Source organism: Uloborus diversus, chromosome 8, assembly GCF_026930045.1.
Source record: "Uloborus diversus isolate 005 chromosome 8, Udiv.v.3.1, whole genome shotgun sequence".
NCBI classification, from domain to species: domain Eukaryota; kingdom Metazoa; phylum Arthropoda; class Arachnida; order Araneae; family Uloboridae; genus Uloborus; species Uloborus diversus.
Window position 1 is genome coordinate 16,302,923 of NC_072738.1, and position 72,089 is coordinate 16,375,011.

The following is a 72,089-nucleotide window of genomic DNA, read 5'->3' on the forward strand; positions in this document are numbered from 1 at the left end:
TGGCATAGCATAAGACCCTTATAGTGTAACTTAATTTTTCACGTCTTAATTTCAAATCTCTGAAGCTATTTTCATAATTTTAATTTTTTTATGCCAAAAACTTGGGTTGAATTATTTACGGTGAAGAACATAAACATAAAAATTAAGATTTCGTGTTTGTTTTGTAAAAAATAACCAATGAAACTTAAGATAACACGTGACTAGCACCTTCAATATGGTGGTTCAAAAATATATGTAAAAAAAGTTTCTCCTGGATAACGGGACACCCCTCAATATTTTTAGACTTGTGGATAGTAATGTAATGGAAGAATTTTAGCTTCCTATTTCAACTGAAAGAGGGTGCTCAACCGGATCCTCCGTGATGTTTCTCTTTGAGTGGGCCTGGAACAATTGTCACCGCCGCCATTCGACCCCTGAGCTAAGCGATGGGGGAAAATTTGTTTCTTCATCGCACGTGTTTCGACATTTCGAGTGGTGATGTTTTATATTAAATCATTTTTTCTCCTGGGTTACGAATATAGAATTAAGTCCTGGGATATTGATATTCATGTGAGTACCTAGCGGGATTAATCATGCTTCTTCAGTTCATCAGAGAAAACTAGACAGAGCAGAGTCTAAATCTGGTTAAGTGTACTCCAAAGTTGACGGCAATACTATTACGTCCAAGCAATGTTGAGCGTCAAAATGTAGATTTCTGTTTTAGTTTTCTGAATAAGACATACTAGTAGATATGATTGAAATTTATGTAAAAGGTGTTGACTTTTGTAACGTGACTGAAGAAGGTTTAATACCTCTCTATATTTACCTTTCTCAGAGGCGGTGATTGGGACTGAAAAGGGCAAAAAAAGAAAAAAAAACTAAAACCCATAGGGCTTTTAGTGGCAGCAAAAAAAATAGAGAGAGAGAGAGAGAAAAGTACAAAATTTTGCTAGGGCTGGTTTTGAGAGCAGATGAGTGGTAATTAATTCAAATCTAACAACTTAACGCACGGTTTTTTAAAGATTCTGATGAGTTTTGTACACAATAACTTTCTTCGAAAAAATACTTAGACATGAATTAGACTTACATTATTTATTAGTATTTTGAGATGTCACAAACACTTGGTAATGATTTCATTGAACAAGTGTGGTTTGTTTAAATAAAACAATTGATTTACTAATATCTAAAAAATGAATGCATAGATTAAATGTTACTGCTTATGCTAAATAATGTTTCGTAAACAGATGTACTAAATAAAACAAATAATTTATGTTCTGAAAAGTTTGGCATTTCTGCTTTTTTTATAATTTCTAGTTTTGGTTTCTAAATTGGAAAATAAAATAAATAAATTAACATAAAAAGTGGAGGAGTGGTTGCTTCACCCCCCCTCCCTTCCCCGAATCGCCGCCACTGACCTTTCTGGATATACTGTTCATAAATTAAAACCTTATTTACAGTACAGTGTTCAATCACTACACTGTAATGTCTAATGTCATTTCACACAAAGGTTAAACTTATTGGCAGGGCCAAAAGAGTTATTATATGAAATAACAAATTTCACGAGAAAAGAATATTCGCTTGATAAACATAGAAGTAACCTGACTTATAAAGATTCAAATATTGTGAAAATATTTGTGACAAGTTTCAAATATTTTTCAAACTATTTTATCGAGCGAGGAACATTTTTTCCACTCAGAAAATATAAGAACAAGAACAATGTTGAGAAAATTCATGTCGGATTATAGAAATGTGAAACATGCAACAGAACAAAGGAAGAAAACGGAAAAATTCATATCTGTTTTCATTAACATAATTTTAATCTATTATTCACAACTGAAAAATAGTAATGCTAAATTAAAGGAAGGCAAAAAGAGAAAGAAGTTTGATTTGGTTCGTGCATCTCAAACAAGCTATGGTTACTAACAGATACGTTTTAATTAGTCTCAGTTAAGAAGAAACAATAAAAAGATCTATCCCCTGAAATAGAAAGAAAAAGAATAGGAAAAAAGAACCAAAAGGTGAAAAAGCATTATTTACAACGCAAAGTCCAGTCATACTTCCTCGTCGTGCTTCTTGGTAAACACAGGTTTTGAAAAAAATCAGATGGCTGATTTTTATCGAAAAAAAGCAGTTTAACTCTTAAGAAATAATTAAATTTTCATCGATTGTGTATAAATTATAAATGAGAGTTAAGGAAACGCAAACGTAAATACAAAAAAATTGCAAACATTTGAGCAAGCGATACGAGACACAACGTAAACATAAAGTACGGTGAGAAACAACCATCGCTTAGTGGTTTTAACTTCTACCCTGTTCCAGGCCCAGTCAAAGAGAGATCGCGGAGGCCCCGGCTCAACCCCCTCCCCCGAACTTCATTTGTATGGGGGGGGGGTTAAAAAATACATTGAACTGAGAAAACAATGCTACATATTATAATATACACTAGCAAAATGAATATACATTGCAATAAAATAATTATTTACAAAAAAAAAAAAAACAGCTGGGGAAATAAAATGTTTCTAAATTTGTGGCATTTTCTGTGCTACGGATAATGTTAAATTAAGGGGTCATTGATTGACTTTTTTTTTTTCACAAATTTGAGTAAGAATCTAAAACTTTTACAGCATAATACTATTAGTAAGTGTAAAAAAAAAAAAGGGGGGGGGGGGTTGTCTTGGACTCTAGCTGAAAAAAAGTTTTTTTGAACCACCCTAACCTACAAGTTAGATCAGATAAGAAATAGAACTAAGCGTCAGGTTTTGGACAAAGTGTGACCCATAAGCAGTCTTGATCACTCAAAAGAAAAAAGGTAAATAGCTAAAATTCTGTTTTGAAGTTTTTCCACTCCGAGAGACAAACATTTGTAGTTAGCAACTGTGATGTGATGTATGTCTCTCTTTTTTTATCGTTTGCTAACAGTTTTACAACCATAGAGTATGTCTGACCTGAATTTTTCTCGGAAAAAAACGGGAAGTTCTGAAAGGGGGAAGTGACGATTTATTGCAGGAAGCGCGGGTGGGCCGTATGATCGGGAATGCCGGTTTTCTAACGACCTTGGGGGCGGGGGACAACAGAAAAATAACCAAAAATAACTAAACTTGGAATTACCACTGAACAAGTCTGCAACGAGCTAAAAAGATACGAATGCAGACGTCAGCTGAAAAAATATTTAGTCCATTCGAAATATGCGGGGGAAGAACATTTTTCAAGCACTAACTTAATGCTAGGGATGATTAAAAGTAAAAACCGCATTAGAATAATGAAAGTAAAAAATAAAAAAATAACTAAAAGAAGAAGACAATCACATTTTTAGCAGCGACAAACTCTAAAACCCGCTTTTCAGAATTTTTGTCTCGAGAGAAATTCTAACCTATTTACCTTTAAAAAAAAATGTTGGCCTAAAAAAGAGGTTCTCATACGGTGGGTCGCGATGTGTCCATGGATGTCACGAGATGTGGAAGAATAGTTTAAAGAAAATTAATTTATGGCTGCGTTTTTACTTTTAAAAAAAAGTACACCTACAAGTTGGTTTTTGTGTTCTAATAGATAGTGGAATGCATGAGCTTGTTTGGAATTAACCATTTTTTTTATACATAAAATACAACGCCAGCTCAGTTATTTCATCCGAAGACTGCAGTTTCGTGCTTTTTAACTCATCAGCCCGGAATAGGAAGAAACTGAGCTGGAGGCGGAAAACCTCTTCAAGTTGCCAAGAGAGCCAAATAAACTGAGCTGGCGGTGTATTTTATATACTTATGCCTTAGCCATGGCTCAGGGCGGTAACTTACTGCAAAACAATTTTTTAATGTCTGGAATGAGCTTTGTAACACACAAAATAATGTCATTTTCCAGTGTCAAACGATTTCTTGATTTCTTTGTTTGTTTCTTTTTCATACTGAGTGCAATGATAGAACTTGAAGGAGCGCAAAATTAATAACTGTCATAAAACTACTGCAAGATTATAAAATCAGTAAGGTACTGTCTCTTAGTATAAAATAATTCAAGAGACAAAAATTCATATGTATTTTACTAGTGACTTGTTTCTAAGGGTAAAACTTAACCAGTTGTGTAGTTTTTAGTTATTGTTTTAGGGTTTAGACAGAGTTAAAACTTTGAGGGGTCGCCAAAATACTTAGTCTAAAAAGGAGGTAGCAATGTCTATAAGTTTAGAACCCCTGATCTAAAAAATACTGCTTTGTTCTGAAAAAGAGAGAAAGTTGCGAAGATTCCTTAGATATTTGAGCGTCTTGTTTCCAGACATAGGAGAAAAAAATAAATGCCATTTCCCAGTCTTTACAGTGATGCAAGTTGGATTGGTACTGATGGTATCAAAATGAAGTGACTCGAAAAATTTTGTTATGGTTACTGATTATTATCATGATGAAAAACCTTATTTCCATACTAAACTTTTTTAAAACTCTTTTACACTGGGCAATAAAAAACCTGCAATCGCATTTATTTTTGGTATAAAAAAGTTTCCTCAGATACACCATTTTATTTTTTGTCATGTTTCTTTTATAAGTTTTTTATGAGACGAATGTAAACAGTCAAATTGAGTTTTAAAATTTTAATCCAGTTCCAAAGCAGTTTTCAAAGTTTTTAAAAATCATTTTTTGCTCGTGGTGAAACGTTTTGAAACTTAAGAATAAGCTTAGACTAAACTGCACCCACTAAAAAAATATTCCTATGTACACTAAAATTAATGAATTTTTCAGTTGGTTGGTGAAAATGAAAATAAATTAATAATATCTGCATTGAAACTCCGCATTTCTTTCTTTTTTTCTTTTTTTTTTTTTGAAAAATGAAGTAAAATATTAATTTATCTCTCATTTAAAAAATAACGTCTAAGAAATTGAAACTTTGTCTGTGACGGACCTGCACCGAGGAGACCTCATAGCACCAAGAACCTGGAAATTTTGTTCAAAACTACTTCGAGCCTCGCCGGTTTGCACCTGGCTTTTATTTTAAATTTCAATACTTTTTCCTTTTTTTTTTTTTTGTAATTGGCTTTTTAAGCAAAAATTTCACTTAAATTGCCTATTAAAAAGATGAAAGATTTCCCAGACCCCTTAACATTCTATGTCGTTCGAAAGAGATTTTTTTTCTGCATCAAATAAAGCTCGTTCCAATTTTCTTAATTAATTAGAACAGCAGATATAAGGTTTTTTATTTTAGCGAAAAATTCCATTCAAACGCGGAGATACGGAGCAAACTATCTAAAACCCCCGAATTTGAAAACGACGTTTCAAACGTACAAAACTGCCGTTTTTCAATCCTCAGGAACCCCATTAGCAGCTATAGCTGTGCAAGTGGGTACAAGCTAAATGAATCAATTAAGCAACGTTTTGAAGCACAAAAATTGCAAATTACTGCAGACACGTGTTTTGGTGTTAGAAGGAACACCTTTTTCAATGCAAAGAAATGTGAGCTTCTGGATGAAAAGCCATCCTAGCAAAGCAACACGGTGGAACAGGAGATAGTATATAAATACCAAAAACTGAAATTTAACAAAACAAAAAAGACAAAATGTCACCAGGAGCCGTTTAAACGGCTCCAGAAACAAACAAAAGGTAGATAAAACAGTTGTTTTTTTTCTGCAATTCTCCATTTGTTACAAATTTTTATTGCTAATTTATTCGGAGTGGTTTCATTTTTTGGACAATTTGCATTGTTTATGGGATTTCTTAGAAATTAATTACTTAACGGCGTTTTTCCTGATGAATTATATTATAAATTTCGGCTTCAGGTGTCATTTTGTCTTTTTTGTTTTGTTAAATTCCATTTTTTGGTATTTATAGTCTCCTGTTCCACCGTGTTGCTTTAATCGGATGGCTTTTGATCCAGAAGCTCACACTTCTTTGCATTGAGACAGGTGTTCCTTGTAACACCAAAACACGTGTTTGCAAAAATTTGCAATTTTTGTGCTTCAAAACGTTGCTTAATTGATTCACTTAATTTTCAGCACAAAGGTATTTATTTGCTATTTGTTATTGGATACAAGTTAGTTTGAAACCAGTGAAAGGGGTGCTCTTTAAAGAGCTTTTTTTTCCCTCATCATCTCGGTTATGCATATTTCTATCAAGTTCTTTCCATCTTCGGGTGGAAAGTGAATTGTGTTCTAATTATGACCACTTTACTTAAATTCTGTTTTCTACGGGAGGGAGAGGGAAATTTTCACTTTGTTTCAAACGGTACTCTCAACTCGTTTTTTGATCTGATTCTTTTTGATGGATGATTTAAATCTTTGCGAATAAAATAGGATTGTGAAGCAATCTTTTGGGGTTGGTGAACGTCAGCGAGCAGGGGCGGAGCCCCTATTATTAAAAATATTAATTATAAATCTCTTTAAAAACACACATCAATAACAACAGCAACGAATACTTCACTAATCACGTAACAACTGAATCTAGTAATTGAGTAACGCTCTTGCTAAAATAAAATACTATGTATGAAAAGTAACTCAATTGGGCTTGGAACATATTTGCATACTTGAAATATGTTTATATGCCTACTTCCATTGAGTTTGCCCCGAAAATATGAAAGCACAAAAATAACGCCATTATTACAACTACGCTATAGTGCTGTAATAAAGTAAAGAGCAGGTTATATTTATAACTCTCACGCACGCAGGAATTTCTAAAGGAGGGGGGGGGGTAGGATCGACGGTCCACCATTCTCATATCATACTCCAACCCGCATCCAATGATATCCTATTTTATCGGTTATCGCGAACAAAAGACATTTAAAAAATATATTGAATAATTACTTAGCATTCGTTAATAAAATACATATATGAAACAAATACTTAATTAAAATTCCAGATAGCACAAGAATGAATGTATTTACTTTTTTCACAGTTAAAAATAAAAACAGGGAAGAAAAATCATCATTAAAGAATAATTTATGTTCGATTTTGTACGGGTAGAAAGAGAGAGAAACATCTTTTTTCTTAAATTTATTAAATCTGAAGTTATTGTTACCTTTGCTTAAAATTATTTTACTTACTTCATATACTAGTATTATAGTCAATCAAAAAAATTCAAGGGCGATGGGAGGGGTCCGGACCCCCTGGACCCTCCCCTTGTGTGCGCCACTGCGTCTGCAGAGAAACACCCACCAATAACCAGTCTCTCAATATGTCGCTACAACGAAAGTGATTTAATGCATAGCAATTAAAAATCGTTTGTGAAACACGATAGAATGACATTTTCTACGAGGAACTCCCTCTTGCACAAATATACAAGTCCTTGAAATGCGACGTATTTCCGTTCGAAAGAAAATTTTGAAGCACCACACCTTCGAAGAACTTCCTTTTTAATGCGGCATCTCTTTAAAGGGGAAATGAATAAATATTTGAAAATCGTTTTCCCAAAATTTGGATAGAACCATACCTGATCAAGATAATAACCTTTTAAGCACGTAACAGATATTGCGTAACAATGGCTTACATTTCTTGTGCCGCACAACGGAATATTAAAATATTTTTGATCGTTAGATACTGGCAATTTATGGCTTTTGCATGTGAAAAATCACAAAAAAAATTATAAAATTATTTTCTGAAAATTTAAATTTTTAACATATTTTTTCAAACTTTCAGCCTCATGCGCGAACTAAAGATGTCAATTAAAAGTTTTTTTTATTATTTTTTCCCCAATGGAGTCGTTTCCAAAATTTTTTTCTGAAAGAGCATGCTTAAAAACATAGGATCTGGCCATTTTTTAAATAATTTGTTTAACTTTAATATTTTTAAAAAATTACTTAAGTCGGTGCACTTTTATTGCTTACCGCTTCTGCCGATGACATCACAAATGAAATGTCATTCAGTGTTGCCATCAGAAGAGCACAATATTTAATTCCCATCTTTCCTCATGTGTAACGATAAGTTTGATAGCAAGCGTAGAGGCAATTTTTAATTCGCTTCTTTATTGTCATAACGTGGAAACGCAGTGAAAGGTGCACCCAAGGACACCATCTGTGACGTCATAAAGGCCACGTCTTGTTTGAAAAGTCGGACATTTTAAAAAATTCATTAAAAAATAAATGTTTTGGAAAATAAAAGTAGTTTCTGTGTCCGTTATTTTTTTTTTTTTTTTTTTTTTTGCTTATTCTATCAATTTCTGTGACTAAAAGTAGTACTTTTGACTGAAGGAAACAACCCCTTTGTGGATACTAAACAACAACTTTCGAGAGGTAATGCGATTCCGAAATAAAGAAATTGAATTTTTTGAACAACCCTTATGTATTATGTTGATACGGATATAACTATCTCCCCGAAACTTAATTTGCGATCTCTACAGAAAGCATTAAACTACTTAATTTTGTATGGAAATTATCATTAAACCGCTGTCATTCGTAGCAATTAGAACGCTTTTCCACCGAATCAACGGTCACCTTTCACAGATAGCTTTAGTAGGACTCGTTCCTTCCATCATGGTGGTCCATCAACATAATATTGTAAAAAATGGTTTTAAAAAAAGGATTTTTTTTTCTTCATTTTGAAAACAAAAATTTTTGTCGATAGTGACTAAAGGTAGTGATTGAAGGTTTTTGAATTGTTGTATTCTTTTCACAGTTAAACAATAAATTGCCTCTTTTTTAGTGCCATTTAAGGTAGGCGAACACTCTAAATATTTTTCCCTTCAATGTTCATCACACCTTTTTAGAATTTGATACAATTATTAAATATGACATAAATAACACATTTCGACTACTTATTTTTTGAAAATAAACTTTCTATAATTTTTTTTAAATAAAAAACCGTATTCCATATTTTTAGCAAGAAACTGCCATTTCCTTAACGCTTCCATGCATTCACTTTTCCATACTTGGTAAAGCTTTTTATGCCTATCTCTTTGTTAGATACCAGAGAGTGATATGACCCTTCAATTTTTAAATAATTAACTAGAAGCAGGTTTTACAAGTAGATGTTTGAAAAATTCCCCTCGAAACCGGGTTCCCCCCCCCCCCCAAGCTTAATTAATCATTATTTCAAAACCACATGTTGCATGTGCATTAACTGTTCGAGGTTAAAATCACAGAAATATGTTCAATGACTATTTTTGCAAAGTTTTAAATCTTCCGAGTGAATACTTTTTTCGCTAGAGTTGGTGTTAATAAAAATATGAAAAAATGGTTATGAGAAAATCAAGAAAGAAAAAGGAAATTTTAGTTACGAGCACCGCATTTGAGTTTAGTAAATTTCTTCCAGTTTTCTCAGTAATTCATCGATTTAAAAAATAATTGTGAATATAGAAAGAACACTGGGGCTCTCTAAATTTCTCAAAATTGATTTTTTTTTTCGAAAATTATGGTGTTTGCCTCCCTTAAAATTTCCTCTTTATGTTTTTTCTGATACTGCGAATGTTACTCTCTGCTCCCCCCCCCCCTTTTTCTGTGAGATCCTCGTTTCAAAGTGGTTCTCACAAAACCCCAATATATCGGCATCTTCAAACGTGTCCGTAGTTACAGCATGCCAATTACCTTCTTTCTTACTGTTTTCCACCAAGTCGAAAAGAATGCGACATATGGGACCAACCCCAGACAGATTCGAGGCCACCCCTTCTCTTGACGATTTATTGCGCTTGCTCAGCATCCAGGGAGCATGTGAAATATGCTCGTTAAAATGACGTCACGGTACATTTGTTTGTAACGCTTTATAGAAGGGACGTGATCGTTTGCATTCCTACCCCTCACTCCCTAATCCCGACATCCCAAGGGAGTGTGCCCTTGCAATAATTCTTCAGAGAGTTCAAAGTGCAATCGTCGAAAGACACTATACCGGCGTGTAACGCAATAGCTTGTTGATGCGGAAGATCTTCAAGAGTAAAAAAACATTCCCCAACACCGAACAACCACTGAGTTAAGCGTTTTCAGCTTCCGCGTCTTTAGAAGCTGCTTACTGTTTTACAGAATGATCGTAAATATCAGTACAGTTTAAAACAAAATTGGTATTCAAATCTTTTTGTTCGTTTCACTAATATTTTTAATTACTTTTTTTATTTTCACTATTTATTTATTTCTCTTTATTTTTTTTATTTTTTTATTTATTTCTTTTTTTTTTTTTTTTTTCTTTCTTGATGTATGGGAATGTGGGGTAAAGTGAAATAGTTTTTCAAAATGAACAAGCTTGAAATTTGTTTTAAAAATTACTGTACATAAGGAAAGAACATTGTATTTTATAATAAAACTTTCATTGAAATACAATTTTTCATTTTTGGCAGTAAATTTGCGCCTCTAAAAAAGGGGAGTATTTTGACCCCCTTTTTTTTCTTTTTTTCATGTGGCAAAATGGAAACTAAAATATTTTTCTAATGAAATATTTTCTATTCGATTATAAAAACTTTTTTTGATCAAATGAATTAGTAAATAAAAGTTAGAATGAATAAATGAAAAGATAAGGGAAAAGGAAGCGAATAATTAAATAGATTAATTAAATAATGCATGAAGAAAATAAAAGAGGAAATAAAAGAGTGAATGAGTAAGAAAATAGGTGAATGAATGAATAAATAATCGAATTACTAAATGAGGGAATGCAAATGAATTAATTAACAAATGAGCACGTAAGTGATTTAGTATATGATTAAGCGATTAAACGAAATAAACTATTCCAGTTTTCCCGCTTGTACTTGCATACTCACTGTAAAAAAATTCCGAAACGTTGCTGGTTATTTCCGTGGAACGTTTCGTGATTTCAGAGGTTTTCACCTATTTCCCCAAAAAATCAAGTATCTTCGCAAAAAAGTTTCCTGAATTCCTAAAGGATGCACGAATGCAGACCTTGCGCTGGTGTGAAAAATATTTTTCGCTACCAGTTTAAATACTGACGGAGCGTGTTTATTAAGTGTATCGGCTTTAGATTGTTTATGGCCCGTCCGGATTAACTAAGCTTCCAATGGGAGCAAATAAGTCACTGGATAGCTATAGCTTTGCGAGGCAAGGAATATGCTCGGGTCTTGCTTGCAATTTTCGCGGTAGCATGGCCGCGGTTGCTCTAATACTTCTGGAGCTTTCTTGGTAAATCAAGAAGGTTCACGACTGGCTTTAATAGGGGAGATTTCTTAATATTTCAGAAAGGTTACTGACTTTTATCGGAAAACGTTCCTGGTTTTTGTAAGATATGTTACTGACTGAAATTGGGCACATCAGCTGCCTATTATTTTCCAGGAACGTTTCTGAATCGTTTTTACAGTGCTGTAAAACATATTTAAGCTACAAATAAGCTTAATATTAACTAAACAAATACTGCATCGAATAATTAGAAGGTCCGCAATTACTATTTAAAATATTAATAAGAAGAACTTTATCATTTTATAGCAACAAAAATAAATTTTGACTTTCAACAAAGTATTACAATATGGGTATCAATTTATCTTTGACGGTATTTTTTTTTTCCCTGACTGGAATAGACCACATGTGCTACTACATAGTTAAAATATTACCAGATAGGTGGCGGTAAAAGCAGTGTAATGATTTCACCATTTCACTTTGCCCCGCTATTTCACTTTGCACCACATTCCCCTACATTAACTCTCTCAAAGAGTCACAGTTGTTTTATGAGCTACTGCTACACAATTATCACTTGCTAGTAATCATTTGTCTACACATTTTGTAATGTTCTTCGCAAAATGATCACCGTTATTTTTCAGAGAAATTATTATTTGTGTACGAAAAGAAAAGATTTAATAATACCTATTAAAGATGATGTAAATATGATGTTAAAATTTAAACCATAAATCATGTTTTTCCATTTTTATGTTTTGTGCTCAATTATCCAAACGCAGTTTTGGTTTGCTAGAGCGTCAACCAGTATTTTCATTCTTTTAGTGTCAAAATAATTTTTCGACATCTAACAATATAAAATCTGAAAAGTGAAAATCAGTCTCTAAAACGTTAAATTAAGAAAACGTACGGTAATCCATAAAAAAGTAAACACCTTTATACGGCGACTACTTACAGCGAAACATGGCAGGAGAAGGAGAATAAGTAAACGAAAATAAACGCAACGTTAATTAGCACAAAATTTGCAGGATGTTGTAGATACGTTTATCGGCAAATACTTTCAGCCCTTTTTCCAATGTAAAAAGAAATGGGCTTCATTGTTTATCTTTTCTTGATATAGTGATAAACAATGTGGGAGGTGCATCTTCTGAAATATAAATATACATTAATGCCATATTGTAAGCATACTTAATTTCATTCTAAATCTTAATTACATCTGTGAACGTAACTTAAATAAATATACATTGTACGAAAAGTTTCTTTACTGAAGATCTACGATGCGTATCGCTGTGGGCAGACTCGCTCTGCAACACGCTGAAAAGATTTTTTTTTTTCTCCCCAGAACCGGCCCTCGTTGTTCTGCCGCCCTAGGTAATATTGACAAGTGCACCCCCCCCCCCCCCTTTCCCCACTGAATTAAAAAAATAATATAGATTAAATAAAGATAATAGTAAAGTGTTTAAAATTAAAGTGAATTTCTATAGTGAAATTCCAAAGTGGGTTATGTACTGGTTCCAAGCACTGGTACACACTTTTAATTGTCTTTTTAAACATTAAAGTAGTATATCTTATGGCACTGAAACAGATATTAATATTTTTAAAAGAATTTTCAACGCAATTTGCCGCCTCTAAAATTAAATTGAATTTCTAGTTAAATTCCGAACATGTTTTGGCAAATCCAAGTTGTGGTACACACTCTATTTTTTTTTCTTTTTTCTTTTTTTGGGCATTGAAGCAGTGAGTTTTATGGCGCTGAAACGGATATTCATACTTGAAAAAAAATGTTTCAATTTCGAAATTTGCCGCCCTAGACTGCCGCCTAGGTCGCCTACCCCACGAGCCTGGCCTGACACCCGCATAAGTTTACCAATTTACTACACATGTTCATGATTTTGAACTTTTCACCTCTGTAGCCTCTCATAAGAATTTTAACGGTCAATATAATGTTTCTTTCACCTCCAAACAAAAATAAGGGCTACGAAATTGTCGAAGACAAAAAAAGAAAAAAAAATACACTCAAAATCAAAACAAAAAACTGCGGGTGATGGGAGGGAAACATTGATCTTACTTGCTTTTAGGGCATTTTTGTACATGAGAATCTGCAAGACTGGCGTACGGAGCATTTTCAGAGGTTTATTTTGTGTCGTGCGGTGTAATTAATGATCACTTTGATTTTTTCACCCTTCTTTTTTTTTTTTTTTCGAGATAATGCATTTTTTAAGCGGTTATACGAGTAAAGCAGTAATTTATAAACAATACATTAGATGAAATAACTAAATCCACAAATTTTAGTTAAGCAACGCACAAGATGATCAAAAAACTCAACACTTTAAATCCCCAAATACGTATCTTTTCTATCCTGTTCCTCAACCTTTTGCTTTTTCCTTCATATTTCTAACCATTCTTGGTGTTTCCAGAGCATTTGCATTCAATACACATTAACTGTCACCTAAGATAATTAAAACTACTTAATCATTATCTTTTTCAGATCACATTCATATCAGGAAAGTAACATAATTAACGATAACCCCAGTAATCAATAATTATCCTATCTATAAGGGACAACGTTTGACATACCTTACCTTTATGAACTTTAATGTTTACAATAGATGTGAGAATAGCTAACACTCATTTTAGATAAACTTAAAAAAAAGATACCCATATAGTTTGACTTTTAAGAGAGGGAAGAGATCTTTAAATCTACTTGTTAGGGAACCCACCTTCACACTGTAAAAACGATTCAGAAACGTTCCTGGAAAATAATAGGCAGCTGATGTGCCCAATTTCAGCCAGTAACATACCTTACAAAAAACCAGGAACGTTTTCCGATAAAAGTCAGTAATCTTTCCGAAATATTAAGAAATCTCCCCTATTAAAGCCAGTTGTGAACCTTCTAAAAAAATTAAATAGGTTTAATTTATTTGATTAGAACCTTCTTGATTTACCAAGAAAGCTCCAGAAATATTTGAGCAACCATAGCCAAGCTACGCGAAAATTGCAAGCAAGAACCAAGCATTTTCCTTGCCTTCAATTCCTGCCTCGCAAAGCTGTAGCTATCCAGTGATGTATTTGCTTCCATTGGAAGCTTAGTCAATCCGGACGAGCCGTAAACAATTTAAAGCCAATACACTTAATAAACAAGCTCCGTCAATATTTAAACTGGTAGCAAAAAATATTTTTCACACCAGTGCAAGGTCTGCATTCGTGCATCTTTTAGGAATTCAGGAAACTTTTTTGCGAAGATACTTGATTTCTTGGGGAAATAGGTGAAAACCTCTGAAATCACGAAACGTTACACGGAGATAACCTGTAACGTTTCGGAATTTTTTTACAGTGCAAATTCAAAATAACAAGTTTCGTAAGCAGTTTAAAAAGTGCTTAATTTCATAAGCTAAACAGATTTTTACAGTTCAGTAAATGCATCCGTACTTAAGTAAAGTGTTTTGTGAGTCCATGCAGTATTTAATGTTTCGTTGAATTATTGCTTTTTAATTAAAAACAGGTACTCATTATTAATTTACCCCAGAAATGTCGTAAACAGGAATTATTACCCCTAGTCACTCTATTATAAGGCAAATACATGTGTGCTTATGCAATTTCAAATTTTTCCTTCTATGATTCTTCGATACACAGAGCATAATTGCATAAAAATGGCAGATTTTGAAAATAAATGCATATTAATCACTCGTATTTAGATTTTTTTCAATTTTAAAAGATATTGATTAAAACCCAATATTGCTCTTCATAGAGGACAAAAAATCGGACAATCATGAAAAGCCATTTCGTATACACTGCTTCTTTCGGTAGCCTAAAAGAAAGAAAAAAGAAACTTCCAGAGTATCAGCGACAGTCTCTGAATTAAAGAACTAGGACAAAGATATGTTTAGTGGGTCAGAGTGACGGAAATTTTTGATATGAAAAATTATATTTTTTTCTGTGCTAGCAATTCGAGTTTACAAGTTTAAACGTGCCTAAAACAGTAAAAATTCTTTCGTTAAGAATTCGACTTTTGATCATGGAAACCATTTGACTACAGATAGAAATATAATATAGAAGTTCGGTAAGACCTCATTTGGAGTATGTTGTTCAGTTTTGATCTCCTTGTGTTTATAAAAAATATTTATTGGAATGGGGTTCAAAGGATTCTACGATTAGCTTTCTAATTAAATCTTTTGTTGCTTGTAAATAATACTATACATCATTTCTCAAACATGCTTTTTTGTGACAACGCCATAAATTTTTCAACAAATCATCAAACTTGATAGGTAAGAAGGGCCTGATTACTGAATAGACCACCTAGGCCTTGGGGTCCCCAAATGGCTAAAATTGTAACGTTTGACAACCGGGGGTGCCGAAAATAAAGGTTCAGCCTCCCATTATGTCAATCAGGGCCTTTATAAAAGATTTTTTTCTTTTTTTTTTCGATTTTCGGTGAAAAATAGTAGGTTGTTCAAATGAAAAGGCACCAAACGATACTGTGAGTATAAATGAAGATTTTATTCAAAGCATGCACCATAGGCCTTAGCACCACGATCCCACTGATTAACTGACCAAAGGATTTCTTATCCCCAGAATTTCTGTGGCCATGACGAGACCCAGTCCTTATGAACAATTTTTTGAGAAAAAAATTTCTTTATAAGCGCTATGACGATATGAAACGATTGGCGCCGGATTGCCAGACTTGGCGCTCACTTTATTTAATGAAAATACGAGGAGAGAAAAAATCAGTCTGTTTTTTTAAAGATTTTCACGTCCCTATATTCCGTGGGAAAGCTAAAAATTCATACAGCGCAGCATTTTGAGCTGATTAAGTCTCCTCACAGCCACAGAAATTCTGAGAATTCTAAACACAGAAATCCTTCCGTCAGTTAATCAGGGGGATCGAGGTGCTCAGGCCTATGATGCATGCTTTGAAAAAAGTCTTCATAATCAGCAGAGAAGACGAGAACTAAAAACAGTTGGTCAAACAATCCCTGTGGAAGTTTTGTGACCTTGATGAATGTTGAATGATATGTCTCTGAAACTCTATTTTGTTCACTTCTTCCAGGATATTTTGTTTAAAAACTAAAGCTATGAGAAGTGAGCCTGAAGAAAAGTTTCACCAAGGTATCTTTACAATGGAATGCAGATATCAGGGTCATTGGACTCAGTTAATGCTCACCAAATGCTGCTGAACTATTACAAGAGATAGTCCTTCTTTGACGTTCAAAAAGCAATCAAAGTTTAAGCCAAAAGTAACCACTGCTTTCCGAAAAATAAGCATTGTTTATTTAAATAGAACCTATTTCATAACATTTAATGCACAGAACTTTTTTTCCTTTTTAACATTTCCTTTAAATCAATGTGTGGTTGCTGGGCATCTTTCTCCAGTGGGCTTTTGTGTATCTTGAAAACAAGAGCTAATAAAAACAAAATCCACTACTATATTCGTTTTTCTCGACCCAAAGTTATTAGGAATTGACTCTTTAAAACCAGGATGCAGACAAAAAGTTATTTTTTGTTGACTAATGACTTCAGACAATGATTACGCCTGCGCAATTGTTTGGAAACAGATGGAACTTTCAGAATGTCTTCTATATGTTACCTGGTCTTCATTTACCAACGGTTTAGCTTCAAAACTACCAAAAGTGTTATATTCAAGTTTGTTTTCATTAACCCCATGTTTCATTTTCCCCCAATTGACCCTACTATTAATGAAACAAAATTAGCACTTTGTGAATTACTAGATAAGCCATATGAATTCAACAGTCTTTCATTTAAATGATGTTTCCGAATGAAGTATTTATGTTCCGGAAAAACACTCTCTTTATTTAACAGGTAAATCAATGGCATAGGATCAGCTTTTGAAAATAGCATGGGGAGCATATTGACTAGGGCGGTTCAAAAAAACTTTTTTCACCTAGACACCCCCTAATTTTTTTAGACTTACTAATAGTATTATGCTGCAAAAGTTTTAGCTTCTTACTCAAATTTTAAGACGGTGCTCAATGACCCCTCATCTTAACATTAACCGCAGCATAGAAAATATCACAAATTTAGAAACATTAAATTTCCACAGCTTTTTTTTTTTTTTTTTTTTTTTGTATATAAATATTTTATTGCAGTGTATATTCATATTACTCGTATATATTATAATATGTAGCATTGTTTTTCAGTTTAATGTATTTTTAACCCCACTCCCCATATTGGTGAAGTTTGAGGGAGCGGGTTGAGCATCCTCTTTCAGTTGAAATAGGAAGCTAAAATTCTTCCAGTATATTGCTACACAAGTCTAAAAAATACTGAGGGGTATCCTGTTATCTAGGAGATGCTTTTTTTTTTATGTATTTTTGAACCATCCTAATATTGACCATTTTAAAAAATAAATTCATTAACGGATTCAATATCCGAGACTCACGAATTTTATAGGGTTGGTTGGGGCAATTAGAAAAAAAATCAATACTTTAGCTTTAGATTTTGTCAAATGTCTCATGACTACGAATAATCACGCAACACGACAAGAAGCATTCTTATTCGAGGTTGCTGCTGGATGAACTGTCCTCGTTCTTTGGTCATCAGTATTCCCGCCGCATCGTATCGGGTAAAAGCTTCCCATTCAACAGATACGGATAATGGAACCTCTCAATTCTTAGACTTTAATTTATATTAATATGTGTAACATGCCTGTGTTTAGGTAATATGTCAAATCGTTGTTTTCAGAAATACTGATAAAAATACATTCCTACTTTCAAAAAACATTATTTTTCATTGATTTTTGTCAAGCTATAGAATTGGCTTTCGTGTCATTGAATGATTAGTGAATAAAATGTTAGTGTCAATTATCTTTGAGACGACCATTCCCCTCCCCCCACCCACCCCGTTTATAATTAATATCTGTGTTCAATACTAACAAATTAATTTGGTACAATGAAAAGAAAAGTATTTTTACTTGCTCTTTGCATCAGTTTGAAATACCTTCGTTTTTTTATGCAGAATGTTTGAATCACGTTAAATTTTTATACCGGTGAAAACGTATATATGTACTTTAATCAGATACTCAGGTTCTTGTTTAAAAACTGCTGTTGGAATAATATTTTGCTAAAGTGAAAAAATCCGTTTGTATACGGCTGGGTCTCTTTGTACGGTTGGGTTATTTCTTTTTACGATTCAGAAAAGGTTTTTAACTTTTGATTTGCAAAATCATTCTACAAAAATAAATTCTTATTTTTCTTAGTTTGTATTTCTTTTGTTTTAAATCTTATTTTTCTACCGTCAGCATCAATAGCTGTAGCTAAAACAATAATTTTCGTTGTATCATTATCATAGTTGCCATCATTATTGGTGCAATCAAGGGTTCTCCACTCTTTTTTCATATTAAAGTTTTCTTTTTTTTTCTTTTTCTTTCTTTCTTCTCCTTTATATATATAAATATATATATATATATATATATATATATATATATATATATATAAATATTTAAGGTATCCGCACGAACTTAACGTAAATTTTCGGTACAATTGCAATATATAACTACAAAATGGTTTTTTTTTTTTTTTTTCCAAATTTAGACCCTATAAAGATGAACAATAGAACATTATTTTGGGAGAGAAAAAAAAAGATTCATTTACAAAAAAAAAAAAAAAAGAAGAAATTCGATTCACGCTGTCTTTTGCAGGATTTTTTTTTAACTTCAATATCTTGAGAAAATATTGAAAATTTGCTTGAGATATTTTAAGAGTACTTTCTTAAAATAGTTTCTGGAGAATGTACTGTAATAATTTATATTGAACGAATATTTTCAGTTATGAACTTTTCTTTGAAGAAATTACGTAAAAGATCAGTTAAAATCTCATGATAGTTGTTCGATCACCTTAAAAAAATTATGCATTCAATTAACATTTAGATTGTAGAAATTTGCTTTAAACTTACTCTAAAAGTTCTGGGCTTTTGGATTTTTCACATCTCTAGCCATTCAGAAAAGTGTTAATGGCTAATGCAATACTCGCTTTCCCCCCAAATAAAAATAATTGCTATGAAGCAGTCAGCGTCAAACGCTTATTGCAGCATTGATCAGTGTCAAAGGCTGAAAAAAATTTAAGCACGATGTTTCAAAAAATGGGTCCTAATCTGGGCCCAATTTCCCAAGAGACAGAGTATGCAACTGCCTAGGGCGGTAAAATTTTCAGGGGCGGCAAATTTTGCTTTAACCACACATTTTTGAAATTATTTTTTTATTCTTGAAAGTAAAATTGCATTCTTTCATTTTTCACGGAAACAATTTTTTCTTGTCATTTAATAGTGATTACTTTCATACATCTTACGAAAATCAAATGTTTTTTAATCATGGTAATTGATCAGCGTAAAATAGTAAGTGAAGACGAAAAGAGGGTGTCAATTTTAGAAAGTGTCGTTGCGTTTATCCAGAAGTCGCAACAAGATTGGAGTTTGACTAAGATTTTAGTGCTGTACTTAAGTTTATTCAGTGCTGGTTTTTTGAGTGATTGACGTTTATTTTCTTTTTTACATTATTAATATTTAAAAATTGTTTATTGTTAACGTTAAGTATCGGAGGAAAATGAAAATGAGTGACGAGTGAAAAAGGCTGAATGATTTTAAGTAAAGGAAACATGCCAAATTAAAAACCGAAGAAAAAAAAAGAGTCATCAAAAATTTTTTAAACGTATGTTTTTTTGTTTTTTTTTCAAATGGGCAGTTTTCAAAAGTGGAAACGTTAGGCTCTTTGCAAAGTAATCCAGTTACAATTTACTAATGAAATACCATTGAATATAAAGGAGTAGTAAGAACGCAAGAGAGTGAACATAATAACAGAAGAAATTATTCAAATCGTTGATTCGTAGATGAAGAAAAAAAACAGAATAAAGATGCTGCTATAAATAAGGATAATAACTGATAAAATGGTTAATACACAAGACAATAAAGTTTAGTGCTCATCAAAGATTCAGCGATATAGATATTAAATAATTAAGCTAGGTTTGATTTTAAAACACAGTTTTGATCAAAAGAGAACTAATACGTAACTTTAAATAAATAAATAAATAAATAAATAAAGTAACAGAATTCATTCGGAATGTAATCATGTTATTTTTTTTCTAAATTCAAAATGTCTTTTTGAGCAAACGATAACAAATAATGAAACATCAAAGAAGTTGGTTATTTTTTTCTGAAACTAAAGATGCTGTCTCATGTGAAACGTACTATGCTTAGCATTCGAGTAAAATCTCGGTTAATCTTCCCATATCTCTCCCCATTTTCTATCGTTATATTTTCCCTTATAGGTCTAACTCAAGTCTATATCATTTTTCAGTAATTCTACGTAGCCATTACAAGGAAATGTTTTAAAACTTCAAAGAACGAAAGAGGACATGTTTTATGAAACTATAGGGCCATGAAAAAAATCCCATGCTCTATTAGTTGGTAATTACAAATAAATATACATATTTTAAATATTATTTATATTGATCTTATGTGAATCGCTTGATAACCTGCCCAAGATCAGTACTTAAGCCATGAACGATGTGCAAAATTAAATAATATAAACAGAGGAGCATCGAAGTAAAATATTTCGGGGGAGGGGGATTCTAATTTTACCGAATGATAAAACATGAGCTTAGACTCATATCATACATATATACATAACATCTAATGAGAAGGAACGTTAGGTAACATTAAAAAATTGTTCATTGCCATGAACGATGTGCAAAATTAAATAATATAAACAGAGGAGCATCGAACTAAAGTATTTCGGGGGAGGGGGATTCTAATTTTACCGAATGATAAAACATGAGCTTAGACGCATATCATACATACATAACATCTAATGAGAAGGAACGTTAGGTAACATTAAAATATTGTTCATTGCCATGAACGATGTGCAAAATTAAATAATATAAACAGAGGAGCATCGAACTAAAGTATTTCGGGGCAGGGGGATTCTAATTTTACCGAATGATAAAACATGAGCTTAGACGCATATCATACATATATACATAACATCTAATGAGAAGGAACGTTAGGTAACATTAAAAAATTGTTCATTGCCATGAACGATGTGCAAAATTAAATAATATAAACAGAGGAGCATCGAACTAAAGTATTTCGGGGGAGGGGGATTCTAATTTTACCGAATGATAAAACATGAGCTTAGACGCATATCATACATACATAACATCTAATAAGAAGGAACGTTAGGTAACATTAAAATATTGTTCATTGCCATGAACGATGTGCAAAATTAAATAATATAAACAGAGGAGCATCGAACTAAAGTATTTCGGGGGAGGGGGATTCTAATTTTACCGAATGATAAAACATGAGCTTAGACGCATATCATACATATATACATAACATCTAATGAGAAGGAACGTTAGGTAACATTAAAAAATTGTTCATTGCCATGAACGATGTGCAAAATTAAATAATATAAACAGAGGAGCATCGAACTAAAGTATTTCGGGGGAGGGGGATTCTAATTTTACCGAATGATAAAACATGAGCTTAGACGCATATCATACATACATAACATCTAATAAGAAGGAACGTTAGGTAACATTAAAATATTGTTCATTGCCATGAACGATGTGCAAAATTAAATAATATAAACATAGGAGCATCGAACTAAAGTATTTCGGGGGAGGGGGATTCTAATTTTACCGAATGATAAAACATGAGCTTAGACGCATATCATACATATATACATAACATCTAATGAGAAGGAACGTTAGGTAACATTAAAAAATTGTTCATTGCCATGAACGATGTGCAAAATTAAATAATATAAACAGAGGAGCATCGAACTAAAGTATTTCGGGGGAGGGGGATTCTAATTTTACCGAATGATAAAACATGAGCTTAGACGCATATCATACATATATACATAACATCTAATGAGAAGGAACGTTAGGTAACATTAAAAAATTGTTCATTGCCATGAACGATGTGCAAAATTAAATAATATAAACAGAGGAGCATCGAACTAAAGTATTTCGGGGGAGGGGGATTCTAATTTTACCGAATGATAAAACATGAGCTTAGACGCATATCATACATATATACATAACATCTAATGAGAAGGAACGTTAGGTAACATTAAAAAATTGTTCATTGCCATGAACGATGTGCAAAATTAAATAATATAAACAGAGGAGCATCGAACTAAAGTATTTCGGGGGAGGGGGATTCTAATTTTACCGAATGATAAAACATGAGCTTAGACGCATATCATACATATATACATAACATCTAATGAGAAGGAACGTTAGGTAACATTAAAAAATTGTTCATTGCCATGAACGATGTGCAAAATTAAATAATATAAACAGAGGAGCATCGAACTAAAGTATTTCGGGGGAGGGGGATTCTAATTTTACCGAATGATAAAACATGAGCTTAGACGCATATCATACATATATACATAACATCTAATGAGAAGGAACGTTAGGTAACATTAAAAAATTGTTCATTGCCATGAACGATGTGCAAAATTAAATAATATAAACAGAGGAGCATCGAACTAAAGTATTTCGGGGGAGGGGGATTCTAATTTTACCGAATGATAAAACATGAGCTTAGACGCATATCATACATATATACATAACATCTAATGAGAAGGAACGTTAGGTAACATTAAAAAATTGTTCATTGCCATGAACGATGTGCAAAATTAAATAATATAAACAGAGGAGCATCGAACTAAAGTATTTCGGGGGAGGGGGATTCTAATTTTACCGAATGATAAAACATGAGCTTAGACGCATATCATACATATATACATAACATCTAATGAGAAGGAACGTTAGGTAACATTAAAAAATTGTTCATTGCCATGAACGATGTGCAAAATTAAATAATATAAACAGAGGAGCATCGAACTAAAGTATTTCGGGGGAGGGGGATTCTAATTTTACCGAATGATAAAACATGAGCTTAGACGCATATCATACATATATACATAACATCTAATGAGAAGGAACGTTAGGTAACATTAAAAAATTGTTCATTGCCATGAACGATGTGCAAAATTAAATAATATAAACAGAGGAGCATCGAACTAAAGTATTTCGGGGGAGGGGGATTCTAATTTTACCGAATGATAAAACATGAGCTTAGACGCATATCATACATATATACATAACATCTAATGAGAAGGAACGTTAGGTAACATTAAAAAATTGTTCATTGCCATGAACGATGTGCAAAATTAAATAATATAAACAGAGGAGCATCGAACTAAAGTATTTCGGGGGAGGGGGATTCTAATTTTACCGAATGATAAAACATGAGCTTAGACTCATATCATACATATATACATAACATCTAATGAGAAGGAACGTTAGGTAACATTAAAAAATTGTTCATTGCCATGAACGATGTGCAAAATTAAATAATATAAACAGAGGAGGGTCATTCCATAGAAATGTCAACCTCAACCTCAGAATTTTTTTTACCACAAAGCCTTAATTGTGACCTATCATTTCATTCAGCATACTTTCTAGTACATAAATCCAGTAACGGTTTGAAAAAAATTCATTCGGTGTTTTTCTTCTGGCTCTAAACGTGCGAGGTTGTAGAAAAGGCTTAGCATGTGCAAAAAACATGCATCTACGTTTTCTTGTGTAATGTAAAAATTTTTGCAAATTTTTAAAAGAACTATGTTTATTCTAAATGATTAGATGTTAGTCCAATAAAATTGACTGTTCTTTTTGCATGCATTATATAATAAGTATTTTAATTAGTTTGGTTATTTCACTGAAAATATTTACGTTACGTTAGTCACGAAAATGTACTATTTTCAGCTTAAAAACTAAACCAGATGATTGAACCAAACAGCACTTTTTATTTTCTTACATCTGTGTCATATCTACTTAAAAAGGGCAAAATATTTATTTTAGTTTCAGTAGTTATAAAATAATTAGTGTGACTAACGTAACATTTGAGCTGTGACTAACGTAACAGTTTGCATGTGACTAACGTAACATTTAAAAAATGACTGCTAATATTTAAAACTTATTTAATCTAATGTACATTTTCATAAACAATTTTGAATATGTAGGCATTCTATATTGATTAAAAATATAAAGGATGAAAAATGCCAGTAATATTACATTGTAAACCTTCTGTTTAATTAGAAAAATACTGTTTTAAAGGTCTTTATAAAGATACTTCCAATTTAAAGAATTATTAAAAAATAAAAAAGGTGAGTAAAGCAAAATGAGTACTCTACTGAATGTGCATTCAACACAAGAAACCAAGCTTAAGAATTAAGATAATAGAATTACAGTCTTGACAAAGAAGAACGTCTTTTTTTTTAGAAAATACATCTCCACCTATTATTAAAATGAAGTAACGGCTGCTCGTTGGAAAACATATGAAGATGTTGCATGATACAGTGACAATAAGCGCTGCTGCCATATATTTCAGAAAATGCAAGAATGATCTTTTAGAAATTCAATCATTTGCGGTGATATCTGGAATTAAAATGCATTATGCAAAAACGTTCGAATATTTTTTTTTCAATATTACATTTTAATTCAAAAGGATGTACAACATTATTCGCTCGATGAATCAGTAATCCTTAAAAAGCAATATGTCATTGAAAAGTATTACGGAGTATCTTATGACGATAATTAGTATATCAGCAGAATACTAGAATTCAGTGAAACTACCAACTTGAAAAAAGTTAATTTTTTAAAAGTGAGATATTTAGGGTTTAATTAGCCCAAGAATGATGTTATTTAGTTTGTAAAAGCAGTTTTTTTATTTGTTTATTTTTTTCGCACATTCAAATTGAGTAAATTAAACTGAATCCTTCCATTCGATTTCTTACACTAATATAGAAAAAAAGTAAAGAAAGAACCATAATCCAACACAAAGAAGATTCCTAAAAAGTGTAAGAGTAATATAAGAGCAAGAAATTAATTATAAAAAGTTTTTTATATGCATTCATTGCTTGTTATTCGATGGTTACGTTAGTCACGTTACGTTAGTCACACACAGTTTTTCGGAAAAGTACCATTTAGGGCAAAAAAAGATTCATCTGTAACAAATCTGTAGTACAATTTTAAAAATAGACTGTTTACCTCTTACAAATATATCGGCCAATTTTAAATGTCTGCGTAAGTTTCAGAAAAATTTGCCTCATAACATGAGCATTGTTTCTCAGGGTTGCAAAAATGTTACGTTAGTCACGATGCCTTTTTTGGTGAAAAAACAAATTCCAGCTTTTATTTTGCTTCAAATTCTTGGTAGAAATGAAAAATAGTCACCTTGTACATTTCAAATCTGCATATTAAATCCAAACACATTTATTTTTACTCCCGGTGTAAGTAAAAAGAGTTTGAAAATCAGCTGCGAATGTTACGTTAGTCACTATGGAATGACCCACGAGCATCGAACTAAAGTATTTCGGGGGAGGGGGATTCTAATTTTACCGAATGATAAAACATGAGCTTAGACGCATATCATACATACATAACATCTAATAAGAAGGAACGTTAGGTAACATTAAAAAACATTTTTTAGAATTAAAAAAAAGATAATAGAATATGTTGCAATGTAATCTCTACATTTTCTGAATCGTCAGCAAAATTTGCCGAATGAAGAGTTTTTGGGATATTGTTGTGACCTCCCATCGGGGCGCCCCTGAAAGTGAAACGTCTTTTTTGCGTGTTTTGGGATTTTTGCTTTTTTTAGGGGGGGGCGGCAGGTTTTAAATCTGCCTAGGGCGGCATCGAATTAAATTAGGTCCTGGTCCTGATGAGTTTTTTTTTTTTTTTTTTTTTGCCGCGCAGTGCAATTTAAAAGTTAGATTTTTTCCAGATTGTTGAGGCATCTGAATTTTAGGTGAATTCTACTTTTCGTCGACGTGAAATTTCCTTCGCTTTTGTTTTCCAGTTTTAACCTTTCCTTTTGATATATTTAAAAGGGAATGAATTTTTAAATGTCGGTGAAAATTAGGGTAAGCCGAACTTATTAGCCAAAAATAATGACAATAAGCTATTGTTTGATACATTTTTTTTTTTTTTTTTGAAGATCGCAGTTGTCCTCAGATGGTTAAAATGCTGTAGAAGATTTTTTAAAAAAATGCGGAGACAAAAAAAAGGGGGGGTTTTTTTCAGTCTATGATTAAAATCAAATATTTGCTGCAGACATTACAAAATCCGTAGGAAATGCCAACAGCTAAAAGAGATGAAACTTTTCACGTGCAAAATTGATTGCAGCATCCTATAATCATCTTTTGAAGAAGCCAAGTCAAGATATACACCAAACAATAACCGCTTACCGAATCCACCGATGGAAGAAAAAAAAAATTTTTAATGCTTTTTGCTCGTTAAAAAAGCCCTCCGAAATAGCGAAAATAAAAACTTCTCTGTCCAGCTGTTTGCACTTTTAAGAATATTCCTTCTCTTCAAATTACAAGTTTATTTTTCGTCTAGGTTTCTTGGAAAAGGGGGAAAGGAATCTCGCATTGTTTATAAAACCAGCGAATCGTATCAAAGAAGGTACGCATTAAAGTGAAGTTTATACGAGCAGAGGTTCCAAGAATTGAAAAAAAAAAATTCCCTTTTTCCTTTAATTTCGATATAATGATAACTTTATATTCAAAGGAGAAGTTGAAGAAATTTTCGTCAAAGATGACTTTACGTCATTTCTCAAATATTTGGGATTTTCTCTCTTTCAGTTAGGGTCAGGCAAATAATATTGTGGGGGAAAATATGGAGGCTTGGCTCGCTTTTTGCAAACATATCTTTCTATTTTTCTCTGACCGTTAAAATTTCCCCTAACTGACATTATTTGTTACCTTATGATGTCCAGCACTTTTTACATTGTTATTTTTTATTAAAACTATATATTAATCTTTTTATTAGTGATTTTTCAAGATTGTCCAAACTGGATCAAACCGCCCAACCCCACTCAAGGCAGATTTGACACATCATAGGAGAGGTTTGATCCGCAGCAGTTGAAAGTTCTAAAACTTATGCGGGAATATTTACACATCAAATGGGTTGCTAATATTAAGTACAGACAATAATCATATCTAAAGAAGTGCCATAAATTTATTTAATGATTTAAAAAAAAGGTAACACACACACACAAGACTCTCTCTCTCTCTCTCTCTCTCTTTCTTTTCAGTTGTGAGATAATAATATTGTAGGGAAAACTATAAAAGTTTGACTCACTTTTTACAAACATATCTTTCTATTTTTTCTGACCGTTAAAATTTCCACACTGACATTATTTGTTACCTTATGATGTCCAGCCCTTTTTACATCGTTATTTTTTATTGAAACAATACATTAATCTTTTTATTAGTGATTTTTCAAGATTGTCCAAACTGGATCAAACCGCCCAACCCCACTCAAGGCAGATTTGACACATCATAAGAGAGGTTTGGTCCGCAGCAGTTGAAGTTCTAAAACTTATGCGGGAATATTTACACATAAAATGGGTTTCTAATATTAAGTACAGACAATAATCATATCTAAAGAAGTGCCATAAATTTATTTAATGATTTTAAAAAAAGGTAACACACACACACAAAACTCTCTCTCTCTCTCTTTCTTTTCAGTTGTGAGATAATAATATTGTGGGGAAAACTATAAAAGTTTGACCAACTTTTTACAAACATATCTTTCTATTTTTTCTGACCGTTAAAATTTCCACACTGACATTATTTGTTACCTTATGATGTCCAGCCCTTTTTACATCGTTATTTTTTATTGAAACAATACATTAATCTTTTTATTAGTGATTTCTCAAGATTGTCCAAACTGGATCAAACCGCCCAACCCCACTCAAGGCAGATTTGACACATCATAAGAGAGGTTTGGTCCGCAGCAGTTGAAGTTCTAAAACTTATGCGGGAATATTTACACATAAAATGGGTTTCTAATATTAAGTACAGACAATAATCATATCTAAAGAAGTGCCATAAATTTATTTAATGATTTTAAAAAAAGGTAACACACACACACAAAACTCTCTCTCTCTCTCTCTTTCTTTTCAGTTGTGAGATAATAATATTGTGGGGAAAACTATAAAAGTTTGACCAACTTTTTACAAACATATCTTTCTATTTTTTCTGACCGTTAAAATTTCCACACTGACATTATTTGTTACCTTATGATGTCCAGCCCTTTTTACATCGTTATTTTTTATTGAAACAATACATTAATCTTTTTATTAGTGATTTTTCAAGATTGTTCAAACTGGGTCAAACCGCCCTACCCCACTCAAGGCAGATTTGACACATCATAAGAAAGGTTTTGTCCGCAGCAATTGTAAGTTCTAAAACTTATTTGGGAATATTTACAAATCAAATGGGTTGCTAATATAAAGTACAGACAATAATCATATCTAAAGAAGTGCCATAAATTTATTTAATTATTTAAAAAAAAGGTAACAAAACTCTCTTTCTTTTCAGTTGTGAGATAATAATATTGTAGGGAAAACTATGGAGGTTTGACTCGCTTTTTATAAACGTATCTTTCTATTTTTTCTGACCGTTAAAAATTTCCATTTGACATTATTTGTTACCTTATAATCTCCAGCAACATTTTACATTAAATGTTTTAATTAAAACTATATAATAATATTTTTATTAATGCTTTTTCAAGTTTGTTCAAACTGGGTCAAACCGCACCATTTGAAGCAGGTTTAACACATCATAAGAGAGACTTCGTCCACAGTAATATTAAAAGTTGTAAAGTTTATGCTGGAATAATTACATATCAAATGGGATGCTGGTACACAGTACAGACAATAATCACATCAACAGAAATGACATAAACCGATTTAATGATTAAAAAATGAGAAAAACTTCTGAACCAAAATTGTTAAATGAATTTTATTTGAAGCAGCTTAAATTATGATTGTTAGAAATAGTAATCAGTATAAAAAAAGAGGGGTTTAACTCTTTTTTTAAAGCATCTGTTGCTGTGCTGCCACTGATCATTTGATGAGAATCAAACGAGATCAAATCGTACTCTCAGATCAAATGATACTTTCGCTATTTCACTTTGCCCTACATTCCCCTACTAGTATCCCTATTAAGCAGGGGCGTGCACAGGGCGGGGAGAGGGAACATCTGTTGACTCGGGTTCGAGCTTGAAGGGAACCCGAGATTTTTAAAATGTTGGGTGAAATATGTGTAGGGATGTAGGGTAAACAATATGGAGGGGGGCTTGTAGAAGTCATTTGTGACGGGTAAATTTATGTACACATCCCTGCTGGTAAGTGCCTGCCAGATGCAGATTCATAAAAAAAATTTCAATGAAAGCTTACGTAGGATCTGAACTTTAAACGCGGTTTACTTAAAACTTGAAAACGCCCACTTATAGTAAGGGGGCCCATGATGCCAAATGGGGATTTACTCGAACGTCATCAGAACTTATTAGATTTTTTACTTTAGACTATAAGAGGAATAAAATGTTACATAATGTTCCCCTTCCAGTGGTGGGGAAATAGTTTCAAAAATGTAAAAAAAGTTACATGATAATTCTTGAGCGTGTCAGATACTGATAGTATAGATGCCCCAACGTGTCTCTGATACCAAAGGGATGTCCATCTAGCGATTTGCGTGATGGAGGATGGCTATCCAGAGGGCTTGATTATTTTTTTTTTTTTTTTTTTTTTGATCGTACCGAATATTTAGAGGCGAAGTTAAGAGAACCTTAAAAATGATTCCATTCAAAGAACTGATGTTTCGAAAACAACGCAAGCTCATAACAAATTTTTGAAAATGCAAAAAAAAAAAAAAGTCACATTGAAACACTCGAGCATGTCAGGATTTTTCAGCTTCATGTTCCAGTCAAGTTAGTCTAAAATCTGACGATTATTTGTGGGGCATTTTTTATCTAACGGGTATTATTAATCTGACCACTAGAAAAAAAAAAAATTTGCCAACCATACCTACTACAAAAAAAGTACTCTTTTTCCCGCTTTCGGTTCATCCAAAAACTCTCCATGATCAACTCTCCATTTTGTGATAAGCTGTAATCGCTTACAGTGCAATACTCATATAGACGATTTTTATTACTTCAACTTGCGGAAGTCGGCAGATTATTATTATTATTATTATTATTATTATTATCATCATTATTTCGTAATTCCTGCATTGATTCCTTCAAAATTGAAAAAAATCAATCACGCTAGAGAATGTCTAGAGACGACGATTTTTTTTTTTTTTTTTCAACGTTACAATCCTTTTTCACCCTTACATTACGCTCAAATCGTCAGATTTTCTTCATGTGCACTTTTTAGCTAGTAATTAATCCACCTTATCTTAACCTGACACACTTCAATATTTTTGACGATCGATTTTTTTTTTTTTTTTACTAATCGTATGGGCTGTCTTAGATGCACGGCCTTACATGAAATCCTTACATTTGGTGGAGGTACTCGACAGTAGGCAAGGTATCTCCTCCCCCCCCCTGATGTTCATCTAATGCGCTCGAGTAAATCTCAAAAAACTAATAGATCTCCCCTACTATTACATCCCTTTGTTCCTCACTGGCTATACACTACATTATAGAGCAGAAACTTGAATTTTCGAGGTCGAATATTTCAGTCGATAAAAAGTCGCCCAATTTTGAGGGAGGGCAGTAAATTGCTGCTTTGCATTTGCTGTTGCTGGAAAAAACACATGAGAAAATTGCACCAATTTCAAATATAATTGACTGTCTGAAGGAACTCTTTTTAATATTCGCTGATGATCGTTACATTCCATTCTTAGGGCTTTATAAAATAAAATCTTGAACTCACTCTCAATGCTCAATGTCAAACACTGGCGGCAGGGGGAGGAGATTTTTCCAAGAAGTGACCTATGCTTGCGGTACGATGAATTAGAAAGTAAAAGATAAAGAAAAGAAAGCCATCTGCAGTTACTTGAAATGCCGATATTTACAGACGCTGCGCGACTTGATTTCAGTTGCCATGATTATTTAAAAAAAATACTTCTGGGCGTATTTTGTCTCAAAGAAATGATAGGTCTCGGATCCGAGCATTCGGTATTCCATTTCAAAGGAAAATTACAAAAGGGGAAAGCAGTAGTTTGAAACGGGTTAGACTAGACAGAGGCGCAAAACTTTTCGAAATAGAAAATTATTTTGGCAACAGTTTACACTTCCCAGAACATCCCCAACAGCAATTACCGAACTGTTGGATCTTTTCCTTCGTCGCAAAAAGCAATCATTATTATTTTATAGTTTTTTTTTTTTTTTGTTTTTTTTTTTTCACTCGACTTGACTTAGCAGGTAGCATACAAAATAAAAATAATTTTAAAATTTGGAGTGACCAAAATGAGGAATTTGTGTCGATACGCTTTTCGAAAGCAGTTCAAAAATTGTTTACTCTACCACGGATGCAGATCTTTTCTCAGAACTTGCCTAACATATTTTGCAAATTTATCTAGAATATAATATTATTCTAGTCTCAAAAACTCTTTCACATAGAAAACTCAAACAATCAAAATTATATCAGTAACAAAATTCTAGTGAATTAACTTTTCCAAAGCCTTTCGCCCAACATGACAAAGCGATTAGAAGTCTCTTTCACTAGTGAATGAAAGGAGAATTTGATCTTTTGGTTTTTAATGTTATAATCTTCAGAGAACTCATATTCGGAACTTGAAATCGCCATACTGAAATATGCATGGATAAGCGAAATCCGGTTGGAATATTTTGTCTACTGTTCAATGAAACGTGATTCATTGAACTGTATTAAAAATCATATCAAAACTAGTGCGTTGTTGCCAGTGCTGTAGTTAAAAAAAAATGTTGGAGAAAATCACCTTGGGATTTTTCTAATTCCTATTCTAGTTCAAATGCATACCTTTTTTTTTTCTCGAAGCCAAGCATTATTTTTCAAAATATAGAAATCCCGCGTGTTTAACAAAATTGTTATCCACCCCAAACTTTGTTAAATTCTTTGCAGTTATTTTTGAGTTACAGCGCTCAGAAAAGCGTTGAAAAACACATATGGACGCGCGCACACACAGGGTCATGCTCCAAAACTATTCAAGCTATTCGAACTTTTTTAAATCCTAGAGTTGTTTATAAAAAAAAAATATAGATAAAATCGCAATAGTGCAGTAAAGTTGCGTTTCCGTGCACATGTATCACCTGAAAATTTCAAATATATGAGACTATTCCTTCCTGTGCCCCAAATCCCCTCAAGAAATTTTTCTAGCATTTGTAGCATGATGTAGTTGACATGTAAAGAGCAGTCTCGGGAACAAATATCGTTTTTTGTCTTAGCACTCTTGAAATATATCACAGTAGACTCTCTCTATCTGAACCCTCCCTAATGTTAACACCCCGATATTCTGAACACATTTTGATGGTCCCGGCGAAACTCCATAGACTTAAAGTAGGCTGACCTTTCTGTACTCTGAACACCTTATAATATGAACACCCCAGTATTATGAACGCTTATTTTAATCCCCTTCAATAATTACCTCCCAATATACTGAACATGATCAGAATCAGTTCTCGGGAAGTCATATGAACCAAATTGGAAAACCTGAAATAGCATCTCAATTTTATCACAATGATTGAAGAACATTAAGAAGATAAAGTGAAAGATCATTTTGGTGCATATTGCTGCAATTCATAAAATCATTCAGCTGAGCAATATGAGCCTGAAGTTTCTGCTACTGAATTAAAAAATTTCAAGAATCCAATCATTGTATCAAGTAGTATTCAAGGCAGTTCAAGTACGATTACCTACAAGCAATATGTGGCTGGAAACCTTTTCGATTAAACGATTCGTACCTTGCACGAGAATACAAAATTCAAAAGCAAATTAAAATTACTCTTTTTTTTACAGGTGTTGTATCAATTACAGTACTGCAATATTCTACAGTTGAATGTTACGTTTAAACTTTTTAAATTAAAAAAGAAAGAAAGAAATGTAAGAGTTTAGGTTTGCTGAGTTTAATTGGTCATTACACTTCTTGCTGTCAATCCAAAATTCAGCTCCTCCATCTTAAAAACCGCTTGGCAAAGTGCTGAACATAGTCCATCAACGCAATAAAATACATATACATGCACTTCCAGTCTCCCTCTATAATGAACACCTCCATAATCTACACACTTTTGCTCGGTTCCGTAAGTGTTCAGAATCAAGAGAGGGAAATTGGCCTTCACGTGTGTTCGTACAGCTGTCATAACTGCTTTAGAAGAGGAGGTATTTTAAGACTGCTTGAAGAATACTGTGAGAAAACCAGTGGAGTGGTTTGTTTGTCAACTGCATGCAAAACTAGCTGCTACTGCCACGTGTTTGAGAACTTAGGCAATTAAATGGCCCACGTGGATTTTCTGGAAGAATTTACAAAAATATGTCAAAATGTGAAGGATTAAAAGTGCTGAAACCAAAGGCACGTTTTTTATTTCAATAATTCTAACCTTAAATTAATAATTTAAAAAAGCGGAATGACCATCGTAGTTTATAGGTGGATAGTGTCGGAATAAGTTAATATAATTCACAATAAAACAAATAAGCTGGTCTTCGACTATCCACAAGTTACAAAGCTTTTTGTTTTTTAATTTTAGAGCCTGGTGGCGCCATACCACTTCACTGCTGCTTCGCTGGGACTGATAATAACTCGGGGGTGTTCGAGTAAACACGACATACGTATTCATCGCTGCTAACAGACCATGGGGGGGGGGGTCATACGAAGGCCTACCCGCTTTGGGCCCCCCTCCCCTATTTATTTGGCGATGAGCTGTCTGACTTGTTGAAATTCCTAAGTATGAAAAAAAATGGATTAAACATTGATTTTTTTTCCCTTCCTCAAAGAAACCGCTGAGCGATATCCTCAATGAAATTTTTTCTCCAGTTAATGGCACTCAGCGGACTAGGATACACATGGAGGCAGGATTCCTATGCGGAGACAGGACGTAGTAGACGAGAGGTGATTTATTTGTAGTTTTAGCAATCTCCCAGAAAATGTGTACTAAAATGGGGAAAAAATCTGAAATTTTTAGTTCGTTATTTAACTCATTTTTAATAACCCTTGACTCTCGGAAGAGGGGGGGGCACTTTAAAAAATCCGTAAAAAAACGCAAAACCTGGGACTAAAAATTTATTTGATCGTGCACCCTAACATTTAGAAGATGTAACGGGGTGGAGGGGTAAGGGCGTTTTGCAGGCCACCCGCACATATTGAATTCTGAGTAGTTTTGCTACTATACTGTAAAAAAAATTCCGAAATGTTACTGAGTATTTCCGTGTAACGTTCCGGGATTTCAGTGGTTTTTATCCACTTCCTGGAACAATCAAGTATCATAGTCAAAAAGATTCCTGAATTGCTACAACTTGCACGAATGCATACTTCTCACTGCAGTAAAAAATATTTTTAGCTCCCAGTTTAAATATTAACTAAGCGTATTTATAAAGTGTATCGACTTCAGATTGATTGCAGTCGGTCCAGACTCATACGGCATCCAAAGGGGGGCAAGTCAGTCTACGGACTACATGGCTTTGCAAGTAATCGCAGTGCGAGTCAAGTTCTTGATACTTGCTTGCAATTCTGTCTTAGCGTTAGCCATGTTTGCAATACTGCTTTTGGAGCTCTCCTAAAAACGCAGGAAAGTGGCAAACTATTATATTATACCTCCTTGAGTTTACTCTGACGGTCCGGAAACACGACTGGCTTTAAACAGGAATATTTCTGAATATTTCAGGACGTTTCCAGGATAATTTCAGGAGGGTTGCTGCATTTTAGCGGAAACCGTTCCTGGCTTTTATAAGATATGTTTCTGGAAGAAATTGGGCACATCAGCTGCCCATCATTTTAAAGGAACGTTTCTGAATCATTTTTACAGTGTAATATATTAATTAGGGTATTTTTGAAAGAAATAAAATTAGAATTGAGGCAGTGAAAAGCAAAGGGATGTAAGTGACAAAATTAAAAATTTGGAGATAACCAGTACAAATGAAACCTCTCCTCTATCTTGGTGCAAAAGGTAGCATTAGTAGCTTTGGCAGGTGCTGCTATATAGCATGATTTGGAGAAAAAAAATTCAATTAAAGCCAACCTACGACCTTATCTTTAAACGTGTTAACTTTAAACATTTAAATTTAAAACTTGAAAATGTCCACTTACATCCCTTTGCTTCTCATTGCTTCAATTCTGCTTATAATAGTTGGTCTAAATATGGCAAAACTTTTCGCCTCGTGGCACAGTTGAAGATATTTCATATGATCAAAATTTTTGCTAAGCATTCCAGTACAATAAGCAGTCTTACTTGGCATATCATTGCACAATTTTTCCGCGCTATCACAAAACATAAAAACGAAAAAACTGTTTTCGACTTCTTTCGTTCCACCCTAATATACAATAAACATCCTATAAATCGACTCCTGCTCCTGAAGATTAAAATTTGAATGAACAGAAATCCCCCTCACTAACTCAACTAATGCTAAGTTGACCTCGATTAAGTCTTCAAATAGCCACCCTCTCGAAGCTACCTCATTTTTGGTCACTAAAAAAAACTTCTGACATTTATTATTGTTATTGAATCTAATGCGCAGTTGCCCTAATGAACAGACGATCTGTTACCCTCTGGGACCAATATTCTAATGTGAGGTGGCTCTTTTTTTTATTTGGAAACTAGCCGCCTGCGGCGACCAGCTGGTCCGCCTTTTTACGCAATTCGCCTTTTTGCGCCAGGGTTGCCGCCTTCGGCGGCTGATTAGACAATTTAGCGACGGTATTAATCAATGTTTTTCTCTATATATCAATATTATCATTCGCCTTTTTACGCCAATGTTGGCTTCTTCGGCGGCTGCTTAAATAAATTTTGTGTTCAATAAAGTATTTTCTAGATCCATCTCCCGTTATGTCCTTTGTAATATTTTTAAAGGGGGGGGGGAGGCACAAAGGGACTCTTCATGCAAATTTTGTCGGAAAATAACAAAAAGCACTTCCACTTTTATGTGAAAGCATTGTTTTTTCAAAGTCATGGTGTGTGTTTGTGTGTGGGGGGGGGGCATTTATCCCCCGTTGAAATTCCTCTATTTCTTACTGTCCATCTACTGTATCCACCTCTATATTTGTCCATATATAGTCCCTCTTTCTCTCTATCTATCTATCTATACGATCCATGCGTATCTACCTCTGATAATTATTGATAGAATGTCGTTATTTTGTATATATTCATTGACCCCTTGTTTATATTTTTTGAAGTTCATCTCATTCCTAACATCTTCCGTTAGTTCATTAAACAGCCGCGGTGCCAAGTAAAAAAATTGCTTTTTAATAATCGTTTTATTTGGTTTTATAACTTTATATTGTTTACCTGAAATTGGGTAGTATCCATAAATATAGCAAAACGTCCAGAAAAAAAAAAAGAAGTTGGGAAAATAAAGATATGAAATCTTTGAACGTTGGGGAAAAACAAAGTGAAGAGAAAGCAAACGATTTCAGTTAGGTCACGTGATTAGGAAGTGCGGAACTCAGCCGGCAATGCTTACAGGTCGCGTCGTGTTCTCCATTTAAAAAATTGTGATAAAAAAAACTTTTCCGTATTTTTAAAAACTTTTTTCTTCTGAAGGGGGCTGAATGTTTTTACTATTACCAACTAAAATTTTGGAATTAAGGGCTCAATACTTTTTGCAGGATGGGTTTCGAAAAAAACTAAACCCAGAAAAAAATGCGAAATAAAGGTTTTTTCAAAAATTTATAAAAAATACAAAAATTGCTCTATCTTCAAAATTTTTTCATTCATCCTATTTAAAATTAAATTTCCTACACTATAGCACAAAAAATATTCGTGTGGTGCGATTGTTTCGGGGTCTGTGAGGTAAAAAGTACTAAAAAGTGCAAAAAAAACGCATAAAACATTAAATAACTTTTTTTCTAATTAAAATATCAAAAATCGAAGCCCGAGGCCTTACCGTTTTCCCGGGATGCGCGCCACACACACACACACACACACACACAAACATCTTATTTTATTATATGTATAGATTCCTCGCACTTCTTTCTTGGAAGAGCAGATTACACCTCGCCCCCCCCCCTCCTACACCCCCTCATTTTTTCTTGATGATAGAGGACGGCTGATTTCCAGAAAACGGCCGCACCCCACATTTCTTCATGTCACTTTTCACAGTAATGTCCAGCAATTTTCTTTAGTTATGTAAACAATAAGGGAACTGCGCAATCGCTGATGTGGTTATTTCGTCGGTTTCTTGAACTAAGAATTTTCTTAGGAATGCGAAAATTTCAAAGAAAAGTTTGTAAAGTAAAAGTGGACGTCCAGACATTAGAAGAAAGCAAGTAGCTAGTAAATGACTAGTTATGGGCATGGCTAAGGTTTATTTATTTATTTATTTATTTATTTGGATTGTTGTTGAACTGTGATGTTGCAGTTCTAGTTCATGGAAAAAACTATCCCGGTGTTTTAGAACTCAGAAGTTGCTCTTTTATAACTGAAATTTTCAGCCATGTTTTATATGTATGTTATAACATAACTCTAAAATCGGACAATGTCCGGGAAAAAAATGCTGACATCGCAAATTAATCACTGACAAAAGCGCTTAGTCCGAAGTGGTGAATTATTTCGGAGTTTGCGCACTTGGCTTTGATCAATTCGCAATGCAGCAAATCATTAGTGATCTTAGTCTAATTCTACGATTGGCGTATGGGCGAAACACCTTTACATAAGTCAGATAAAAATCAGAAAACGATCGTTTTTAATTCTAAATATTTGATTAAATAAAATGAACGAAATGAGTATAAGTAAAACATAATGAAATAATAAAGGATATATAAGTAATGAGAAATGCAGTTACTTATTTTTGACGGCGAAATTGTGATGGCACTTGGAGTTATGGGTTAATGCCAGGGGGAGTTGATTAATGCAAGAAAATGCGCTCTTACATCTTTTACTGTCGCACTGTTTTTTACAACTTACAACTGCAGTAAACGAAACCGGGGCCGCCACGAAAGTAACGGAGAGCAGCTCTACTGCTTCTTCAACTTAAGCGAAGTTGACTTAACGGAACTACTGCAACTTAACGGAAGCAGCAGAGTTGCTCTCTGTTACTATAGTGCCTAGAAAGAATAGTGTGCCGATCGGCGCTTTTTCCCCTTCGATTCTTGAAGACAAAATGTATGAAAACCGCTAGAGGGCAGTGCGGTCGAGGTGTACGTTCAATTTCGCGGTGTTTACATTAGTAGACGCGGGATTTTGTTACAATTTAGTTCCGCGTTTCTCTTTTTTACCTTTATTTCGTGAATATTTCATGAAACAGCGTTTAAGGCTTTTAATGGAGGCATCAAAGTTTAATATTAGAAGAAGTAAAGCTTCATCTTGTTTCGTACCAGGGTGCAAAAGTGGATACAAAACATGCAAAGAAAAAGTTTCGCTTTTTAAAGCTCCAGCAGATGAAGAAAAACTAAAGAAGTGGAACTCGTTAATTCCCAGGTTAGATAAAGTTTTTGATAAATATTGCTCAATTTGTGCTCTGCATTTCGAAAAACATTTTATTGAAACGCATTATAAGCATATTATAAATGCTGAGGAAGTTTTAATTCCTCGAGGAAGACTTTTTTTGAAAGATGAGGCAATTCCGACAATTTCCCCAAATCTGCCAACATACTTTACTAAAAAAATACCAAAGCAAAGGTCCATCAGGAATTATGCAGTTAAGAAAAATGTTCCCTGTTTGAAAAAAATAAAACTTGATCTTTCCGCAGATGAAACTGAAATAACCACGTATAAATCTATTATAGATGAAATTGTTCATATTAATTTGCCTAACGAATATTTGGTTTGTATGAAATTTAAAAAATCTCCAAATATTGTAATTTTTGTATATAATGAAAATTATGTGGAAAATAATATTAACGATAAAAAGATCATTATTGAAGTAGAAGAAAATTTACAAATCAATGCTACTATTTTAGTCAAAGGTGTAAAAGTAGATTATCCTGTTCTTAAATCAGTGTCGGATGTCAGAAAACTTTTTATTGACGTTGATGCTAGAATCGTGTGCAAAGGGAATGGGTACATCAGAGGAATTCAAATTTGTGTTGCCTGTAATGAAACGAACTGAATATTTTGCTGATGGTTCATCTTTAAGACACTGTAAATGTCAAAGTTTTGTATTGAGTGAAAAATTAAGTTGTAATTTTTGTAAAAAGAAACGTAAATATTTGTTGACACAGAGAGCTCTGAAAAACAAAAGAAATATAGCAAATTTACAAAGAAGTATGGTTGCGGAAAAATTAAAAACATGCATCAAATAACTTACCGTCTGAAGAAAAAATCAATGGATTTATCAAACAAATTAAAAGTTAAGGAAATTAAGAATAAGGCGAAACTTTCGAAACCTTTACAGTTAACTTCGGAAACTGTTTTTAAAATTTAAAAATAAAAAAAGAACAAAATCGAATTTTCGATAAATCGCTTCGAGGTGCACACCCCCATGCTACAAACTAACTTTGTACTAAATTTCATGAAAATCGGCCGAACGGTATAGGCGCTGTGCGTATCACAGGGATCCAGACAGAATTCCGGACAGAAATCCAGACAGAGAGACTCATTTTTATTATTAGTAGAGAAATAAGAGACGCGCTGTTATTGAATACTTAAGGGCCATTCATTAATTACGTAAGGATGATTTTGGCAATTTTTGACCCCCCCCCCCCCCATGTAAGGTTACGTAAGAATTTTCACCCCCCCCCCCCCCATTTTTATGTAAGATTCCATTTTGTTTTTCAAAATGATAAAATAACAAATCTTGAATCGTTACATCACTGGAATCGTTATTAAATTCACATTATTAAATTAAACCTTTTGCGTAAAGAAATAGTTACTGAAAAGAATCTAAACTGAATGTTTTTTCGACTTTTTTTTTTTTGATGTAATATTAATTACAAATAAAACATGCCGTACGCAATGCGACTCCTTTATTATATTTTACACTATAAATTCTTTGTAAAACAAATAAAAAAACATCTTATCCTAACACGTTTCTTACCTTCCAGACGCAAATGGAACATAATCTCTGCCAAATCACTTGACCGCGCAATTTCTAATGTGAAATATCGACTTGGAAAATATTATGTAAGAATGAGTTTGACCCTCCCCCCAAGTAAGGGTACGTAGAGGCTTTTCCAACCCCCCTCCCCCTCGGGACCCTTACGTATTTAATGAATGGGCCCTTATAGTCTACTATTTTCATTGAAGTAAGGTAGTTTTATAATAAGGTAATAAGGTAATTTTATATGCTTCAAAAAATAAATGAACACCCATGTAACAATTAGCACTTATTACAGAATTTGTCTTTTGCGCAGAAATAAGTTCAATCCGAAAAACGGGGCTTTTAAACTGCGAAATCAGCATGCAATCGCTGATTTAAAACGAGTCTGATTGAGGAGCATAACGTACTACTCGAGTGTAGCGCCACCTGGATTTTCCTCAGATCTGACCTCACTTTTTCCCCGCCGATCGGCACACTACTCTTTCTAGGCACTATACTGTTACTTTCGCAGCGGCCCCGACGAAACTCTGTGAACTTCCTGATTCCAAGGCAACCGTCCATGAACATTTTTTGTTTCAAACATACATGCTATTTCTTTTACAATTTTATTCAAAATAGAGCGAGCTCCAATTTTTCAAAACAAAAATAAAATATACATTAAATTACAAGAAGCTTCTTCAGCTGTTTTCGTGTACAATAGTGGTGGGTGTTTTGCTCTTCCTCCAAGTGTAAAATTGGACTTGGATCACCACTAATTTGCCTCATTGCGAATTGATCAAATTCACATGCGTAAATTTCGAAATTATTCATCATTTCGGAATTCATGCTTTTGTCAGTGATCCAAAAAAAATGGCACTGAAGGTTGTAGAAACAATGCTCCGAGCCCCACCCCACCCCTCACTCCCCATTCTGGTAAAAGAAAAAAATACTGCACTATTTTTGTTCGTTCCTTCTTATTCAGAGCCATGCGTCCGAAGGACGACCAAATTCTTTGAACCTTAAGTATCGCCTATTCAGTAAAATTATATTTATTGTTCATCTGCATATTGTTTTAGTAGTACAGCGAATTGGAAATTTACTATTACTTTTGTTGAATGTATATTTGAAATGCTATTAGAATTAATAGTGTTTCAAACACATTAGAAGTATTTTTTTTTTTACGTAAATTTCGACGCACGATGATTTGAAATTTCATTCAAATCCGTTCCGTAGAAACAGTGCTACAAGATATTCCAAAAATGACTGATACATTTGAAAAATCAATAAAAACTAAACGGGCAGCGATAGAAATATACCGTTTGTTGCATTATGGTTAGGACAACAGTAAATTTTCAGACAGGCAAACTTTCAAAATGAGTTACAACGTTCCTCAACAAATGATGCTGGTATTTTAAAAGAAAAAAAAAGAAAACGCAGTCCGTAAGAACGTTAAAACGACCGGTGTATTTAAAAAATCAATAAAAAGTTCATGGGGGCAGCGACAAAAATACGCTATTTATTTAAAATGAACTTGGAAAAACTAGTAAATTTTCAGACATTCACACCTGCAGCGTCATCTGTTGAGGAACATTGTAGCTAATTTTAAAAGTTTATCTGTCTGAAAATTTACTGTTGTCCCAAGCATAATGCAATAAACATCATACTTCTATCGCTGCCCGTTCCGTTTTTATTGATTTTTCAAGTGTATCAGTCACTTTTGGAACACCCTGTAAAAGCCGCCGATGAATTTGAAATTAGATACTAGGATTGGTAATGTGACTATACAGAGCTCTGGGGAAGTTGGCCCCTCTTTGCTGCTCGCCTGTCACTGAGGCTTGCTCAATGTTGTCTATGACTGTAATAACGAGTTTTAAATTTCAAACCTAACCTTAAAATCGTGCTTGTAAATAGCCTCCAAGTATACTAGCATTACCAGAATTCACTTTCTGCGGGAGGAGCATCAAACACTCCTCACATAAGATTAGCAGTATCTGATAGCAGAAGGGGTTCTGTGGTAAAACCCCCCATGCCTCCCTCTTCCCCTCATCGTTGCAACTACTGTTTTTACTCTCCCGGTTTAAAATAATGAAAAGTTGAAGAAAAATAGGTATAATGGGTAAAAAAATTCAACATGACAAATCGTGTCAACTAGCAATTTTCAGTGGAGATATCTGAACGGCTCAGGGAGAGAAGGAGACAGGCAACTAACTGTTCGCCAGTACTGGTAAAGGAATTAAATCAACAAAACTTTATTGATGTTGTTGCTTTGAGAGGAAGGCAATATTTCAGCAAAAACAATTATCTATAATGATGTAGAATTTTCTTAATCGATTTGTTCTTGTTAATTACTTCAAAAACTGATGATGTTTAAAATTTTTGAAAGGAAATCTAAAATAAACTTTTCGGGTCCTATGGACCCCAAAAGTTTATTTTCACTGGTTCAATGGATGCTTTTGTGTTCCCGGATCAGAGTGCCACTGTTAATTTCTAGCCCTTTGGTCCATCAATGACGAAGATCCTGGGGCAGCATCTATTGCTTCCGTTCTGTCTAGGGTTTCCTATCCCCAGGCCGATCTCAATCCCGCGAGATTTCGGGATTGTAAGGAGCCAACCCGGGTAATCCCACGGTATTGACTTTATCCTTCTAAGAGTAAAATTTTACTGTCAAGTAGAAAAATATGTGCATTGTAGGAAAGACCTTTTATTGTTTGAATTCGTAGTTTTCTCGAATCCCGTACTGGTACCCTCTCTTGCACCAAAAGAAAGGAATGGTTCAACTACCATTTGTACTGGTTATCTCCAAATTTTTAACTAGCAAATAGTGTTTAGTATGAAAAATTGTGCCCTAAAAAAGTCCTGAACGTCTTTACATCGCTCGTATGGGTTGGAAAAGGATTTTTGTGCAAAAAAACATTGCGCTTGATGAAAGCGCGAGCTGTGGCTCCACTGCAATTGGTCTTACTGCGGTTTACAAAATTTAACAAAAAAATTCTTATTAACTCCACGCTTTCTAAATTAGGCTTTTCTTTTCTAAAGAAGGTCATGCTTGGTTTTAGCAAGAGAACTGCAAATTTCAGACAAGAACGATGTCTATTCGATTTGTGTGATGCTGCATCCAATTTAACACGCATTAAGGATTACCTTATTGTTTCATTAACGTCGGTCATTGTATCAGTGCATTTGACTCGCTACAGCACAGGGTGAACGCTGACTGGTTTCACCAAGTCGCTGTTTCAGTAAAAGTTACTGGAAAACTTCGCTAATTTTTTACCTTTTACTTTAAAGAGACGTTCAAAAACTTGAGCAGCTTAACCTATTGCACTGTCAGGCGAGTCGTCCTGTGTTTCATACAAGTTTCTGTCGTCTCTTTTGGAGTCGTACCGAATGTTGCAGATTGCGCAGCTATTTCAGTCGTAATTATTGAGTTACCAATCTTATTTAGAATATTAGCTTCACGGTAACAAAGAGATCCGCCGGCACTTTCTACGTGGTGTAAATATAGACTGAACTCGGAGTGGTTTAGGATTTGCTTAATGCTTCCATCTTGCTATAGTGCGATATGAAATGAGGCCAATATTTACGTACAGATCTGATCCCCCCCCTCCCCCATTCCTGATGTCCTAGGCCCGTGTCCCACATGCCCTTGCCTTGATCTAACCCTGCTGGTTGCGTTAGTGAGGCTCGTTCACACTTTCCCATCATTTTACTTGTTCCTTGGTTTATTTTTACTCCAAACGCCTGTAGATGGCACCACTGTACACGATTCTGAATCAAGAGAATCGCCGAATTGGCAGTTCTTGGTTCCTTATTGATGAGTAGATTTATTTCTCTTGCTTTGGCTGTTTAATTTTTTGCTTATTGATACATTTCACTACCCCCCCCCCGTCCCTCACCACCTTCAATACTAATAATAGTTTTAGCTTTTTTTTGTCATTACTATTATCCAGAGATGAATAAATTTGTAAAAGCTTTCAATTTTCACAACAAAACTGCAAACTAAGATCATCTTTATACGCACAATTTGTTAGAAGCATAGCTGTTGAATTTGCAACGATATAAATTTAAAACAGCTGGGAAATGTAAAGCTTTGAGATCTGGTTGAAAGGAACAGTACAAACATCTTAGTGTTGAAATATACGCAATGCATTTCCATCTGGCAGTAAGCACATTCATAATCATAAGAAATAGTTTTTTTAGTATTCTTCTGACAACGTAGAACTTTTGATCATATGCGGCATAGTCAGCGCTGCAGTTGAAAAGAAAATGCTTGAGAACACTACACAAAAGAAAAGGTAAATTTACTTTTCATTTGCATTAATTTTGTGATAAAAAAAGACAAATATTTTGGGGGACTACGCTTCCCCATCCCCAAACTGCAACACTGGGTATAGGTAGGTTTGCCAGATTTCTGAAATGTTCAACCGCTCCTGCTAAAGCTATTACCTTTAAGCATGCTCTTTCAGAAGATTTTGGAAACGACCCCATTCTATTACATCTAATGTAACTCTAAACCAAAATGATGTCCCTAAATTTTGGGGGTCCCTTCGCCTGGACCCGTACGTTAATCAGAGCCTGGCTATGTGCAAAAAGATCTTTTAACGGGGAGAGCTCACTGAGCCATTAGAAGTTTTAGGTTAGCTTGATCTCTTTTGAGTTTAAAGGATATCTTTCTTGGGAAAAGGCAGGGGAGCTCCCATGTTTTAACCTTTTACATGTTTATGGTATTAGTTTCAAGTTTTGTTTTTTAGCATTTGTTTCTCACAATTTTTTACTTTTTTTTTCAATGTTGAAATTATACATATGAACCAGAAAATGTTCTTAAGTAAATGTAAATCCATGTTAGTTTTTTTTTTTTTTTTTTATTTTTATAATAAGTTTTTTGATTTAGTTATGCTTTTAACATCAAAACAAAAAATAAGTTTCGATATCGAAATCCTTACAACAATAAACTTAATTATTGTTTCGAAATCAAATTATAATGTAGATCATTTGTTTGCTTAGTTTACTGATTTATTTATCTTTTTATCTACTTATTTTGAAGCAATTTAAGTGTAATATGTGTTTTGCCGTCTTATGATAAAATGAAAAAAAAAAAAAAAAAAAAAAACGAAAAATAATACCATTGCATCTCGGTTTTCAATCGAAGTCAGAAATTGCATTCAATATTTACTGAAACAAAGTCATTTTTTTCGTTTAATAGTTCTAAAAAATCATGCAACTTTCCCCGCTTGTGATTATTTTTTTAAGCGAAACTCTTAGGCGATTACGAAGCCAATCTTGCAGCTCTAGCACAACCCTGTTTTCTGCAGGAACAAACCCCTCCCATTTCCTCTCTCTGTGGTGCCTGTGACATAGAGGTGGGCGATTCCTTTCTTTTTAATGATCCGGTTTATTAGAGAATCGTTATTTTCTTTTCCCCATTCATTTGGATCGTTCATTGGAACGACGTCGTTCATTTTAAGAAGTTGCGGGTGATTTCTCTGCGAAAGTTACTCAGGTAGCACGTTGAAAATGTTTCATTCTTCTATTAACATGATTGGCAGAAAAATTTGACTGAAATCAGCTAACATTAAGAAAAAATATGCAGATAAAACTTTTATTGAAAAACTATTTTCTTTAAGTTTAGATGTACAAAACATTCCTAGTTCATTTTGTAAGATATTTCTTTGTGACCGAGTGCGCAAGATATCGGTTTTCCATTTCAAAAGTCGTGGTTTGATTCCAGGTCGGAAAAAAAAATAAAATAAATAAATATTTATTAAAGGGAGTAAATAAATAAATAAAATTACGTCACTTCAGAAAATTAGCAAATTTGATCTTTGAAAACACTACCGAATATCATCCTCTGAAACATTTTCAATGTTACAAAAATAGTAATAGTAAAGAACAAAATGCGAAATAGTGCATTAATGGAATGGTTTCCAAAACTTTAAAAGTTTTTTTTTTTTTTCTAAAAGAGCGAGCTTAAAAAAACATAGAATCTGTCCATTTTTAAAATAATTTGACTAAGTTTCATATTTTTTATAAAAAATATTTTAATCGGTGCGCTTTTATTGTTTACACTTCTGCCGATGATATCACAAATGATGAAATGCTATTAACTGCTGCCATTCACAGAGAATAATATTTAATTCGCTTCTTTACTCACATGTGTTGGCAACGATATGGTTGATAGCAAACGTAAAGCACAATCTTTAATTCGGTTGGGCCGTGGTAGCCCGATCGGTAGAATGTCGGATTCGGGGCCGGAGGGTCCTGAGTTCGAACTCGATGGTCGAAGATCCACCGTCGTCATTAAAGGGGACTGGGCGACGTTAAATATGCTCGTGGTCTCAATGTCCTCCAAGTGAAACGATACCTCTGATGGTGCTAGCACCAGGTAGCTATTAGCTCCGGGTCTAGTTCTAAATTCTCATTAACTGTTCGATCCGGTGATAGTGCTGCCATCTATCGGTATAAAAAAATAATGGAGGCAAGGCACTTTGTATGCAGTCCTCGACATAAATACAGTTGTAGTCAGTTGTGACTCAGAATCGAAATCGAAAAATTAATTCGCTTCTTGGTTATAACGTGGAAACGCAGTAGACAGATGCGCCAAAGCACTACATCATTTGTGACGTCATAAAGACCACGCCTTATGTCCGTTTTAAAATCGGACGTTTTAAAAGATTAATTAAAATTAAGCGTTGGGAAAATAAATGTTTTTTCTTGCTCCATGGGTTTTTTTTTCTTTTTTGCTTATTCTATTAATTTCAGTGACTAAAAGTATTACTTTTGACTAAAGGAAACAGCTCCATTTTAAATAGAAATTACGTACCGTCTAGTGTAGTATGGTCGAATATGAAAAAAAAAGATTTTGAATGTGTAACAAAAAAGCAAATGCTATCAAAAAATAAAAAATTTAAAGAATTAAGAAATAAAATGAGAGACAGAGAAAGAGCTCCAAAATAAATTTCATCTTACAAACGAACTGTCGTTCATTTTTTAAAAGATCGTCGTGCACTGTTCATTTTCAGGAGTCGATTGTTCATTAAACGATACATCTCTACTCTGACAGCTACTTTTTTTATACGTTATCAACATTCAGACGTAAACGATCAAGGTGCAAGATGAATCTGGCTTATGCTTTACTAAAAAAAAACGTAATGCCGGCGATAAAATGAACAATATTTTCTTCCCTGCGCCATGCCTAATTCCATTACTGTTGTCAGCAGAGCGTAAGTATGAGTAATTGAAGGGGAATGCAGGGGGGAAACGGTGGTCATATTTGGAATCAGGGGGCCATTTTGCATGCGAATCAGCAAGGATTATTTCAGAAGCACTAAATGTTCAATGTCTACCCGTTTTATAATCTGCAAAACCAGTATTAATATAAGAAACTCCTTCAGCGGATCATTCAGTAAATTGATCTATGCAGTTTTGACAATCCCGTGAAACGCTTTCAACGTGATACGGGTGAGATTTCAGTTCTGTGTCCAACGCCACCCTTCACATTGACTCCGGAAGTTAATTATATTAATGGATTTATCATTGGTACCTCAACCAAGACCAACTTACATTGATGTGACCTTTCCAAATTCCTTGTCCGCGCGCAAACTTGGAAAATGCCGATAGATGTCGCTATATTTCAGGTTCACTTTCATCCGTTTGCGCGCTATTTCAATACAAAATGTGGATGTTTATAAATCGCCGCACAGTGGAGTATTTGACTGAAAATCCTGGCCAAAACTAAATTGAAATTTTCACTCTTCTGAAGGCGACACCCTTGTGTGCGTTTGTGCGCTGTACGGCGAAGCTATCCCACTTATAGACACGAAACTTGTTATACAAGTTGTCTGAAAGGTCTGGTGTTACAATTTGAAACTGGATTTTTTAAATTTGAATTAGAAAATGAAATATTTAATATTTTATCCACGGTTTAGACTTTTGCAAGTTTACGACTGTAAAAACGATCCTAGTATACGTAGAAAAAAACCCAATGCATCACTAGATAGGAAAAATAATTTTCTTCAAGAATATGGTTTGTTTGAAGTTCTAACGTAATTAACCGAATTTCTAAGAATTTACAAAGGAAGGTCACTTTTTCGACTTTTTCAATTATTCAATCATTGTAAACTAAAATTCCTGCATCCAATATTCTAATAATGTTATGGCTCTGAAACTTTTTAAGGAAATAATATAAACACCTTGCCTTCATTTACAGCAAAAACGGTGAAGTTAAGTTGTTTCACTGATTTATAATGAATTTTTTTTTCAATGAGTTGAAATAAACATTTTCAAAAACTTTCACTCGATCCGAAATAGATGCCACGGTTGGCTCTTTGCCAATAACGCTTAGACAAGTGATAAGTAAACATGTTCCATGCGAATGGCTGTTTTCCTTTGAAAATATGTAATTAAGTGCACTGTTCGAGGAAAAAAAAAAGCAAAGAGCTGCTAAAAAATCCTAGTATTCTGTACAAAACACTAATTTGAAACCAAAAAAAAAATCAATTTTATTCTTTTCGTTCGGTTTCAATCATTAAAACCCTGAGTTAATCATGCACAAAAAGAATTAAAGACAAGGGTTTCGGGGTTACGAAGAACCTTTTTTCTATTGTAAAAAAATAAATAAATGAACTAGGATGTTATAACTGTAAAAACACTCGAAAATGGATATTCAAAAGCTCTTTGTTTTTGAATTGTATATATTGTACTCGTACCTTGGTCGATCTTTAGTTTTACATAGCGTGATGTTGTGTCCCGCTAAAAATTATGCGAACAAAAACTAGGAACTAAAATTTTATATAACTTCAATTTCACAATGAGCAGGTAAAATGTCTTAAATGTGGATAGCTCGCTAGCGTTAGGAGACAATTACAATTGTCTCCTAACGCTAAGAGGTGGGGGGGGAGAGGTATTTCCCCCCTTTTGCTACGCATAAGGGGGAAAAGAACCCCCCCCCCCCCCCCCGGGACATTATTTGCAGCAATGATCTGAAAAAATATAAATATTTATTTATTTTATCTAAAATCTATCTCAATTTTAAGGAAGAACAAATTTTCTTAGCGAGATCACAAAATAATTTAATTTATTAACTCATTAACGTACATGAGAAAATTAACATAATTGAAAGCAAACACTTGTTTTAGGGGTGCAATAAATCTCTTTAGCGATGCATATAGGTAAACGTTTCGAAATTAATTGGATGATTCTCATTCCATAGCTTACAACTTTATACATTGATGAAGCGGTTTCTCGTAGCCCTGAAACTCGTGTCTGAAATTTTATTGTTGTTTGTGCGCTCAAATATGTCGATCTTTTCATTCAGTAGTACTCATGATAACTTTTTACAAATTTATTAAATCTTTGTAGGTAAATTCAGTTTAAAATCATGACTTGTCACAAAAAGATCGGATTATGCACTTTTTTTTAAAAAAAACATTTAAAAAAAGGGCAGTTGTAGGCGGAAGATTTTTTTGCTGAAATTAGTGCTAGAGACTTTGCCAAATACGATGCAACTTTCAAAACAGCCCGACCAAGCCCGACACCCATTTAAAAAGCTTTCTCTAGTTATAAATTAAGGCGAAAAGCCTTAAAAATCTCACGTACCAAGTTTTCTTTATTTTTTTTTCACAAAAAGAAAATAAAAATTTTTACTTTGATTTATAATTAGCACTAAGCCCTGACATTTCTTTATACCGTAAAATTGGTTTGGTTCAATTCCATTCATTTAGAAAGCCACAAAAAAATCTACATTGAAACGTAATAATTCGGCTGAAACGTAACAAAAAAGCGAAAATTCTTATAGAAATCTCATCTTTTACTGAGGCTATGAGCAATTGTACGTGACTCAAGTTTACAAAACAGGTGCCGATCGATGCACCAGTTAGTCAACTATCATAGAATAAATTTTCATAAAAATCGGGTAAATTTTTAATTTTAGACTTTTGGCCAGGATTTTCAGTCAAATACTCCGCCGTTACTATTTTTATAGTTCTTTTATGATATAATTGTGATTTATTATTGTAAAATGGTTTTTTGTTGTTTGCCCTGCAGTGGTTCAGAAAAGAATAAACGGTCTTAAAAGCTAAGAATCGCCTTTCATGAACTCTCATGTGATAGCTTACTTAAATCGAAATAGATCAACAAAATATCGAAACTTAATTTGTAGATAATAAATTATTTTCTATAAAATCGTATTTTTCGATGCTTATTTATACTTGAATCTAACTTTAAGCTCATATTAGGTATATCTGACAGAAGTAATTAGTAGTTTTTTGATAATCTTACCTCTATCAAATCCTTACCTCATAATGACAACAATCTAAACATTTCAAAATAGTTCATGTAGTATTAAATTTTAGAGTATAATATTTTTTATACATTCGCCTGTCACGTTATGATGCTAATCTTTAAATGCTACAACCTTTAAATTATAGGAACTTGGGAACAGCTGAGCGTATTGATCCTTTATATATTGAAATAAGATCTGATAAATTAATCATTCCACATCCAGATTTGATCAAAACTAGAGACGGGTCAAAATATTTTTGTCTCCTCATCTGATTGTAATGAAAAACTGTGTTACATACTGGGTTCCACTTTCAAAACGCTGTAAAAATAAAACCACTGATCAGAATGACCTCAAATTTCATCGGAATATTATCGAAGAAGGGAGAAAACGTAAGACAAAAGAAAAATAAATAATTGAAATTTTTAGCAATAGATGGCGCTGCAAGTGTCAGAATGCGTAAATTAAAATACCTGTCACGCTCCCGACTCATTGAAGTTGTTATAAAAACGCCAAACACACGTTCTTTTCCTCATTCCGCATCTGAAAAGTTCACCATAACAGTCTCAATGAAAGATCTGGCCGTCCCGATCACCTGATCTTAACCCGTGTGACTTCTGGATATGGGGCTAATTGAAAGCTGTTGTGCTCAGTGCTCCGATTGCAAACTTTGCTGAGCTGAAGGCATGCATTGCGCAACACATTCTAAACGTGACCCCGGAAACACTTCAATCAGTTGTGGAACATGCTGTTTCTCGATTTCAACTTGTTACAGAAAAAGGGGTACATTATATTGAATATCTGTTGCGCCAGTCTCAAGAAAATTAAAGACCGATTTCATTTTAACTGATACTTTTTATGTGGTTTTTGGCCTCAGGACAATTAAAAACCGATTTTTCACATGCGATGTGATATGACCTGTCCGTGATGGATGGGCTTACTTAACTAACAGTATCACACCAATAGCCTTTTGCACGCCGAGTAGTACGGTGTTTTCACGTATAGTTTACACCTTAGGTAATATTTTATGATTTATTTGTCATTTGTAGTCGACCACTATTAAATTATGTTGCTTACATCGCCATCTATTGCTAAAAATTCCAACTATTTATTTTTCTTCTGTCATCAAGTTCCCCCTTCTTCGATAATATTCCGTTGAAGTTTGACGTCATTCTGACCAGTGGTTTTATTTTTACAGCGTTTTGAAAGTGGAACTTTAATTATAATCACCCTGCATAAATAGAGTCTTTTGCTGGATGTTTTTGTACTTTTACATCTGCAGTAATTTTTATTTAAGTGTACACCATTGTATTCTGGATTGTAAGAATTTAAATCCACGGTAGTGTTAAACGCACAATTAAAATATGAAAATAAACAAAAAAATAAGGAAATGTTTTAAACTTCTCTCTTTACCTTAATTCAAAAGTTTTCAGAATTTTGTACCATTCAATTTTTAAAAATTATCTTGCACCCCTTCGTATTTAAATCCATAAGCCGTAAAATCGAAATTTCAATTACAATTTAGGGGGAAAAACGCCATCTTTACTTTCAAAGAAAAAGTTGTTCTAAACACTTAAAATCTATTTTGCAATTTTTTTAAACATGTTTTGCATTTTACGCCAACTCGAAACGAATTTTCTTTTCTTTTTTTTTTTTTTTTTTGAATAAAAACACTGATACTTTTTTTTTTTTTAATGTTAACGTTATGATAAAATGCATTGTTATTTATTCACAAAAAAAGTTTAAAGTGTTAGTTAAAATATATCTGAAAAACATGAAGTATTACTTCTATCAAACTACACTCATTTAAATTTCATTTAATAAAGTTATCAATGTACCTAAATATAATATAACATATTTATTGTTTCAAAATGCAATAAACTTGTACAGTGAACAAGTTTATTCTTGTTCAAAATGCAAAACAAATAGATTTTTGATAGTTAACAAATTTGATCAAAAGAGTTTTGATTTTAACTTTGCCAATTTAAATGAAAGAAAAGTTAAAATCCAAATCCAGTTGAAAAGTTATCAAAAATGTTTGAAATACATTATAATGCATTAACATAACGCACATTGTAAAATGCATTAAATGTGTATTGTTTTCACAGTAGTAGAGCAATTTTTTTTTGGAAATATTTAGAAACCCAATTTGAAAAAAAGTAAATAAAAAAGCATAAGAATTAATTTTTCGTTCCAAAAGTAATCGATGAATTTTAGAAGGTTTTAAAACACTTATATAACTATATTCAGCAAATTTAATAAAGTAGTAAAATAGTACTTATATAACTAGTTTCTATTAATACTTTTTATTTATTTATTATTATTATTATTTTTTTAATTTTGAAGAATAAATTTTAAAGTTCTGAAAATAGCAATAAAAAAATTTTTGAAGACAAATACTATTTTTAGCTTATTTTTTAAAAAAAGATGAATTGAAGAGCTCGGGGTAGAAATGTGACAAGCCAGAAGGAGTGACTTTTCAATCAAAATTTTTGTTTCTCATAACTAAAATTGAAATAAACATGACAATGGATTATGTCTTATGGATAAAAACATATCTGGCTTTAGTATTGCAGAATATAGAATGTATAATGCCTGTGAAAAATTCTACGAACATTTTTTATTAGTTGGAAGTTGGCCTACTGAAAACTTCCCATTGTGTGGTACATTACATTCTTGCCTCCGAGCCTTTCAATTGACGATTATAGTTTTCCGGTCAAACAATTATAGTTCTTAAAAACTACTATATAGTTTTTTAGATAAATTAAAAGTTGAATAATGTATTTGATTTATGCCTTTTTAGCGGAAAAAAGATTTGAAATTTTTCTTACGTAAAGAAATTCTTCCAAATAAAACCAAAATGTTAAGTTTACTCATTTAAAATTTATTCTCCCCCCCCCCCCCAAAAAAAAAAAAGTTTAAATTGTTTCCTGAACTATTTTTGATGCTTCCTTTCTGTTCCAGTAGTTACGATACAGAACAATGATATTTTAATTCAAATTTCTTTCTCCACTCCCCCTCCCAGAATAAAAAAAAATCGAAATGATCAAGTTCGCGACAGTTTCGATTTCTGGATCTAGAATTTACCAGAACCGCCAGTAGATGGCAGTGCAATTCAGTTGTAATTAAGCGTGTTCCAAGCGGATATGGAGTCTCGTAGGAGTTCGCGCGATTGCGTGGATCATATATATGTAAGCTGGTCTTGACCTCAACACATTTTTTCACGAAACTCGAAAATCACACTAACCCATTAATTAACGATCAGGTGTTGTACACCTATAACTCAGGCGAAAAGAATCTTCCGTCGAACATTCGGTTCATCCACTATGTTCATTCCCTACACATTTCATTAGTCTCCTATACTAGGACTAGCAACCCTAGTATAGCTGGTGACCTCTGTCACCTGCTCCCCTTCGTGGGATCTACTACAAACTGCCAGGTCTGGCCTGTCAGTTTGTTCTCTCCAAGTCATGGCATCGTTCATTGTAAATAATGTATTATACTCTAATTCAAGTATTCTTATCTTATCCTAGTATCTTATTTTTATTTAACTCATTTTACCCATTCACACCACAATTAACTCATGATGTATGTATGAAAGTATGTAAATAGAGTGGCCCTGAAACAACTCCTTTTTTTTGTTATCCTCCCCCCCCCCCCCTCACGACCTCACTCATGTCAACTCCATCACGTCTTATCCTTCACACAGAGTAAAAGAGCTTCGCTCTGGCTCAATTTATTTACGATCTGTATCTCTATATCAGTACAATTCTTGTGTCGTCGGGCACCAATTATTGCTGTTAGACTAAGGCAGCGTAGCTCTATGAAGATCAGCCATTTTGAATCGGAACGCAAGTGGTTGTCTTCTCTGGTAAGTTATCGTGTTTGATAATTTTTCCGTGCGAATTGTTATTAGCTCACGCGATTTGTTTATTAAATAAAGTTTTTTTTTTTTTTTGACAATATGATAAAATCCGAAACTTTGCTCTGGTAACCCTCTCTCCGCAGTAGAAATAGGGGTCGGACCCAAACATCCAAAAAAAAAGCTAAACCTGGTGCAAATTTTTTATTACCCTCCCAATGAGAAAAGGTAAAAAGTCCCACCCCATTGTACGTCGGGTTTTGGAATGGGGGGCATCTAAAAATTGCGTTTTTGAGTATTTTTCCAGAATTTTTAGAGTATAATTTAAAGTGATAATATTATGTCATACTAAATTTAAAAGAATGAAATTAAAGGTGTTTGACTCCCAAGAGGGATGACATAACCCACCAATGCTACAGAGCCCCCCTATCCCCGTAAAACGAAGCAGTACCCCCGAAACCCCCTCCATACATTCCATATGGAAACATTATTTTATGCTAAGTTAAAGTTAGAAATCAAGTGTGTCCATCCTCCAAGAGCGATGGTGCACCTCCTCTCAAAGCTACAGCATCCCCCCCCTCCGCCAAATAAAATAAATCCTCACCCCCCCCCCCCCTTTATTTCAAGTAGAAGTATTATTTCATGCAAATCTAAAATGCATTAAATCAGGACTATCCACCACATAAGAACAGTAGCTCACGTCCCAAAACGAAATTATATACTAAAATATTATCCTTCTCCCCACCCCTCTGATTATGCACATTTGATTAAATGGCCAGAAAAATTACGTTGAACTGTTTTTTCTTTCAAATGATTTCTCCTAAGCTTGTAACAAAAAGTCTTCGTTATCAAGATGTTTTTTGGAATCTAGCTCCTCAACAAAATCGTTATTGTTGCAGCTATGTCTAAAACAGCATAATTGAGCATTTCAGTCCACTTTCAAACTTTTCAAACATTCACTATATCCAATGAACCCCTCAGAGCAAGCACAAGAGTTGAGACGCAGAAAGTCTTCTAGAGCAGAAGGCTTGGCTGTTGTAATAGGACGCAGATTATATTTCCGTGGTGCTTTCTTTGCACCCATCAAAAATGACACTAGCTTTCCCATACTTACAAGTGACCTATAAACTGCATTACTGGCATATTTCCTTGAAGCTTACAGATCATTACCAAAAATATGATCAAGCAGTTATATCTTCCATCTATTACGTACGAGGCAGTGAGAAGCAAAGGGATGTAAGTGGCAAAATTAAAAATTTGAAGATAACCAGTACAAATAGTTAGTGAACCTCTCCTCTATCTTGGGGAAAGAGATGGTACTAGTAGACCTGGTAGTTGCTTCTATACAGCATGGTTTAGAAAAGAAAATCAATGAAAGCCTACCTAGGATCTTATCTTTAAACGCTGTTCGTTCTGTGATGGTGGATGAACCTTTTGCTTCAGATAATAGCTCTTTAACGATACAGGATTTCTTTCCTTCTGAAACCAGATTCATCGAATACTGATAGAGGATCAGCGCGTAACTCGTACCAGAAGTTTTTAGCAATTTTTTATTCCATCTTTACTGTTCACCATTCGGTGTAAAAGATGGTTCGGGCTTACACATCTTTACAGATAGTAACTACTCTCGTAACAGAAGCTAAAGACATAACTGCTTACCTCCTTTACAAAGAAATGCCACTAAATAGTTCGCCTTCAATATCCTTTGATGTTACTACCCGAACGTTAATAAAGCTCTCATCGCAACCCAACTTATCATCAGCGAGCAATACAACTACCAACTTGAGAGGGAAGAAACTTCTGGGGGCTTTAGAAACTGATTGTGATTTCCAAACTGGGAGACAAAAAGCTGTAAATATTTAGCATTCTATTGTTGTATTGCTCATTGCTTTCATCAAGACTTGTTCTATCGTTGAATCACTACAGGTTCTAGACCACCTGAATTTGTCACTGCGTTAAATCGTTGGATAGCTGATGTTTTAGCTGATGTTTGATGTGATCAAATTTTTTTTTTCTCAAAATGTACTCAAAAGTTTCAGATAGTGTTGCAAGTATATGTCCGCATATTTAGCATAATTCACATAACCAGCTGCGTAAAACAGAGGTAGCTTGGTGTTTGCAAATGAGAACCCCCACCGACTTAGAGGGTGTAGAATAGGGAAGTATCAACCTATCAAATATTCCAATTTTAACTATTGCACATTGTTGACAGGCCCACAAAACACAAAAATTCACCATGGCCGGATTTTTAAAACCAACGATTGATTTTTTATGAATTTTTTTAAAGAGCGATCGCAAAAAAGAGGTGTGGCCTAAAACGTCAGCAGCTGACGTCATTTCCCTGTTCCGATCAGAGCTCCATTTCCATGCCGTGTTGCGCCTACCAGGAGGTGAATAGCACTGTCTTTTTCAGCCTTTTTAATTTCTTTAACCAGCATTTTTTCCATCATGGAGCTAGGATTCACGAAAGATCAATCCAATAACCTTCCTCGAGTAAAGTCATTCATGGTGTTTGACTTTTTTCGAAAGGACGAGAGATTTAATGTCCTAGAAGTACGGAGAGTGAGACAACGAAGTTTCACCATTGTTATTCTTTAAAATTGTACGTACATATCCGTCTATGTTTGCAGTTCATATTATTCGCATTAGTTTCCCTTATCAAGATTGATCATTTCCATTTGTGTGTCGATGTTTTTTTTATCTGAATATATAAATTACAATGTAAGAGAGCTATTCCAGTTCTTACTTGGCGGCTTTTAATGAGGCGCGCATTTTGTAACAACCCTACTGCAAGTGATTCCAGTACTAAGTTTTAGAGCAGTTTTTGCATGAAAATTTTTCGCTTTGTTGGCAATAAAAGTTGATCTGCTTTTTTTTTTGTGTGTGTGGAAAATTGTTTTAAATCCATTAAAACATGTTTATAATCCTTGAGTTTTTGTGCAATTTAGTAAAAAAAGGAAAAATATATTTTTTTGCTATTTTGATAAAAATAATAAATTTGAAAATGGTGTTCATTTCATAAAATAAGTACCTCTTTGCATGTGAGAAAGGTCTTGTTTGTATAGAAACGCTTCTGGTGATAAACTTAAAATGTATTTTTAAATTATCAATTTGTGATAGTTAAAATTTGAAGATAGTTTGAATGTTAAAAAGAAAGTATTAATAGTTTTTGCATTGTTATTAAAATGCTAATAGTAATGCATCTATTACTTTCTATTTAAGTTTATTGTGCAGGGTTTAAATTCCTTTGTTTACTTGAATTTTTAAAAAAATATCTCATATGCTTATTAAACATTTATTTATGAACAGTTGTGAACATATGTTTCAAACTGTATTTCTCACTTGACATAGTTTTTAATTAAAATGCAGTGCAAATTTTCATTTTCAAATTTTATTTTCAAGTTATTAAAATGCTAATAGTAATGCATCTATAACTTTCTATTTAAGTTTATTGTGCATGGTTTCAATTCCTTTGTTTACTTGCATTTTTTAAAGAATATCTCATATGCTTATTAAACATTTATTTATGAACAGTTGTGAACATATGTTTCAAACTGTATTTATCACTTGACATAGTTTTTAATTAAAATGCAGTACAAATTTTCATTTTCAAATTTTAATTAATAAACACACTTGAAAACACTTCTTTCGAAGATCCTGCTGGGACGGAACAATAACAAATCGCTTGTGAGGAGTTTTTTTAAATGTAGATACGCATCCAGGAACGATAACGAAGCAATACTTGTAATTGATTCTACTAGCCATGACAAAGAAAATCAAATTAAAAACAATCGCAGAATGCATTAAACCCTACAGACAGCAAAGGATTTTCACTAGCCTTTTATGCGCGCTGCTGTTAGAAGGCTCTTGTTTTCCCGCGCCTTCCCCCAAAGATCGCCAAGCACTTCTTTGTCCTAGCCAACCCCGCCGCCTCGCAGCGCGGCAGTGACGTCAGTCAAAGGACTTACAAGCAAATGACGTCACTCGCGCGTGAACTTTAAAAAATTATTTAAAAAAAAAGTATTTGTCGTATCGTAAAAATTTTTTCGCAGATGATGTTCATGTATGTTACTCTATCATATAAAAAAAAAATTAGAAAATCGAATACTTCCCTATTGCAGCATTGCCCGTCTCACTATTGGCAATTCCGGTTTGTCACCCCTTACTGTGATGGCAAAAGATTGTAGAAAAGTTGAAGTAAGTTAATCAAGAAGAATTAGGGAAACTTTGGTCAGTTTGGACTTTTTTTTATGCCGCACAGAAATTTTGTTTTCCAGCGCTCTAAACAGTTTAATAACTCCAGTCACAAATAATTTGGTTACTGAGCTCGCTGAGATCTTTTAGAATTATCATTCTGACATTACCATATCATTGTGTGGCATTTTGTACTTCGGAAAAGTTTAAATCAGGGAAATTTTTTCGTGAACTTCACTGCAATAGTTGATTTTAGAATGTAAATTCAGGGTCCCTCCCCCCCCCCACCCAAAAAGCGATGGCGCACCCCTTAAGTGTGACGGAGTATCCATTCAGAATAAAAGCCCTCAAAAAAGAAAGAAAGAATCCTTGAAAAAACTGCCTTAAAAATTCCAATGACGCAAAGCTGCTCCATGGACCCCCCCCCCCTGCCTGTGCACCCCTGTTAATTTGTATTTTTTTCTGTGAGAGTTTATTATTTTACTATTATAGAGTGGTTTCTGGATGGTCTCTATGATGGAAACTGTCCGTAAGTGTAAGTAAGCGACGGGGGGGGGGGGGTGCAGGGAGAAAACGGCGGTCATATTTGGATTCAGGGGGGCATTTTGCATGCGAATCAGCAAGGATTATGTCAAAAGCATTTTTAAGGGGTTTTTTTTTTCTGTCGCACGAATGATGGAATGAGCAAAAATAATAATAATAATAATAATAATAATGATAATAATAACATGGACCCAGAAAATACTTTCATTTTCTCAACAGTTATTTTTTAATTAATATTTTTAAATGTCCGATTTTTCAAACAAGGCGTGGTCTTGATGACGTCACAAATGATGCAATTTAGCACATCTTTCTACCACGTTATGATAATCAAGAAGCGAATTAAATATTGCGCTCTACATTTGCTAATACCCGTGAGTAAAGATTCGAATTAAATATTTTGCTATGTGAATGCGAACACTGAATGGCATTTCATCATTTGTGATGTCATCGGCAGAAGCGTAAACAATGAAAGCGCACCGATTTAAGTATTTTTTCAAAAATATTAAACTTAAAAAAATTATTTAAAAAATGGTCAGATCCTATGTTTTAAAGCATGCACTTTCAGAAAAAAATATTTTAAAAATTTTGGAAGCGACCCCATTATTCACTGACAGAGGGACAACTTGTCCTAATGTCTTGTAAAAAATGATCACCCTTTCAATTTCCAGATTTTGTTAATAAGACAGGAAAAATATATCGAAACAATTGTTCAAACAGAAAATGATATGCGCATTTATTGCTTTTTCTACAATAAATCACAAGTGTTCTTCAATATTTTCTTTAATTAGGCATCGTCTTTTGTCAATTAATGTGAGAATTTTTTCTCATTGGCAAGGCTATATTAAGGCATGGACACATGGGGCACAGTCCCAGGGCACCAACATTTGGGAGGCACCAAATCTGTAGGTAAAGTTTTAATTTTACTCATTTCACATCACACTATAGCATGCTCTTGAAGATTTTTTTTTTTTTTTGCACATCTCAAAACTACTCTAAGTTTAGTCTATATTTACACTATTAAAAGTTATTATTTTTTGACGTCACTAACAATGAAACTCGCTCCACGTCATGATGATTTGATCATGTTTTTTTTGGTAAAGTGTGACTTGAGGAGAAAGGTTTTATTGTAACAAGGCTGAACTGGATTTGGTAACTTGACTGTTTTACAGGTAAGACAGCCGTTTTAGAGGAATGGAGAACCGAAAATAAGGTCAAAAATAAACGCTAACCACTGGAGTAAAGGTTAACATTTATACTGCCAAAATATCACCAAACAGGCAATTGCTTCGTTCAAATGTAGAAGAAATTTTCACTCGTCATACCTACACGGGCTGTTTTCTAGCACTGTAAAACCTGTAAAGTTGACAACCTTTGTAAGTTGACCGCTTTTTTCAGGTACAGAGTTAGACCTATATCATATAAACCAATCTCTAAAAGTTGACCACCTGTTTAAGTTGACCACTAAATTAGTGCACCGCAAGTGATCAACTTACATAGGTTTCACTGTATATTATAGTTGTTTTGCTTTACATATGACATTATGCACATTTAGGGGAGACTGGGGTAGGTGATCCCCATTTTTGTTGGATGATCCCTTGTTGTTCAATGGAGCTGACAGAGCTAACGTCACACATTTAAAACAGTCTTTGCTCGTTAAAATGCTATGTCGTTTTTAAAATTTAAATATTAGACTAAAAGTTTTCAAACAAAAACAAAAAGTTCGTAAAAGGATCAAGTTTCCTTTGTACAAGGAGACCAGATCCCGGACATCAGATTTATTTCTGTAGAGGTAGGGGATAGAAAAGTCCCTATAAGTGTGTTAGATGCAAGTCAAACATGCTTTTCTGCCACAGTTTTTTTTTTTTTTAAAGCAATTCTCATTCGACTGTTTTGAATTCCTATCATTTTATTTTCCCACCAGCATCTTCTGCCAGCACCACAGTTGCGTCGACCGGCCTCGCGATGCTGCTCCTCTTGCGAAAACCGTCTTCAGGTTGCGTCCATATCCTACACACACGCGCATACACACACGCCTACACACACATACATACACTCATGCCTGTGCACAGACACAAACACACACTCCTACACGCACACACACACATACACACACTCATGCCTGTACACAGACACAAACACATATGCCTACATACACACACACACACACGAACGCCTACACACACAGCACTACATACACAACACGCATACATACACACGCATACGCACCCACACACATGAGCCTACACAAACACGCACGCGCATTCATACACACATCGCTCGTGATTGCGAAAAACATAATTTGAATTGAAGATGCCAAAAATTCAAATTAATATTAATTTTTAATTTATTTATTTTTTTTTTTTAAATCAATTGAGGTGAATCTAGAAAAATAACTTACTTCACAAATTCAACAAAAATGTATCGGGAAATGTTTACTGTAATAAACTTCATTTTCACACCTTATTTGCTTTTAATTTGCATTTATTAAATCGTTTTCATCTAGAAAATAAAATAATCAAACATCAGTCAAGCAACACATCTAAAGCTTGGCCACCAGTTTTCTGCAAAGACGCTTTTGTACAAATACTTATTTTTTTACCCAAAGCACACCAAAGTGGTAGACAAGTTAGCTCCCCTTAAATAGGAGTCTTAACTTGTACCTGACATGACCAGTGGTTGGAAGTAGCGACGCTACTGTAGTAGCTACATTTTTGAGTAGTTTGTACTGTAGCGCACTACTTTTTAAAAAAAAGTAGTGCAGTGAGTAGTTAACTACAAAAAATAGTAGATTGTAGCGATTTCTGGAAACTACTTTTAAATAAATTAAAAAAGTAAATAAATAAAGGTTCAAACGAATTTGACTGGCACAAATTTTACACAAGTACATCAGCGGAGGCAATGAGAAACAAGACTTATAAAACTGCGAGCTGACCTCAGGCATTTCATTTTTACATCATACGTTATATGTGTTTGACGCCATTAGTTTGTTTGCCGTCGTAATTTTCATACTTCACCAATATTTATATTGAAAAATGCATTTATTTTCGCAAAAATTAAGATATTGGTGATTTTGCGAGTTGAAAATTTGGTGAATTTTATATGAACAGACCGAAGATTGAAAAACAAAAATATTTTAGCGAGGCTTAAATTTTCGATAGTATTCACCAAATAAAAAGAAGCTACTGAAAATGTTATAGAAAAGGATGAAATTGAACTGTTCTGGAGGACTTACAACACTTACGAGCATTAGAGTGTTTGAGAGTATGATAATGGATATTTTCTTAGTGCCTTCTGATGAGCTAATTAATCAATTTTTTTTTTTTGTTCAATCCTCTTACGCTGTGTGCGTGTGTATTAAGGTGTCCCCCCTTCCCCCCCCCCACCAAAATAGAAAGTTGAATTTTCAAGTCGCACACTCTCTTACATTTTATCCTTTTCCGTCAAAAAAAAAAAAAAAATTCATTTAATTTGAACAACAGCAACGAGTGGCGATTATATCTGAAAGTGTGAACCAGCGCTTGTGTAATGCTAAGCCAAATTAAAATAAAATGTTTTTTTTAGAAACTCAAAATTTCTGTTGATAAAACGCTGCTCCTATAACCCACATATGCACCACAAAAACATTTATTCAAATTAAAAACTATTTAGATATCCCACACGTGGCCTAACATTTATAATTTTCTTGAAAAAAATAAGTTTTTGATACATATTTTCAGAAATGTAAGATTTTACGAAATTATCAGCTGAAAATATAAACAGTAAAGTAGAAAAGTAGGTAATTAGCGTTAAATAGAAATTTTTGTTTTCCTGCATTGTTTAAGTCTCCCACATAGTACTCAAATATATGGATTTTTTCCAGGTTGAGTTAAAGTTCTCATTTAAAATATATTATTTTTTTATTTTTCGTTTGTTGTTGATCTGTAAATGTGTTCGCCAGTAATTTTTTAACTTGATATTCTATTTAAATTTATATGTAATTTTTTAAAAGATAACTGAAAAAAAAAAATCAAATTTTTAAATAAAATTATAAATTTTAGGTCAAGTATGGCATATCTAAATGTTTTTTAATTTGAATAAATCTTCTTGTGGTTCATGTGGGGTGTTGGATACAGGGGCAACGTTTTATCTAACAAAAATTTCAAGTTTCTAAAAAAAGTTTTTTTTTTTTTCGATTTGGCCTTGCATACAATACTGTTTTACACTTTCATGTGCAAGTCGGCACGGGTTGCTGTTGTTATATGAAACTTTTTTTCACGATTATTTTGACACAAGAGGAAAAATACAAGAGTGTATGCGACTTGAAAAATTGACTTTCATTTTTTGAGGGACAACCTATTGTGTATGCTTTTTATTTACTTATTTTTTGGAAAGTAGCGACTACATTTCAAAAGTAGTTTGTAGTTGCTACATTTAAAAAAAAAGTAGTTGTAGCTGTAGTTAACTACATTTGTAACAAAGTAGTTGTAGTTGGCTACAAAAAAAAATGTAGTTTTTCCAACCACTGGTCATAACACCTTACTAAATAAGAGCCTTAACACGTACTTGCCATGCAATATTATCCCTTCTCTTTCATTGATTTACCAGAAGGTCGTATCATCACAACCTCCTGCCGAGATCTTGACTTCAAAGTTTCAGGAACGCCTATCATGCTTCAAACAAGGTATTGGAAGTTATACCATTTATAAAGTTCTTTTTACTGGTAGTTAAAATAAAACAAATACTATAAGATAAATAAATACCTTTGTGCTGAACAGTAAAGTAATAAACTAAAGTAAGTGCCGCCCCTTAAGAGCAATTTGCACATTTTGACTAATCTTTAACGTCCATATAAATCTTTCTTCAAGTTTCTGTATCAAGTTTTAATTTAAAAAAGAAGAAAAAAAAACAGATGGCTGAACGGCTATAAAAATGAAGAAAAATTTTCTAGTAAGAAACCCCTTAGATACAATTTATATCTTTGAAGAAAGTAATACAGAGATACCAAAATGTACTAGTCGTAAAAAAGCATTTTATTGTCTGTCTTCGATGGCATCAGAGGAAGGACGGATGAGGGGATAACGGGGGAGGGGAGTCGCCTCAGAATATTTTGGAAATTGGCGAATGAAAAAAAGTTCTAATTAATATCTGGTTGTGTTTGGTTATAAAGAAAAAAGAGTTGGGTGTATTCAAGGTCCATAGAGAAATCTTCAAAATTCTCGTTAAATATCGCAATTTTAGGAACTTTTTCCAAACTTTAGGGGAAAGTAATGTTGGAGTTCGTTCCTAAAAGTCTTTCAAAATTGAAGTCGATTTGAAGCTATTTTTTTGTGACCGTGGCTTAGGAAAGATTATCACTCTTCCCGAAAATTTTCCGAACGAAACTGAAGTTTTAAAGACGACATTTTGGTTTATCTTTGTTAACGTTGCTGGAGGGAGAGAGCTCGTCTCCCATTAAAAGTTTTCGAAATTAAAGTTTAAAACGCAAATTTAAGCTGTGTTGGTGACAGTAGGGGATCTGACGGCTGTCTTCCAGTAATTTCTCGGCACTATTGTTTCAAAAGCACATTTTTGGCTATGTTTGGAAAAGATAGGAGAAACATGAAAAAATTCCGAATCGAAAAATGTTTCGGAACTAAAATCAATTTTTCGCTACTTTTGGGAAGAAAGGGATTTGAGCTCTCAAGCGGATATTTCTAAAATCACAATTTTATACTATCTTTGGTGACGTTAAGGAAACTGGGGAGCTTTGGTGGATTTTTCGATAATAATAATATCTGAAAAAATAAAGCTATAGACTTTTCTCCACCTCATCTCGACGATTGATGGGGGATGCCCTAGCGCCGTGAAAAGTTACATAAGCCAGGCAGTTCTCTTCGAAACTTTTTAGAAATTGAAGTCCTGTAATCGTATTTTAAGCATTGTTTGCTAACGATGGGACAAAGAACGGGTGGGGGTTCAGTGTTCAGTGTGCCTTCACGAACTGTTTTTTGAAACTGAAGTCAATTTCAGGCTACTTTACGCAGGAAGTTGGTGGCTCCACGGAACCGTTTGAAAACGAAATTTTGAGCTATGGTGATTGCGTTGGAGAAAAGCGGGATGTGGGGTTCTTCCCGAAAGTTCTTCGAAACTGATATTTTAGAAACGCAATTTCACTTTGTTTTTGAATACGTTAAGTGAGAGGATTAGGAGCCTCTCTAAAGAGGATAATTCAGACTGTCTTTGGTAGTAATGTTAGGGAATGGATTTCGGGAACCCACCACAAAAATTTCGAAAAAGAAATAAAAAAATGCCATTAAGCAATTTTTGATTACTTTAGGAAGAGCTGTCCTCAGAAAGCACATTTTGGATTTTGGAGCCATCATTTTTAGGCAACGTTTGATTACGTTAAGAGTGTCCCATTTTATGAAAAAAACTTCCTTTACCCAATAGATGGCGCAAAATGTTGCACCCTGGTTGTGACGAAAGCATCATGCTCGTTGTACGTTTTAGACGCAAACTAGTTTTACAACTGACAGGATTTACGCGACATCCAGAAAAGGGGACAAACCGGAATTTGTGTGGAGGAGATATTGTTCTTCAGAGGAGTCAGTGGAGGAATGTCTTTCATTGTTCGAAACACACCCCTCAAGTGCCTTCAGGCATTGACAGCGCGAAGGAATCGGAAAAGCAAACAAAACCGCTGCAGTGAAATGAGATGAGAGCATTTTTACTTCGATTTGAAGTTTAGATCAGAAATGATTTCGTTATACCAAGGGTTCATTGTTTTAACCGCGGAAACTTCGGTAAATTTATCGCAACATATTTTAGAAATGTCTTCTTTTTGGCTATTAAATCTACTAATAAAAGTTGTCAATTTAATGTAGCTTTTTTTTTTTTTTTTTTTTTAAATATTAATCTTTAGAAGCTTTGTTTCCTTCATGCTGCATTTATAGAAATTGCTAAATAGTAATAGAAAAGACTGGAAAGTTTGTTAAATCAGACTTGGACAGTTTAAAAGAAAATTGTCTTTGAAAGGTCACATTTTTTTAATCTTTACGAGGAATTTTACCTTTTGTTCATGACAAAGGTCCACAAAAAATACCATGGAATTACAGAGAAAACTTGGTGGTACGAATCTTTTAAAATTTTGAAGAAGAAAACATAGTTTTTTACGGCATTTAACAGGGCCCAGTCGTGCAAAGAGGGGGAGGAACAGCTCCCCCCCCCCCCGAGATCGATCTTAGTTTTCGCCTAACTTGGAAATAGTCGGGGGGCTACGGGGGAAGAAACTGCAAATTGTGATAAAATTATGAAACTCGGCATGCTTGTAGACATTGTATAAACAAAAATTTTACAAAGGGGAGGCATTCCAAAATCCCCCCCCCCCTGGCGGCCATTTTTGGTCCAGAACCAAAAACGGCGATTCTTTTTAAATTTTCGTTATTATAATTTTTTTAATCATTGGTTGTGTCATTCCATGGATGTTTATTACATTTTTTATTATTTAAAACTCCAAAAAAATCTGATTTCAGAAATAACTTCACAAAAAATGGTTTTTTAAAAATAAAATCAATATTTTTAAATTATGAGTTCTCTGAAGTGAATTTTTCCCCCATAACAGAATTACAGGTTTCTGAATTTGAAGATACATTACATTTGTGTTATATCAAAGTAGGATTCCAGTTATCCAAACTCTAATTGCCCGAACTGTCCAATTATCCGGTCATGATGCCCCTCGTTTTAAATGACTGAGCACGCATAATTGAAACTATTTGCGAAGGGTATAATAGAATAAGGACTTGAAGAAAAAAGAGAGAAAAAAAATTAGTTTTCAGACAACATAATTCTAATAGAAAGAAATTTAAAGTTAATTTTAAATTTCTGTTCATTATTATTATCACTATTGTTGCTGTTTTTAATTCTCCGTCACCCAATTGATCATCAGTAAGCTTTTTCTCATTTTATAATTAAAAAAAAAACATATATATATATAAACAAATTCAAGTTTTGGAGCACCGTATCAAAGCTGGTGCTTTTAAAATTAAAGTTTATTAGATCATAGATTTCAACTAACTTTAGTATCTTTATTGAAACTTTGAAGGAGTTGATTTTGTGTGTGTGTTATATACAAATATACGTGTACAATATACGAATTTTGTATTAACTTATCCAATTATTTAAGACATTTTTAAACACCCTTTAAACTGTTCCAGACCATTTCTTAACAATATATTACCGTTTCTTGCATAAACAGCTGAAATTTTACCGTATTTTTTAAAAAAAACAGCAGTATTCAAACGATGCACAATATCAATTATCAATGGGAGAGAGAGACATGAAAAAAAAAAAAAAAACAGTACAGTACATATACAGTATGCAGTAATAATAAAGCACTACACTGTAATAGTACTATACAGTATTGCTGTGCTATCTTCGATCAGTGGCGGATTTACATTCTTTTCAAGGGGGTGGCGGTTGAAAAACGTGAAAGCCATATTCCTCCCCTCAACCCACTATGTAGGGGGGAGGGAATCAATTGCCCCCTTTTAGCCTGTATTTTAAATTTTAATCACCCCCTATCGCCCCTCACAAACTTATCGCCCCCTCAAGAGTTAAATCTCCCTTTTGGGGGCTATCACCCCCAGGGTTAGAAACCACTGTTCTAAATCATAGCAAAATGTATCATCATACCAGTATAGTGTAGTCCATGGAAGAAAAAGGTTGGAAGATACATATAGAAATATAAAAATTATTAATGTTCAAAAAAGAGGGGAGGGGCGAGCTTCGGTTTCAAATTAAAAAGTGGGTAATGCTGTCCATCTTCGACTACACTGTCTCAACTTAATTTAAAGCAAATTTGTGGAATGTACTTGATTGAAATTGATAGCGAAAGCTAGTAATTCCTTTAATTCTATACTATTGGTTTTCGAAAATGACAGTTACCGGAGGGGGCGGTCGTCTCCACCCCCCCCCCACCCCCCCCCCCCACCCCCTGGTAAATCCGCCACTGCCTTCGAACCATTTTTTAGAGTTTCAAGCGTTCAAGAATTCGTTATCTTGTCACAAATTTTCACTTTTTCCTTCTATCTTCACAAACATAGCATGAAACAGCGTGCTTTGGTGCAGAATATTTCATCACCTTTCATATTTAGAATTTAAAATATTAAAAGAAAATTGTGGAGTTGTTATTTATACACACTAACAAAGCGATGTTTTGACTAGCGCTGAGTGGGAACTAAAGCAGTTAGTGATGCTAAAAGGATGAAAGTATATTCACGAAACTAATATTTAGTAGTAAATAGCGAAGCCGTCATTTTGCGCCACGATTCCTTTCCAAAAGTTTTCGTGTTGTGGGTGAGAAATTAGCGTTAGCTCTAACATTCGTTACTCGAGAAAAACTCGCGTTATAGGCATTTGGCGTAAGTTGAATCGCTTTGGAGCGGAAGCCGACTGTATATGAGAGATATAAATGTTCAATTTTGATTGGGGGAAATGTAAATTTATCATACATTTCACGACAGTATATTTTTGAGTATTATAGTTTAAAGTTGGTTGTATTCAAAACGTTGATCAGAATAAAACATGCGTCTTGTTTTGCCACAATGACTTGAGCAGAAAACGGACAACCAAGTTAGAAAAGTTACTTATTGGATTTAGTTCAAGCACTTCTCTGCTTCCCAAACGTGATGAAATTTTAACTAAATACTGTTTTTTTTCCTTTTGTTTTAGCAAGATTAGTGAACTCCCCCCCCCCCCTTCGATGATGAGTAGTCATTTGATTGTCATCATTTTTATTTGGAGGAGAATGGAATATATACTATGACTACGAGCATTCTTCGGAAGGGCTAGAGAGGTGAAAACCAGGAAAATATGTAGCAAAAAGGGAGATCCAATGGGGTATTCCCCCAAAAATATTTTTAAAATCAATAAAACGATCTATCCTTCCTGGATTTCGTTTCAAAGTTTATTTCAGGTCCGTCATTTGGGAAATCAGGGTGAGGAGGGGCCATTGGAACCCCCTGGATTTTAGAAATATTTTTTAAAAAAATAGTCTTTTTGTTCGTATTTTTTGTTTGTTCCTTTAAATATTAGGCAAATGTTTGGATAGGTAGCCTCACCCATGGAATTTTTCCGGAATTGAAGTCTCCAAAACGTATTTTAGTCAAGTTTTAGTGATTGGGGGGGGGGGAGAAATGATTGGGGGTAATATGAAGAAAACTTTGGAAATTTAAGTTTCAGAAACAGAATAGTAGATTATCTTTGATGGCAAGGCGAAACGATCGGAGACCCTCACCCGGAATTTTTTTTTAAATTTAAATCCTGAAAAGGAATGTTTGTACGGTCTTTAATTATGCAAAAGGAATAGAAGGCACTCCTGTGAAATTTTTCCGAAATTGAAAGCTTAAAAATCCATTTCTTTGCTATTTTTAGGGAATGGGATAGGGTTCTAGGAACTTCTCGAAATATTTCCAAAATTAAGTCCTGAAAACGCAATTACATGACGTCTTTCAGGATGAGGGTTGGGGTTAAGAGACTGTCTCACAAAAAAATTCGATATTGAAGTTCCAAAAACGAACTTTCAGACAATTTTAGATAATGTTATAGGGAGGTTTTTTTCGACTCTTTCGCGGCAATTTGTAGGGATGCAAGTCCGTAAACCAAAATGTAATAATGCTGAGGAATCATCAGGCTCTTTAAATTCGCCACTACGCTCAAGTATTGATGCTTCTCTAAAATGATTTTTTTCCTCTACATATTTTAGTTTTTAAACTGTTTAATGATATGTTTTTGAATGTGTTCTCTTATAAGAAATTCTTCGCGACTCCCTTGGAAGTCACAACATGCTGGTTGGGAACCGCTGATCTGGAGCATTAGTAATTAACCAAGCTAGTCAATTAATGGTTAAAATATTTTTTTTTCTCAATAAAAGTTGTACTATACACATTCATATCTTTAGCATAAAAATGTTTGTAATTACTTTGGTATAAAGAAAAAAGCTTTAAAACTAGCATTTAACCATGTCATTACTACAGGTAGATCGTGTTTGTCAATTACTGGCGTTGAAGGCATTTTAGATCAATGCATGTAATCGACCAACCTTCAATAACAAACAGCATAAATGGATAGTTATTAAATGCATTTTTTTTTCCTTCACTGAGAATAAGCATTGATCAGCATATCTCAGTAAATGAACCTGTAAAATTAAATTTAACCTAGAAAAAGGTGATTCAACATTTTATCTGATAACAATTTGCACCAGTAAGAAAAGTGACTTCCTTGAAAACTTCTAGATGTCTCTGTAAGTATATCGCACGTAACCTTCATAATGGTCAAATCAAAACCTTTGTTACAAGTTAGTTCAAATTACTGGCTGATGGTCAGTAACTCGCGGATCACACTATAATACATCCTGTGCAATTTAAATAAACGCTTATCAATATAATGTTTACTTAATCTGTTACTTTTCCAAGTCTAAAACTTTAAAGTATAAAATTGAGATGAAGATTTACTTAATCCATTTGCACAAATTTGACATTTTTATGCTTGTATTTGCAATTTATTCCCAGAATTTTAAGCTTTGTCTTAAAATTTTGATACATTCAAATATAAAAACCATTAAACGTTACATAATATACGAAGTACCTACTTTCTAAAAAAGTTTCGTGTCTACAAGGTAATGATTTGAGCCTATTACGCTTACGCACACAATATGTAAAAATCTTTACTTTTCAAGCTCAATTTTTTTTTTTTTTTTTTTTTTTTGAAAGTTCATATATTATCATACATAATACTTTGCTCTTTGTTATAAAGGGCAAATATATGCACAAAGATGTCACACCTGCGCAAATGGATTGAGCAAGGTTTTTTTATTAAATAAGAACTATTTTCAGATCATCTTTGTACTTGTCCTTCGTTAACATTAGAAAATATTAATTACTTCTTGAAAAATAGTTAAAATCGTTGTTGAAATAAAATATCACGAAATTTTAATGATCTCTGTTGCGTCAATTTAGAAAGATATTCATTGCGGATTAGGAAAGATTCTGTGGCGAGCACTCGTAGGCCAACCCTCCACTCCTTGTTCACGCACCTGTTTCTAACAACACGGAAAATACACACGGGGACGTCCTCCCTCCCCCCTTTCTCTTTCCTCGACTACAATCACTGCCGCTTCAAGCTACAAGCACTGACATCCGATACCACTGGCCATCACTTCAGGCACACGCATGGAAAGCCTCACTATTTCGCAAAAATCTAGTTCATCTGCAAAACTCACTGATGGCGATATTTGTCCGGCGGGATCTCCACGCGATCACGAACAATTGGTTTTAGAGAAAAAAAAATCTAGACTGATTTAGGAAGAATATGAAGGAATGAAACTTGTTACAGAAAGTTTATGGTCCATATGAAATCATTTATTAGCATAAAAATGAGAAAAAAGCCGAACTATTAATAAAATAGACCTTAATTTCACGTATCCTTACTTATTCGAGTTTTTAACGCCATCTATTGGCACTTTAGGCAACTATAAGATTAGTGGACAGAATCGAGTAAGTTTCAGAACACGTGAGCATTGAAAAAATTTTTAATGATATTTACAAAATATTTCAATTGCAATGCGTCCACATTATTTCTATGGTTCAGAGAAAAAAATCTCGAATCTCTGTGTTTAGATGATTTTTCATGAATGTGTTTAAGAGAAATATTTCATATTTGACAAAAAGTACTTTTTAATATCATTTTGTGATAAATGTAGGTAACTCAGCAGCAATTTACTTCATGCACGTTGTTTTTTACACATTCATCTGATATAGTAAAAAGTTTCATTGCAATCCGGCGATTAGATTTTTTTTGTCGCTGTTCCCAAAGATTCAAGTTTAGCATGTTTTTCTACCGGAACAGCCTTAAGGTAGAAGGAGTAAAGAGAGATAGTTGGGTTCCTAAGATCGGTGGTTCAACCAGTGAAATTTTTCGAAATTTAAGTCCTAAAAACATAATTTTAGCCTTCTTTAGTCTCGTCAAGGAGGTGATGGCATCCTTTTGGATCTTTGTTTTGGGCTACATTTAAATTTGCTACCTGGGGCAAGAGCCCTGTCTTCCTACCTGATCCGAAAATAGGCAGTTCATTTGTGATTTTAATTTAAAGAAATCGCTGTAAAGGGGGAAAATTACAAAATTTTAGTTCGTCATTCATATATGTTTGTCTCTCAGGGAAGTCGCGATTTTCCATTGTCTCTCCACGCATCCACGATTGTTGAATACAGAATTTGTTGTTTGAAATGCTTGCGAGAGTATCTTATCAGTATAGTTTAT